A 72,089-nucleotide genomic window follows, 5' to 3' on the forward strand; every position below is an offset into this window, starting at 1 on the left:
CCTGGATGCTATTATTCATCTGGATGGAAGACAACCAGGTTGACCTAGCCTTGAAAAACAATTTTTTTCCTGCATGCTTAGTGGAACTGAATGAAACAATGAATCAGCAAGGGTCTATGGCAGTGCTGAGACATTTTAGGCCCTCAGTAATCTTAGCCTTTTTTCTCAGAGCTTCCTGCATGAGTTTCTAGACCAGGGGCCAGCACCTGATTTCAGTGAAGGATGGGAGGATAAAGAGTTTTTCTGTGCAGACTCTGTCACAACTACTCACTCATGCCACTAAAGCGCACTGGCTGCGTAAATTTGGACCAGGGTTGTACACGGACACTGCATTCCAAATAATTTTGCAACCCCATAGTAGAGTTCCTATAATTCAGCCACTAAGAAGGTCTTAAATCTTTCTGTCTCTCCTATAAGTCCTATGTACAAATGTAATTTAAGCAGTTCCCTTCTACCTTATTCTGCTTTTAATTTAGAGGAAAATCTACAATGGCTCTGGGATAGCATCTGCTTTCCTCAAATCTACCCAGCTTTACACACTTATGACTGAATTGCTGATATGTACTATCACTACTACTCACAGAATAACTCTGTTTTGTTGCATCATGGGGAAAAAAACTTATTGTAGGTGTATTTTAGCTATGAATTCAAACTGACCAGAAAAATAATCAGAGAAAGGAAAGGCTGTCTACATGCCTTATGAAATTTATATACAGGTTTTTACAAAAACAATAGAGATGACAAAGGTGTGTCACTTGACTTTCACCCTTCCAGACCCTGCACACAGCCAAGCCCGGTTACACCGAGCCTTCGCAGTGCTGGGCTGCAGGGCAGCCCCAGCTGACCCGAGGTCAGCAGCAGCCACTGACACATCCCTTCTTTTTCCTTGGTGACACAGTTCGCCATGGCTACTGGCTAGTCCTGGAGATATCGCTGCAGAAAGAAAAAACAATGTATTAAGTTTAATATAATGATAAATAAGAAGCAATGCAATCAGTCTCATGAAAACTCTACCACCTACTTGGTCAATTAAGCTCTAAAAGAATCCTTTAAGGTACTTTGCCCCCATTTCATGTTTAAAGATACCGAGGTTCAGGGAGTTTAGACATCTGCCCACATTCATTTAAATGGCAGTTAATCAAGCTGGACTTAAAACCCTGGACTTCCTAGCTCTGAATGATCGTTCTGCTTACACCTCACCAAGATGACTCCTCCAAAGACCAGGAAAATGATTATATTGTAAAGTACCTTGGAAAACCCAACTCTCTTTACCTCTTAGATTTTTCATTAAAACTGTTTTTACTCTATCATCAGCCTCAAGAAAACAAACCGTGTCTTTAATTCAATTGTGCCTAATAAGTTCTGTCTAAATAAACCTTCCAACTCCATTGTGATTACACAGGCTTTCCCAGACTTGCCTAAAAATCTACCCTCCTTTTAAATTTCTTTTCCCTCTGATAAGTTGGCCAAATTCCTGAGGATATGGACATAAATATACATTTAGAGTAATATTCAATTTACATATTAGAAATTGCCAATGTCAGCGAGTAAATATTGCCAGACTGTTACATAAAGTATTCAAAGTCTACATTACATTTACATCTATTCACTTTTATTATACTTTTAGCAGCTCTGAACAGCTGCAGTTTATGGTTAGGAGAGATGGGACAGAGAGTTAAGATCCATTTAAATCTCAGTCTTGGATTGTATGTGTGTTCCCTGGTGTGGCATCATTTCTTCCTCCAGAATGTGATGCGCTTTACCAGTGGCTCTCTTACCTTTCTGGCCATGGAAGAAGCGCAAAAACACCTACATATGTTCAGGGGGGTTACATTGCTAGTGACCACAGGGAACCCAAGAGGGATCTCAAAAATAAGAAAAGAGAGGACTTCCGCCAAGATGGAGAAGTAGGTGGAGGGTCCACCTCACCTCTGTGCACAACCAAATCTAAGAACAACTATTTTTAACAGCAGTCACAACCAAGCTACACGGAAAATCAACAATACGGAGTCCAAAGGACAACTAGATACTCGGCTGGAACGGTACAAGGAGCGAGACCAGAAGCGGAGCAGGTTAGCAAGAAAAAATTCCCGGGGCGGTGCGCGGCGCGCGCAGGCGGCAACCGAGGGCTGATCGCCAGCGAGCTGGCTGCGGAGCGCATAGGGAAGAGGCGCGGTGGGTCGGTCGGTCGCGCGCAGTTACGTGCGGAGAAACCAGTGAGAAGGGAAACCCGAGCGCGGTGCAGCAGGCTCGCAAAATTAGGATCGGATAAGCAAGCCCGAGGCGTTTGTGTGAGTGACTGGATGCTCTGGGCTAGCGGAGAGGAACGCCATCGCTCCCTCTCTGACCCCGCCCCCCACACACAGCGTCACAAACCAGCGACCTGGGTCGCCCCGTCCTGGTAAACAACTAAGGCTTCGCTCCGCTCACTTAACAGCGCGAACAGACCAAAAATGGCTCTAGAACAACTCAGAGCCCCAGAACCGATAGACCTAAGTGATGAAGAAATAGCCAGTCTTTCAGATGCACAGTTCAAAACACTGGTTATAAAGATCCTTACAGAACTGGTGGATTTTAGTCACAAATTAGAGAAACATATGGAAGCTAAATTAATTGAAATGAATGCTGATACAAAAGATACCAATAGTAATGGAAAGAAAATTGGGACTCAAATCAAGGGAGAGGACCAGACAGAAGAAAAAAATGATAAAACAGAAAGGAATGAAGAAATAAGAATTCAGAAAAATGAGGAGAAGATTAGGAACCTCCAGGACATCTTTAAACGTTCCAACATCCGAATTATAGGGGTACCAGAAGGGGGAAAGGCACAACCACCAGTTGAAAAATTATTTGAACAAATAATAAAGGAGAATTTCCCCAAGCTGGCAAAGGAAATAGACTTCCGGGAAATCCAGGAGGCTCAGAGAGTCCCAAAGAAGTTGGACCCAAGAAGGAACACACCAAGGCACATTATAATTACATTAGCCAAGATTAAAATGAAGGAGAGAATCCTAGAAGCAGCAAGAGCTAAGGGGACAGTCACCTACAAAGGAGTTCCCATCAGACTGTCAGCTGATTTCTCAAAAGAGACCTTACAGGCAAGAAGGGGCTGGACAGAGGTATTCCAAGTCATGAAAACCAAAAATCTACAACCAAGATTGCTCTACCCAGCAAAACTTTCATTTAGAATGGAAGGACAGATAAAGTGCTTCTCAGATAAGACCAAATTCAAGGAGTTCATCATCACCAAGCCCTTACTATATGAAATGTTAAAGGGACTTACCTAAGAAAAAGAAGATAAAAAAGATGAACAGTGAAAGGACAGCAAACTCACAGTTATTAAGAACCACACCTAAAACAAAAGCAAACTAAGAGGATAGCTAGATCAGGAGCAGAACCATAGAAATGAAGATCACATGGAGGATTAGCAATAGGGGAGTGGGAGGAGGGGAAGGGGGGAGAAGGTACAGAAAATAAGTAGTACAGACAGTAGATAGAAAATAGATAGGGGGGAGGGGTAAGAATAGTAGGGGAAATACAGAATCTAAAGAATTTGAGACACATGTTCATGAACTAAAGGGGGAAATGGTGGGGGAGGGGTATGCAGGGTGGAGGGGAGGGGAGGGGGGAATAGAGCAAATGTAATGGCATAATCAATAAAAAATAATTTAAAAAAAAAAAAAAATAAATAAATCTCAGTCTTGGCTGTACATTGGAATCACCTGGGAGCTTTTAAAATACTGTCTGGGTCACACACCTGGGGATTCGGACATGCTTGGTATGGGTCGGAGTCACGGCACCATCAGGCTTCCCAGGTGATTCTAAAGAGCAGCCAGGCAAAATAAAAAAGAAACAAAAACTCCATAGAGTGTACACCACCAAGAGTGAACCCTGGTGCAAACTATGGATTCTGGTGATTACATGTCAATGTCGGTTCCTCAGTCGCAACAGTGTACCAGTCTGTTGGGGAATATTGACAATGGGGGAGGATAGGGATGTGGGGGGAGGGGAGATGCGGGCAATCTCTATACCTCACTCTTAATTTTGCTTTGAATGTAAAGCTGCTCTAGGAAATGAAAGTCTTTAGTGATAAAAATAAAGCATATAAAATAAATAAATAAATATTAGGGAAAAACATGTCTTCTTTAATTTGGTAATAAGAAAAGTAAATAAATGGAATGTCATTAGGAAAATGCTCAGTCAAGATAATGTTAATTTAAACAGTTCTTATAATTTTAAAAAAGACATGGATTCACACTTTATAAAGGGGGCACCTACTATGTGCCAGATCTTTACACCTTCTGTCTTATGTAACCAAAATCATACTTAAAAGAAACTATAGAGCTTTAACTGTATATACTGGAAAATAAGAAAAACTGAAAATAAGTTAATCCAGCCCCAAAATTCAAGAAACTAACAAAAAAACAAACAAACAATAAAATCAAAGAAAGAAGATAATGAAGGAAGGAAAAAACAATAAAGGCAGAAACAAACCAAATGGGAAATTGAAAGAAAAAGTTAAGATCACTTAACAATCAAATGTTGAAAAAAGAAACAAAATAGACAAACCTAACCTGGCAAAGAATCTAAACAACAACAAAAAAGGAGACATAATGTAGAAACAGCATTGGGAATAGAAAAGAGGCTAGCTTCGGGAGTAAAACAATTACAAGAGCATGCTGCGGTTGTTGACTTAAAAAACGATATAATTTTGAAGATAGGTTTCTAGCAAAACATAATAAAGATTGGTTCAAAACATTCTCAGAACACCTGGCTAGAGAACGCTAGTCTTCAGCAGAGAAAACAAGGTAGTTCACCATTTACCTCCAGCAAAATGAAACGTGTTCTCTCCCTCTTTCCCTTTTAGGAAGGAGACTCCTCAAAGTCCCACATCAAACACCCACTGCTGTTTCATTGGTCAGAACTTAGTCACGTGGCCAAGGAATCTTGGAAAAAGTAATCTTTCAGCTGGAAAGGAGAAAGAAAGGGTGGAAAGGAAGAATGATGAGATATTAGGAGATGCCTAGAAATATCTATTACAACTGGCAATAATCACCTAGATAAAGTAATGGAAAACAAATCATTAAGTTTTTTTAAAAGCCACATCAATAACACCCCCAGGAGATCAGTGTCTAAAAAATACAAAAATAATAATTGAAAGATAGAATGGAGACCTAAATGAAGGCATTGAATGACTCACAGGTGTGTGCATGAAGCCCTGCTGGGCCTTTTAAATACTTGGACATAGGAGTGGGCTCCATACACACTTTCACCCCAGCCCTGCATATGTTAGGGGCACATGTGGCCGGGGCCATAGGGTGGGGATTCCTATTTTATATAAGTAGACCAAGGAAGTCCTCTTTGGTAAGGTGACTGAGCAGACAGCTGAAGGAATGAAAGAGTGGTCCTTACAGGTAACAAAATAAACAAGTAAGTTACTCGGCTTTAAAGTAATGCAAAGTAAAATGCAAATCAGCCTGTCTAAACTCAAACCATATGCACATTTCTTTAACTGAGAGCCAGCCACATGAGAAATGTGTTTTTTAAAATGTTTTTGAAAATTATGTTGATTGTACTCTAGTCAGCCTTTTAAATGGAACAATAAGCCAGCCACCTCTGCATCACCTGTGCTGGAAGAGTGACTCCAGCCGAGGCCTGAAATGGAACGGCTGAGTGTGCAGTGAGGTCAGCGGCTATGTGTGGTGTGAAGGCCAGCGGGCTTCGTGATGCTGAACTATAATTGGGTGGTATAAATGCCAGCAAGTGAGACTGGCAGCCAAAGAAGGGACCAAACTGAACTCAATAATCTCAGCAACAGAAGTTATGTTAGCATTTCTGTTCATTGGTGAGAAGCACAGGGTTCCTTATCAAACACATAAACCTCAAGCAAAATGGTTTTGGCATATTGCATGCGTTTATTATTTTAAAAAATACACTCAGTTAATCATACTGTGTGATTAACATTATGTAGAAGAAGCTATGTAAATATAAAAAGAATGAAAACATATAAATAAAATGATTACAGTGGTTCTTGGTTGTTGGTGTCAGTTTTTCTGCATTTCTACTGAGTACTTACTAGTTTCATAGCTGAAAAAAGAAACTTTAAAATGCATTTTGTCAGATCAAAACTTGATAGCTTTATAAAAAATCAATTAAATTATTAGACCTTATAAGCTGGATAACTAGGAGATAAATATACTTAAGTCAGTAGCTGTTTTATGTTGTTGGTAATCTATTAGAATGATGATTTGAAAAGATATGTACATATTACTCAGGAATAAACTTAACAAGAGATGTACAAGATTCATGTCTGTGATAAAGATATAAAATATATATCAATAAATGAAGAGATAATACCTTGTTTCTACTCGGAACACTCAATACTATAAAAATGTCAACTCTTCCAACATTAGTGAACCATTAAAATGAAATTTCAGTGAAAATTCCAGTGAGAATTTGCTCTAGAACATGACATGAGAATTCCAAATCCATCTGGAAAAAAAGTAGAGAAGAAATTTGTTTCAAAAAAGAAGAAAAACTAAACAATGAGGAAATACTTGTCTTTCTAGAATTTCAGTAAAACTGCAGCTATCGTAACAGCTTTAGACAGTTACAGAAGAAAAGAAAGAGTAAAGGAGACCAGGCTGTGTAACTGACTATATAATAAAGGAGGCATTCCAAATCCCGGAATAACAATGCCTGTCCAATAAATAGTGCTGAGAATGGTATTTGGAAATAAAAGAAAAAAACATAAGAACTTCAACTAATACATAAAATACATACTTTGCATATGGACTAATGGTCATATGGATTAATGAATGACAAATCTATATAAGCATTAGGTAGAAAAACCAGGGATATATTTTATAACCTTGCAATAAGGAAGTCTTTCTAATATATGAAGTAAAATTCAAAAATTGTGAACAAGTATTGCCAGAGCGAACTCTATAAAAATTATAGACTTCTGTGAAATAAATTGAAAAATATAAAACAAATAGAAAAAATGAACAATAGACTGGAAAGAAAAGATTTGTAGCATAGATAATTGATGAAAGATTAATACATAAAGATAAGCAACCAAAAGTGGCAAAGGATATAGACAGGCAGTCCATAAAGGAAGGAATACAGCCCTGGCTGGTGTAGCTCAGTGGACTGAGTGCAGGCTGCGAACCAAAGGGTCAGGTCACAGGTTCGATTCCCAGTCAGGGCACATGCCTGGGTTGCAGGCCAGGTCTCCAGTGGGGGCCATACAAGAGGCAACCACACATTGACGTTTCTCTCTCTCTCTTTCTCCCTCCCTTCCCTTCTCTAAAAATCAATAAATAAAAATCTTTTTAAAATGATTTTTTAAAAAAGAAGGAATACTTATGTCTCACTAACAGGTGGATCAGTAATTTTCGTGCATTCGTCATGACATGCAAACTATAATATCGGTGAGAGCCAGTTTGTATACATTGGATGGGTGAATACCAAAAAGATTGATAATGTGCAATAGTTGCAAGGTGTGTGAGAAAGAAATATTTTTTATGGACAACCCCCAGGGAATTCCTTTATTGAAACTTTCACTAAGTTTTACCATGAAATTTTACATACATGATGGAAAATGGAACACATACCAATTAAATGTCAGGAAAAATATACTTTAATGGTATTGTTATACAGTGTGTTGGCTAATTCCAGTGGATCCTCATCTCTCCAGTATTTGAACTATACAGCAGGGTTCATTTCTGTCTTTCAAACAGGGTCCATTTTCCCATTTCTTTTTGGTAGAAAATAAAGTTTTTACATATTTTGAACCAGCATGTGTACTTTTGACTCCACACCAAGGTGCGTCAGCCCCAACCATTAATTTGTCTGTAGGTATTGACTTCAAAACTTCCAAATTAGCCTCAGTTTTCAGTGAGCAGCCATTAAATCCTACAAGGAGATCCAAGTCAATCAAAGCAGCTGCTGCTTCCTTGGTACCACCAAATGAATGCACAACTCCACCCACACTCCCATCTCTACTTCTCTTCATTATATCCCAAAATTCAGCCTGTGCCTTTCGACAGCAAGGAAACATTGGTTATTTTGTCTATTCTGACAGTTCAAATTGTTTTTCAAAATATTTGAGCTGGGTATCTTTGGGACAAAACTATAGTTGGTCACAATCAAGGCCGCATTCCCCTATTGCTGCAACTTTCCTCTTGTTGTTTCCAGCAAGATTTAGCAATTCCGTGAAGTAAAGATGGGGGTTATTCTTTCAAAGTCATCACACCTTGTAGGATGACATCCAACTGTACTGAAACCATATCATTTGTCTGTGCCAAATGCAGTGCATCTTCACCGTCTTGTAGATTTCCACCTGTAATCGTAAACTTTTTAACACCAATTTAGACAGCTTTCTGTATGACACCTTGAAAGTCATCCTGATGTTTTGAGCCCCCCTATAAATTCCTCTGAACATAGGATCTGTCAAGTTGATACCAGTATCTGTCTCTAAAATATAAGATGCAATAAGAAGTGCTTATGGCTTTTAAGTGGAGGAGTAAGATTTGCATTCTGGACATCTCATTCTGGAGTCTTTGTGGAGGTGAGAATTTGAAGGGAGAAACTGGAGTCAGGATATCTCCTTTGGAAATAGGCAAGAGCTCACATCCATGAACTGGAAGCAACTCATGACTGCGGTGCCAGTCCCTCCTCGAGAAAGAAACATTTTTAAATGTGATGCTAGAAGTGTCATAATTTAGTGAGCCTTTTGGAGGGGAATTTGAGAATGGCCATTTAAATAACCTAGCAATCCCACATCTAGACATCTGTTCTACAGAGTGACTTGTGCTCACACCCATGGGACATGTACAAAATATTATTTGTAAAACTAAAAATTAGAGTTAGCTGAATGTCCACCTACGAGGGACTGGCGAAGTAAATTATGGTTTAGCCAGGCCATGGAATACAGTGCAGTGTCAACAGGACACAGTAGCCCTGTATGTGCTGACAGTGAAAGTTCATGCTACGTCATTAAGTTAGAATATTGTTGCATAGGGTGTACATGGACAGCCTGATCTGATTTTTCAAAATTCTTCATAAAATGACAAGAATGAAAGATTTTTAGCTTTTACTTTATAAACTTCTGTATTGTTTTAAATTGTATTAGTTCTATGTCTTTAAAACATTTGTTTTAGCTTAAGTATTCAAAACCAAGTATCTAGCTCTGTCCAGTGTGACTCAATTGGTTGGAGTGTTGCCCAGTAACTGAAAGGTTGCAGGTTCCTTTCTCAGTCAGGTCACATACCTAGGTTGTGGGCCAGGTCCCCAGTAGGGGATGTGCAAGACACAACCACACACTGATGTTTCTCTCCCTCTCTCCTTCCCTTCCCCCCTCTGTAAAAATAAATAAAATTTAAAAAACTCAACTTATCTTTAAAAAAAATAGAAATCCCCATTAGCACGCATACTCAGTATACATACAATATACATATTTTAACATTAAACTTTCAGCAGAAAAGGAGGCTTATTAACTATCCAGTTTCTCTTTAATAATGCATTAATGATGATACTAGAGAATTTTGTTTTGTTCTATTCAATTTTTTATTAATTTGGACTCAACTTTTACAGGAGAGAGAAATCAGACTACAGTCATTGTATGGCTTGTTTATATAAACAGTGTACTTATTACATACATTATACATTACATATACTCTGATATAAAAATGGGAATATTAAAGAAAGCAGTGCTTTCACTTTTTATGAAAATAAATCTAATCCTCATCAAATACCCCCTGAATCTCCTGTCTCCTCCTGTTTTAATGACTGTTATGTATTTTATTGTCATTGACTCTATGCCAAGGTTGCTGTTCCTTTCTTAAGGTGATGATACTTTCTTCCTCCACTGCTGTGATTTAACTAAAACTATTTATCTTTGAATATTTCCAAAAATTTAGAGATCAGTGCATGACATACACTCTGAAATTGTCTACACACACTCTGCTACCACTGGAAGACAGAAATCTGGGATTTCAACCCTATTTCATCACAGCCGCAATTTCTGTGTCTTGGGCAGGTTGCTTTACTTTGTTTATGAGTGACTTTTCAGAAATATTACAAAAAAATGATAAAGTTAGAAATCCCTAAGAATTCCTAACCTCATTTTCCAAGGTTATTCTGTAGAACACTTGTATCGTGGGTGGGATAGTCCAGTAAAAATAGATTTGCAATCAAATATATAGAAAAAAAGACTGCACATTAATCCTCCTCTGAGAGATTAGAAGTGCACAACAGTGTTTTAAAGGCTCTTCACTAAAAACAAAAAACGGTAATTAGTTTTTACTGATGAATGCATATATAAGTGACTACTGAATTTTTTATTTTTTATTTTTCTGAGTACTGAATTTTTAAAATAACGATGTTAACATTTCTTATAACAAAGGTACCACAGAACATACTTTTGGAGACACCGAGTTTTACATTTCAAAAAGTTGCTAGCTCTGGGGTCAGGGTGGGGGGAAGCAAGAAGGTCCTGGTGCTGCAGAGAATCCCTTATTGCTGCCAAACCAGAACTGCTAGGCAACTGCTTCCTGAGGAGGTTCTAGTCCAATCTTCTAATGAAAGCAGTTGCTTTTATAAATCTGCTTCTGATTTCAAAATGGTATGGCAACTAGGAAATGGACCCTGATGTGAAGTTCTTCATGGCAAACTCAGTTGCCTCCAGTGACTAGATAGAAATGAGCAAAACTATTTGGGGGTAGATGTGGGGCAAACCACGTGTGGGCAGTGGAAACTGAACAGGGAAACTGTACCCTTATATTTAAAGGGTACAGTAACATGCAGCTTCAGCTGTAGTTCCCATGTAGATACACAGCCCAGTATGGCTAGGTCGTATGTTTGTTCGTGAAAAGCTAAACACATATACTTCTACAGGAACTCCCTTATTTTAAAATATTAGGTTAATAAAATAAAAAAAACTGTAAAGTCCTAACAAAATACTTAGGTAGGCCAAATTCAGCCTGCTGGACAATAGTTTTGAGTTGTCTGGTATCGAGAAATGTGGACTAAGAGAGTTATGGATTCTTGTGCCTCATTTACATCAGTTGGCCTCCATCTAATCAATGGGTCACCTCTTACTGTGTCTGTTTTCTTGACCACTTGGGGCTCTGCTTGATTGGAATTTGTGAAAAAAGAAGAAAAAATGCATTCCACGAGGATGTGACAGGACCACCTCTGTAGAAAGAGCATGGAGTTTAGAATAAGGAACCTACAATATCTGCTTTTTTGCTCATTATATTCCTTCCAGCTGTTTTTTACTGAGTCACTGTGTTGCCTGGGAGAACTCACAGACAGCCATCAGGCTTTCAGAGCATAATTTAAGAAAATTTTCCTGTTTACAAATAATTTGTGCAACTTAAAGCTATTTTAAGACAACACAAAATTAATCTCAATTTACATAAACACAAGCTACTGTGGTTTCAAGGTTTTGTGATTTGCAGGCCTCCTTTAAAAAGAAAGTAAAAGGAGCAGGAATAAAAGTGATTGCTAAAACTTTACCAAAGAGGATCACACCTTTCCTTTCAGCTTCTGCAAATCTTCCATAATGATAGTAGCTCTTGACTATGGTGAGGCGAATGAGAACTATTTTAATGCAGTTGGAGCTCAGACCAATAACTGGGAGTGGGAAAAGGGCAAGTGTGGCAGACGACACGGAATGGGACCATCGCTTATCTAGGACAACGAGAGAAAGTGAATTTTTAGTCTTTTAATTAACTTTTTAAGGTAATTTGACAATGCAACTAATGAGAAAGATGAGAAACTAATCTTTGGAGTCTTGTTTAATCTTCTTTCAATCTTGTTTAATTCCAAAGTTAGTGTCATTAATGCAAGCAAATGGGTCATTCGGAGAGTGACACAACTCTCTTGAGCACCGCCCACTCAGCAGGCACCATGTGTGAATAGAATATTGTTAAAGGACACTGCAAGGACCTTGTCTTCCAGGATCCCACAGGCTAGAGAGGAGAAGACCACATTATTATGTGGTAAGTGCCACGAGAGACAGCTATACATACCCACAGTGTTACAGGAACATGAGTACCTAACACAGTCTGAGAGGGGGTGGGACAAGGGGAGTCCAGGAGGTCAGGAAAGGAGCCTATGAGAAGCATGCAATCGATGGATAATATGCACCATTCAAAACCTGTCTATAAAGAGAGTTATATTATTTTAATTCAGTATGATCACATGAGTCAGTCTAATTTTATTAAGTCAACCACTTTGCCAAGAAAGCAAGTCCTCCAAATAATAGGCTTCCATATTTTAGAAAGGTTGAGTTTGCCATGGTGCCACAGCAAATGAGAGTTTGTTGTCAGCTTTCCTATTTGGATTGTTCTTATTTGATACCTGACTGCAACATTTAGTGAGTATACTCTCACAATCCATTGGAGAACCGTGCTCTGGTGTTGAAAACTACATCATACTTTTTGAAGTGCTTGCAATGAACATGCTTTCTCCTTTACAAGTGTGTGTCTTATCCAAAACAGTATTGCCACCTTTAGAAGTCACAGCAGAGCATATGGCCTGCAAGTGTTCTCATACATCAAGAACCTTTTAACTATGTTGAGCACAGCTCAAGCACAATTGACAGTTCCAGATGCCATTGGCATAGGCTGTATGAATTCACTGAATTCACTGCAGTCTCCATGAAGGTTTTTACTTCATTGGTGGACTTCATTGTTTATTTTCCAAAAGTAAGAGTTTGGTGGGATCTTTGAACACATCTGTGCCATTGGGTTGGTCTTATCATAGTCAATCCTTCCTGTTTTAAATCTGTGTGTTTGAATAATAAAATATGTGCCTTTGCTTGAAAAGCCAATGCTTCTGGCCTATCATCTGAAAATTCTTGGCATGGGGACTCTCCTAGCTCTGCACATCCCATTTGTTTTGTGGAGTCACTAACAGTTCCCCCCACAGGCAAAGATTACTACTCCCACAGTAAAGATGGGAACAACATTTGTCCCCTGTGACCGATCCCTGAGCCTGTCCTTCTGAGTGAAGACAAAGAGATAATACTGGCATGACCCAGATGTCAGCTGAGGTCTCCAAGCCTTTTTGGATATTTAAAGAAACAGGCTTGACCTTTCTAAGTCACAGCCGTTGGAAAGTTCAATGCCCTAACGAAGATTTCAGGGAATTGCCCAGGGCCTTAGGTCATACCTGTCACCTCTGACTCCAAGTTACTGTTTTGTTGAACTTTCTCTCACAGCCCATCTCTGTAGCTCTCCTGTCATCTCTGCTCTGTGCCAACCTGGGTGGCTTCATCGATTTCCACTCATAACACCTGTGTAGGGCATTTACATGCAGCAGACTTGACTGAAAATTTGTGCTGTTAGAGGATTTACAGTGCAGAAATGTACACAGGTGAAAATGAATCATTAGGAACCGATGTTGTTAGGAACCGGTGGTTGTCCAACCACCCAGCCATCAGAAATTCCTCACTAGCTCCTCTTTTCCCACAGGCTACAGTTTTGTATCATGTAGGGAAGCCCTCTGTCTCCCTCAGGAACTCCACCATGTCCATGCTTCCCTCCAGGCTGCCTCCTCTTAACTTAGCTTCTCTCCCTCAGTTCCTCTCATTTTGCTATGGAGAAGAGCTGAGCTCCTGAGCTAGTCAGCTGAGTAACTAAATAGGGAAGGAACCTATTGAAAGAATACTGGTGGCTCACAGAATCATTGGTAAGTGACCAAAGAAACACTCCAGGGGAACTTCGGTCAAGATGGTGGCATAGATAAGCATGGCTCACCTCCTTGCACAACCACATCAAAATTTCAATTAAAATATAGAAACCATCAGAAACAGAGTTAAATGGAAGTCTGAAAAATACAAAATTAAAGAAGCCACATCCATCCAGATTAGTAGAAGGGGAGGAGCTGCAGAATAGGCTGACCCATATCCATGTGTGCTGGATAAAAAAATTGGGAGGGATATCTCAGGAGTGAGGAGTCCCAGCGCCACACCAGGCTCCACAGCCCAGGGTTCCAGTGCCAGGAAGATAAGTCCCTACAACTTCTGGCTGCAAGAACCAGTGGGAATTAAATCAATGGAAGAAATTCCTGGAGTCCCAAGCAGTTCCTCTTAAAGAACCCACATATGGACTTACACAGACTCATTCCCTCTGAGCTCCAGCACCAGGGAAGTAGCTTGAAAGGCACCAGTGGAGGAACTGAACTGTCTGGCATCAAGGTGAGAGGAGGGGAACAGCTTTCTCCCAAACAGAAAGGCAGGCAGAGTCCATTGTCCTTTTTCTGAACCCTCCCCCCATACAGCCACAGAGCTGGCAGGTAGGTGCCATATCTGTAACTCCATCAGCCTGACTTACACTGTTTGCCCTACTCTGGAGATCCCTTGAGGATCTGTCCCACCCAACGTACATCTGTTAACAGTGGAATTTCCATATAAATGTCTGGTCTTGGCTCATACTTTACAACTTCCTAAATCTTTTCAAACAAGCAACAGCCAGCCTCAATGATCCCCCAGCCCCTGTACTTCTTGCTAAATGGTCCCAAGCATGGCACTAGCAGCAGTCAGCCTAGATTCACAGCTTGGCTTCACCTGAAAATCTCTGTGCCCAGCACAAGTAGTAGCCACTTCATATGGCTTTGTAGCTCAGGCAGGTGGGTTGGGGGAAAACACAAATAGGGGCTGACCTTGACCTGCACCACCTGGGAAACCCCAGGGCCTGTGTACCTAGTGGACAGCTACAGACCACATCAGTGCACCACCACCCTGCCCACGCATAGCTGATCCTCCATGAAGATCAGACATTGGTGGTTAGTGGTCACAGCCAGTCCTTGCAAGTGACTGGCTTGGGTAAATCCCTCCCATTACCTGCCAAGAGCAACCAAAGCTCAACTAAAAGAGGAGGGTGTACTCAGTCCACACAAAGGCACACCTTAAGTATCCAGCTTGGGTGATCAGAAAAGTTGTGCCACTGGACCCTACAGGATACCTACTATGTTAGACCACACTACCAAGACAGAGAGTCATAGCAGCTCTTTTGTTTGAAGAAACAAACACAATGAGAAAACAAAGAAACATAGCCCAAGTGAGAGAACATGTCAAAACTCCAGAAAAAGAACTAAACTAAAAGGAAATAAGCAATCTATCAGATGCAAAATTCAAAACACTGGTTATAAGGATGCTCAAGGAACTTAGCGAGAATCTCATCAGAATAAAAAAGATCCAGTGAGAAACAAAAGATTCACTGATTGAAATAAAATACAACTTACAGGGAAATAATAGTAGAGTTGATGAAGCCAAGAATCAAGTCAATAATTTGGAACATAAGGAAGCAAAAGCAACCAATCAGAACAACAAGAAGAAAAAAGAATCCAAAAAAGATGAGGATAGTGTGAGAAGACTCTGTAAGGAACAACTTCAAGCATTTCAACATTCATATCATAGTGGTGCCAGAAGGAGAAGAGAAAGAACAAGTAATTGGAAATCTATTTGAAAAAATAATGAAAGAAAACTTTCCTAATTTGGTGAAGGAAATAGACATGCAAGAGTCCCAAACAAGTTGGACCCAAAGAGGACCACACCAAGACACATCATAATTAAAACGCCAAAGTGTAAAGATAAAGAGAGAATCTTAAAAGCAGCAAGAGAAAAACAGTTAGTTACCTGCAGGAAGGTTCCCATAAGACTGTCTTCTGATTTTGCAAAAGAAACTTTGCAGGCTAGGAGTGATTGGTAAGAAATATTCAAAGTCATGAAGAGCAGAGACCTATGGCCAGGATTTCTCTACCCAACAAAGCTCTCATTTAAAATCAAAGGGCAGACAGCCTCCCAGATTTTAAAAAATAACACTAAAGGAACCCATCATCACCAAACCATTATTGCTTGAAATGTTAAAGGGACTTAATGTAAGAAAAAAAGAAGACCAAACTATGAACAATAAAATGTCAATAAATAAATTGAATCTATAAAACAAACCAAGCAAACAAGAAGAACTGAGACAGAATCATGTATATGGAGAACATTTTGATGGTTGCTAGATGGGAGAGGGTCTTTGGGGGGAAAGAGTGAAGAGGTGAGGGGATTAAGAAGTGCAAATAGGTAGTCACAGAATAGCCATGGGATGTAAAATACAGTATATGAAATGGAGCAGCCAAAGAACTTATATGCATGACCCATGGACATGAACAACGGTGTGGGGTTGTGTGAGGGAGTGGGGTGCTGGGTGGAGGGGGGCCAAGGGGGAAAAATCAGGACAACTGTAATAGCATAACCAATAAAATATAATTTAAAAAATTTTAAAAACACTCTAGAAAAAGGACAGGAGTGAGAGAAATGCACCTATAATTTAGTTGATTAGCATGCCTGAAGAATCCATACCTCAAAATTAAAAGAAGTCTTTGAGAACAAAGAGGTATAGTCATACTAAGAATACTTTTATAAAATTCCCCTTGCACAAACAACAAAAACTCTATTCATCATTTAGCAACTTTTTATATTAACTAATCAATTAATTAACCAATCATGGAGCCAAACATTGTGGGACTATAGCTATGAACAAATCAGACAAAGTCACTGCCTTCATGCAACTTAAATAGTTAAGAGCACAGATTCTGGGTCCTAACAATTTGTGTACAATTTTTGGATCTATCCCTTAGGACCAGCATGTGCTCTAGAATAAGTTAAAACTGCTTCAGTTTTCTTATCTGTAAAACAGAAATCCTATCTGATAAATATGTTATAAGGATTATATTAGTGTATACAGAGCAGCCAGGGCAGAGAGGACTCCTGGCAAGGTGGTGGTTAGAAGACCTGGGTGAGAGAGGTAGCAACTGGCAGACCTGGTGGTCCTACATTTGGATGCAGATAAACAGGGAGGAATAACTGAGGAGCAACCCAAGTTTCCAGCATGAGGAAATAAAGCCTCAAAACCTCTGACTAAAAAATCCTGTGGGGGTTGTGGAAGCAGGAGATACTCCCAGCCTCATAGGAGAGTCATCCATTGGAGAGACCTACAGGGTCCTAGCATGTACACAAACCCACCCACCAAGGAATCAGCACCAGAAAGACACAATTTTTTGTGGATAGTGGAGAACGTGACTAAAAGCCAGCTGAGAGCACAGCAAGTAGCACTGTTCCCTTTTGGACCCTTCCCCCACATACAGCGTCACAACCCAGTGACATGGGTTGCCCCACCCTGGGGAATACTTAAGCCTCCACCCCTTCATGTGTAACAGGTGTGCTGAGACAAAAATATGGCCCAAACAAAAGAACAGATCAAAGCTCCAGGAAAAGTACAAGTAAGCAATGAAGAGATAGCCAACTTATCAGATGCAGAGTTCAAAACACTGGTAATTGGGATGCTCACAGAAATGGTTGAGTATAGCCACAAAATAGAGGAAGAAGTGAAGGTTATGCAAAGTGAAATAAAAGAAAATTCACAGGGAACCAACAGTGTTGGGAAGGAAACTGGGACTCAAATCAATGATTTGGATAAGAAGAAAGAAATAAACATTCAACTGGAACAGAGTGAAGAAACAAGAATTCAGGAAAATGAGGAGAATCTTAGTAACCTCCAGGACAACTTTAAATGTTCTAACATTGGAATCATAGCAGTGCCAAAAGCAGGAGAGGAGGACCAAGAAATTAAAAACTTATTTGAAAACATAATGAAGGAGAACTTCCCCATGTGGCAAAGGAAATAGACTTTCAGGAAGTCCAGAAAGCTCAGAATCCCAAAGAAGTTGGGCCCAGGGAGGAACACACCAAGGCACATCATAACTATATTAGCCAAGATCAAAGATAAGGAAGGAATTTAAGAAGCAGCAAGAGAAAAAGAGGCAGTTACCTACCTACCAAGGATTTTCCACAAGACTATCAGTGTATTTCTCAAAAGAAACCTTACAGGCAAGAAGGGGCTGGAAAGAAGTATTCCAAGTCATGAAAGGCAAGGACCTACATCCAAGATGACTCTATCCAGGAAAGCTATCATTCAGAAAGGAAGGCCAGATAAGGTGTTTCTCAGGTAAGATAAAGTTAAAGGAGTTCATCACCATCAAGCCCTTATTTTTTTAAGATTATATTTTTATCTATTAATTTTTTTAGAGAGAAGGAAAGAGAAAGAAAGGGAGAGAAACATCAGTGTACGGTTGCCCCTCACGTGCCCCCAACTGGGGACCTGGCCCAAAACCCAGGCACGTGCCCTGACTGGGAATTGAACTGGCAACTCTATGGTTCACAGGTGTGAGCTCAATCCACTGACCTACTCTAGCAAGGGGAAGGCCTTATTATATGAAATGTTAAAGGGACTTACCTAAGAGAAAGAAGAAGATAAAAAACCATGAACAGTAAAATGACAACAAACTCACAAATATCAACAACTGAACCTAAAAAAACAAAAACTAAAATAAATTAAGCAAACAACTACAACGGGAACAGAACCGCAGAAATGGAGATCACATGGAGGGTTATCAGTGGGGAGGGGGAGGAGGAGGAGGGAGAATGGGGAAAAAGGTACAGGGAATAAGAAGCATAATTGGTAGGAACAAAACAGACAGGAGGAGGTTAAGAATAGTATAGGAAATGTAGAAGCCAAAGAACTTATATGTATGACCCATGGACATGAACTAAGGGAAGAGAATGCAGGTGGGAGGGGGTTGGAGGGTGGAGGGGAATAAAGAGGGGAAATGGGATAACTGTAATAACATAATCAATAAAATATTTTTTTAAAAAGGAAGAAAAAAGCTCATAGAAGGGTATTATATAAGTTACCTATTGTTGCATAACTTAGCAGCTCAAAACAACATACACTTATTATCTCACAGTTTCTATGGGTCAGGCATCCAGGCAGAGCTTCACCAGGTCCTGTGCTTTAGGTTCTTTCACAAGGCTGCAATCAAGATGCTGGCTAGGGCTGACATCTTATCTGAAGGCTCATATGAGGGAGGATCCATTTGCAAGTTCATGCAGTGGTAGTTAGAAGGCTTCATATCTTTGGGGCATTTTGGATTAAGGGCTTCATTTTTCTAGCTGACTGTCCCTTGCCTGGGCATCTCCAGCATGGCACTGGGCTTCAGCAAAGTCAACAAAGAAGAAAGTCTGCTATGAAGATGGAAGTCAGAATCTTCTGTAATTTAACTCAGAAATCACTTCTCCTCAACTTTGAAATATTCCATTGTTGAGAAACAAGTTACTGCCTATGAGGAGATTATATAAGGCTATTAATCTCAGAAAGCAAAGATCATTTGGGGTCATCTTAGAAGCTACCTACCACAGGGACCTGGCACAGAGTAAGTACCAATACATGGTAGCTTGTGTTATTTATGTCACTTATCGTCCAATGAGGAGTTGTTGAATGTACCATGGAAAGGGACACAGAAGGCACTCTGGAAGCACAGAACCTGGGATGAAAATTCAAGCAAGGACTTCTTGAGTAAGTGATATGTAACCTAAGATTCAAAAGATGAGTGAGGAATCGTTAAGCAAAATGAGGGAAAACACTACTCAGGTAAATGGAAGAGCAAGCATGAAGACCTTAAGGCAGAACAGTGAGGCCAGTATATTTGAAGCACTTGGAGAGAACTGGTTATGCTAGAACATGAAGAGATCATGCATAGACAAGGATAAGGTTGCTGAAAGTCACTGTAAGCCAGGCAAGGTTTGGGGATCTTATCCCAAGGAAATGGAAAGCTTTTGAATTTTCTGCAGGGGAGTTACATGATCCCATTTAAAAATATCAGTCTGGTTATACTGTGTGGAAAATGGATGGCAGACAGGTAAAAGTGGACACAGGAAGACCATTTAGGATGATTTCACACTGGTCCTGGTGAGAGACGGTGATGCCTGGGGCCAGAATGAGAGCAGTGGGACAGAAACCACAAATACATAATGACAGGATATGGTGATTAAGCAGATGTGGACACGGGAGTACAGGGTAGTGAGGAAGAGGTAAATGATGGCCCCAGACTTACCCTTTAAAAAACTGGGTAACTGATGGTTTATTTATTATCAAGGGATTGTTGTGGGAAGAACATGTTGTGAGGGAAAGGATGACTTTAATCTTGGAAATAATGAGTTTAAGGAGCCTGTGAGACATTTAAGAGTGTATGAGTTCATCTGCCAGATGCAGTGCTGAGGACAGAAGAGAGTTTAGGACAGCTCTGAAGCATTTACTATTCAAGAGTTGGCTAGAAGGCTTTCCTCTAGGAAAAGAGAATGAGAGGACACAACCAGGACATTTGGAGAAAAGTCAAAACCAATGGGAAAAGAGCATTTTTAGTAGGAGTGATTGGTCAGCTGTGTGGAACACTTCTGAAAGGTCAAGCACTGGCACATGTTCAGAAAAAAAAAAAACCTAGTGACTCTAGGTTATTTATGACTTTGGTCAACCCACTTTGCTAAAAGGGCAAAAAGGGAAGCCTGGTTGGGTTAAGCTGAAGGGGAAATGGGAAGCAACAGGACAGAGGCAGCAAGAGTAGATACATATAACCCATCTGAGAAGTTTGGCTACGAAGAAGTGGCAAGAATATGACATGCACTAAATCAAAACTTTTGTTTGTTGTATTTGTAGAGATTTTGAGTACCATCAGTGGTGGAATTTGACTGGCAGATATGGAGGGGTAGACACAGGCGAGTGGGGAGAACTGATAAAGAAAGGTTGTTTCTGTAATTAAAAGCACCGGTAGAAGGGCTGGGTTTAGAAGGAGGGCTGTTCCATTTTAACAGCTCAAAGAAGAAAGGTTGAAGGCTTCTTCCAGGTAAATTTGAAGATTCATTGTTGGAATATTGAGTACATTCTGATAGAATGGCTCCTAATGCCTTTTTAACAAACCAATTTCCTTCAAATGTTTAGTAGCCAAGCACTCTAAATTCAAGCACTCTAAGTGTGGATTTTAGACCAGCAATGCCAACATTACCTGCAAGTTTAGAAAATCAGATCTTAGACCCCCTCCAGACATACCTCATCGGAATCAATTTTAAACAAGATCCAGAGGTAATTCCTGTGTACACCGAAGTTTGAGAAGCAGTATTCTAATTGACTTCCTCCTCATGGTTGTATAAACTGAGAAACTGCTAGGTTATCAGAGCTATCATCTATAGCAGATGGGTGTACTTTGAGGACCATGGGTTATTGTCCAACTGTTCTTTCAGCTATAGAAATTTTTGGAAAAGACACTTGTTTTTGCTAGAGAATCCAGGTGAATTCCTATAAGAAACAACTAGAATAAGCAAAAAGCAAAATATCACAATATTTTCCATCTTCGTATTTTACAGTGTTGTCAGTATTATTTTTTATTCAACAAATATTTATTGAGTACCTACTATATGCTAGGCATTCTCCTGGTTCTGGGGTTTCAGTCATTAACAAGAAGTTCCTGCCCTCAGGACCTCATTTCTCTTATTTAGCTCACTTTTCTGTCTTCCGCATAATACTTCTTGGTATAATCCTCAACTCTCTTGTTCTCTAACTTTATGTTATTCAGTAGTCATCATTTATTCATTCATTTACTTGTCCAGTTAATAAACAATTATTTACCATCTACTATGTGCCAGGCAGTATTTTAGGCATTTGGGATTCATCGGTGATCAAAATAGATAAAGATCCCTGTCCTCATGGAGCTGATATTTGAGCTGATCTGTGGCAGAGGGTAGGAGGATGTTGCTGAAGGAGAGATGGGCACTAACAATAAAAACAAATAAATTGACCACCTTGCAAACCCCTTCTCCAGTTAAATCCCGCTCTCTGGTTTCTCTGCAGCTGAGTTTGGCTTAAGAGAAACATACAAGCATGCTGACAGCTCTCAGATCAGCAGTCACGGCCGTTATCCTCAAGTGGACCTCCTATCCTGCCTGGTAATTCAGGCCATGTTCTCCCTCATTCTTACAGCCAATTTGATACTTTCTCCTCCTCAAACCATTGATAGTGCCTACTGGACCCTAGATTTTTCTAATAACTCATCTAATATTTTACATCTTTTTATGAAACTTTAAATTTTGCTGAGGTTATACTCCCCGAATTCCAGAACATGCTTTCTAAAATGTCAGTCTCATGGAACACTTTTAAAAACATAAACTTTAACGAGTAGGCCCCCATTGCTTTAAGGATAAGAATCAAATTTCTTACTATACATCGCAGCCTATTGTCCAGGCTCCTTTTCCACCCATGTTTCATGCCCCCTGTATTTCCAGCATATCGACTAGAGCAGTAGTTGAATGCTTCCATAGGGGAGCTACTCTGTTACTGTGTTTTTGATTGAAGTATTTCTTAGATTTCCCATTTTGCCATTTATTCTTCCAATTGTGTTCATAACATTGCCTCAAATAATATTTTATTGAAAGGAGTTCTCAGTGTTGTTCCAGTAAAACTGAAATTAATAATCTTGAACCCTTGAAGGCATTAGCTTTATATAAATCATGTCATTAAAAACTCCTGATTTACTTCTGACACATTCTGGGTTGGAGATCTATGGGTAGAAGCAAAGAATTAAAAAAATTTTTTCCCTTCTAAAAAGCTGGTTGTAATTCAAATAGAAGTGGTAACTAAGATGCTAGCTGATGAATTGAGAGGTATCAGGAGAACTAGAAGCCAATACATAGATTCTTAGAGTTGGAGAAATATCAGAGATGATCCAGTGTAACTGTCCAGGCCAGAGCGAAAGTCCCTTTTATGTCACCTGAGCCCCATAGCTTCTTTTACTTCCATCACTGGCTCCTTTTCATCATTAGAACCCACTTGTCATCAGGGTTTTCCTTCCTTATTTTTAAATTAGTTCCCTGGAATTTCTACCCATTGGGCTAAATTTTTGACACGTTAAGATACAAAAATGTAAAATGAATCACCTTGCTGCACTATAGCTTCCAAAATACTAGAACCCAGGAGTCCCATGTGCCCTAATTCCTCTCTTAGTCCTGCCTTTCTGCAGGCGGTCCCAATACGTACGGCTCCGAAGTTCTCTTCATTCCAGCCACCCCCTTCAGGGTGCAGGGTAAGTTCTCAGTGCGCCAAGCCATCAAAGCAATGCTTAGCATGTGATCTGGCTAATGAAGAATAACCAGAACATTTATTTTCCATGATCTATGTTTCTATTATTGCAGCCTAATATCAGGTTGACTTGTTTAGCAGCCATTTTGCACTCTTGGTGCCTATCAAAAGCTTGTGGTAAATTATAATCCTCTGAATTTTTTTTCACATGAGTGTTGCCGAAATAGGTAGTATCCCAGCCTGCGTGTGTACTAGAGTATGTATTAATCCTAGACCTCCCTATGAATCACTGGATAATCAAGGACTGGTCGTGAACTTCACTCTGCTGAACTAGACGTTGACTCTAATAATGCTAGTGTCATATGTGAGGTTCCATAGAAAGCACCTTGTCCTCCTAAACATGTGCTCTTCTATTTATAAACTCAGCCTCCCCAAAGGGCCTGGGGACCAGGCTCTTTACCTTTCTAGAGGCTAATTTTTAGCCACAACCTTTCCTTCCCCTTACCAAGTACGTACACTCTAATCCCCACTCCCAACAAACACCTACCTATTCATTTTATTTCCTCACACCCAGGTTGATTGAGCTCTTGATGAAATAACCACCACAACAACAAAAAACAAGGCAGGTCAAGAAACCCAACCCCTCTTCTCCAACCAGAGCTCCTCCTTCTGCCCTGGGGTGTCCTGGAATTGAAGGCCAAAGAGGGAGAGGAGGGCTCACACTGCTGCTGGGCGACAGCGCAGGCTCAGCTGCTCTAGCCAGTGGGACCGCAAAGGGTCACTCTAAAAATTGCTGCTGGGACTTGTCAGGTGGCTGCTGGTGGCTCCCCACCGGATTTTCCTTCTCCCTCTCCTTTCCACAGATTGCTTCCCCAGAGGAGTCTGCTGCTGACACTTCGTCATCACAAGTCGGGGACACCGCTCAACACAGGAGGGTAAGGAGCTGGGGCCACACTCTCCAATTCGTCTTCCAGATCCTGGGGTGTGTATGGCTCTGTGGGTGGGAGAGGGCGGCGAGTCTGAGTGTTTGCAGAGCCATTTCACTGAAGGCATGTGCAGCTGGGTCAGATTGCTCCTGTCCCTGATCTCAGTTTGGGAGCCAGAAACCATCTTCTTGAAATCCAAGGAAGGTGATATGCTTAGGCAAATATTATACATAGTCAGAAATTCATGAGTGGATGCTTTAAAAAAAGTAAAATTACTTGTAATTGCTAAGAGTAATTTTTAGTCTCCAAAGTGTAACATATATTTTTCTCCCTCTATTTTGTAGCAAAGAAAGGGGAATTTCTTCTCTATTGTGATCAGGAACCATATAAACATTTGATACCCAATAACTTTGGATAAGATGTAATTAATTTTAATGAAATTGGCAGCAAAAAAAAATCAGAGAACTCTTTAAATTCCCAGAAATACAACCTATTGACAAAACAGAAAAGTCCCCTTTCTAAATTACAAACTATAAAACAGGTTTTTATTCTAAATGTGCACATACATTTATAGGGACATCATGTTTTATATTAGAAATCATGTTGAAAAAGAAACAGTAAAGTGGACCCCCCTTACACTGGACTTAACTTAAAATGGCAAGCTGCAGAGCGGAGCGTTTCTATTCTGGGAGTCAGAGCTGATGTGCCCTGACAGATGCAGTGCTTGGAATGTGGTTGGGACAGGGAGCGCGCACAGCTGATTTGCCCCTTTGGCAGAAAGACATTCTGGGATCCCAGCTCATCCTGGTTGAGTGACAGTGACACTTTAGCACACATGGCTTTTCAGCTTGCCCTGTGTAGTCTCTCCCAGGAGGCAAGGGTGGACAGCAGCAGGAGAAAGAATGTTCTTAAATATAAAGTGACAATTCTTTTCTATAATCAGTCCTAGGAGCTCTTCACCACACCTGCTTCAGGCCCGGAGGAACTTGATTTAAGGGTGATGCTTTCGCACAGACTTGCCCACTCATAGAAGAGGGTAGAATTATGTTACCATTGCAGTCCAATGCTTCTGGATCTGTTTAGGGTTATGGACCTTTGAGAACCTCATGAAAGCACAAAAATGCACATAAACACACATGCACAACATGCTTCATAGTATTCATGAAAATATCATGGAATTCATGGACTTTCCAACCCAGAAGAAGTTTGCTAGATTAAATACAGGACACCCAGCTGCGTTTGAATTTCAGATGACTCACAAACCAGTGTTTAGTATAAGTATATCCCAAATATTGCATGGGATATACTATACTAAAATATGATTTATGGTTTATCTGACATTCAAATTTAATGGACATCTTGTACTTTTATTTGCTAAATCTGGCAACCTGGACCCAGGAGCATGACTTTCTTCTCAGCTGGATTATGCATAGCTGGTCATGAGTTGATTCCTGGATCCTAAAAGGCCCCATTGTGGGGGAAAGTGATACAGGACCAGACTTTGACAATTCTGACAGGAAAAGCCAGCTGTTTGTTCTGAACTCTCTATAAAATTTTAGTACTGAAAGGTATACATCTCCTCATTTGACAGGTGATAATCCTAAACAATTGGGTATTTTGCCACAGGTCCATCAGCTGGCTAGAGTGAAAGGAAAACTAAAGCCCAATCGTCAGTTCTGTGACAACCAAAGAGACAGTCGTCTTCAAATCTAGGTTTCTAACATCTCCTTCCCACCCACCCCTAACCCAGTAACCCTGCCCACTAACCTTAACACACACAGCAGACTACAAAAGTGAGCTATTTTAGTAAAATTTTCAACTAAACAAAACCAAAAATTTTTAGCAGTGGATCCTTGCCGCCTGTATCCAGGGTTGGAAAATAGACATTAACTCGATGTATAGTCTATATACTTTATTGATAAAAGTCAGGCACGGGCTTCTAGCTGAGCTGAATCATAAGAAACTGGTAATATTTGTCTTTAAACAAAAATTGATAATTACATACCCAGCCTAGCACTTACAAGGAAGTATTTGATTCTTTGATCAACAAACTCATGCGAGAGCTCCTTGAACATGTTTCTAGTTTTGGCTTACCAACCTATTAGAGTTTCATATCTTTACTACCCTAATTGGATTGAGAAATCCATGGACTCTGTTTACCCCCAAATAAATTATCTTACATTTAAAAGATCAACTCTTTCCTCTCAAATTTTATAAATTTTTAAACTGATACAAATTTTAACCTACCCTGGATTTAAAGGAGGCTATACAGGAGGTTGGGATTCCACCTGGGTTTGATTATGACCTTGTATGACCTTGGTTAAGTTTTTAAAACTCCCTCTGAATTTTAATTTCTTCAATTGCAAAATGAACTTAATATAACTTGCATTTTAGGATTTCAGTGATGCTTAATTTTTTTAACAAATCATGTAAAATACCCAGGGCTCAGCACACAGTAAGACCCCAATTAATAAATGCTAGTTATATAATTATTATTTTAGATAGAAATTTATATTTGATGCATAATATAGATGCATGCTTCATGGATTACATTTAAGAATTATTTATTAAATTTATTATATGCTTAAATTTGGAAAATACAAAACATGATGAAAAATGTGATGGATCACATAACTGCTCAGCTGTTTATTAGATGTTGAATACATGACACTGTTGCCATAGAAACAACACAAAAGCCAAGCTCTGCAGTGGGCAATGGGAGGAGAGAATGAAATTGCATCTCTGTAACTTTCTGCCCGGTTTCTAATGGAGGAGACCCAAGAAACTGCTTTGGGTGGTAGTGGATGGAGCAGTGACGGGAGGAGGCTGTGGTGTCCATGACCAGAGAAGGAGAATTCTCTGGGTGACCTCCACAGAATAGAGGAATAGCTCTCATAGCATAGGGAGCCTTCTACCACCCACTGCACCCTGTGTAAAGTCTCTGCTTTCACCCAAAAAAGGGAAGGGACAGGAAGGGACTGGAAATGTCTCCAAATGGCTGCTTATCCCATTACACAACCTCAGCGGCTATGGCTAGACCTGCTCTTTCCACTGTGCCCTACTATGGTAGGGTCCGTGGGAAAAGTGCAAGCTGCTAATAGTCTGGGGTGGGGCAGAGGGAGAGGGGGGCTCTGCACAGATCTTCTCTTTGACCCCAAGGGACAACTCATTAAAGCCCCCATGGGTTAGGAAGGAAAATTAAGCCCTTTGTGCTTTAGAAAAAAACAGAGAAACAATCTTAAAACTCTCCCAGTCACGCCCTGGCTGGTGTAGCTCAGCCGATTGAGAAGGAGCCTGTGAAGCAAAGAGTCGTCGACGGTTCAATTCCCAGTCAGGGCACACACCCAGATTGCAGGCCAGGTCCCTAGTAGGGGACACATGAGAGGCAACCACACATTGATGTTTCTCTCCCACTCTTTCTCCTTCCCTTCCCTTCTTTCTAAAAATAAATAAATAAAATATTTCAAAAAAACCCTTGCAACTTAGCAAGCCTGTAAGGCTGTGCTCCACATTATCTGGACCAACTCCAGTCACAGCCAGTCCTTGCTGTATGGTAACCATGGTGATCCCCCCCCCAGCCTGGTCATGAGTCCCTCACTTGTAAATAAATAAATAAATAAATAAATAAATAAATAAGCAAGCAAGCTTTAAAAAAACAACAGTGTTAATTAAACCTTCCAACATCGTTGAATCAATAAGAATGGAATGCTTTCAATATTTAGTACTCAAGGTCTAAGCTATACTCTAGATTATATATAAACATATATATGCAGCTCATTTTTGTAACCTTTTTCTTGCAGCCACATTTTGACTGTCATTGTGGCCACATCATTAGTGATCACTAATAATATGACCCACGGGTACATAGAGAGCATTAGTATAATTGTAGGAAAAACAGCGAGAGTTCCTATACAAATTGCTTTTGACTACATGCTCACATATAACCTAATGACTAATACATTTTTGTGAATACTCAGTTTTTTTCTAATTGCCCTCTATTAGCCCATACAATCAGCCTCAAAGCGCATTACAGTTACCAGATGAGTAAATGAAAGTTAATTAAATTGTTCTCCTTAACTTTTACACATCTACTCCTAAGCTGTCCTTTTCCAAGTTCTTCCTTTTAAAGTTACCCTTGTTCTGCATTTAAATGCGATTGTGGGAAAATGCTGGTTGATCAAGTGACATGGTGAATGTAAGTATTCGTGCATGCATGCATGTGTGTGTGTGTGCGTACTGAGTGTGACATGCCTGTGTCTGTACTCTCTGGAAAGATCCCAGTGTGAGAGGTCTGGAGAACTGTCGAAGGCTTCCCTGTGTGCTAGTAAAAACAGAGCCTTGGGTTTATGATCCCACATAATAAAGATGCTAGTCTTCTCTGTAATAGGGCCCAGAGCACACAAAGTAGCTGCCCTTATTATTCTTACTGGCTGGTTTGCAGTCCTCCTTCAACTGAGAAAAGCAGTGGCTGAGTCGCCAAGCAGGGCCTGTGGCAATGAAGAGCGGGGCCAGTGGTAGAGCACTGATCGGGCTATCAGAGCCAGTGAACGTCTCTGCAGCCTAGAGGACATCAGAGCTTTGTGTGGCTTTGAAGAAGGGGCCCAGATCCTCAGACTCCTCTGAGGGGGCTGCAGTGACCTTTTTGGAGAAACACGGCACAGACTGAGAACACCTGCGCAGGTGGATGAACAAACAGCCTCACCTTCAAGGTGCAAGCCTAGGACTGGAATATCATGGCAACTCTAACAAAGAAAGACAGTTTCTGAGCCTATCTGGGAATATAGCCACTGGGAAAGGAAGTTGTCCACAGGCTGTGATTTCAATAGTCTCTCTCTTTTTTATTTTTGTACTTCAAATAAATTTATTTTACAAAATGTTTGAGATTATACCTCACATTCTACTTACGGTGATTAATTTAAAATTTAGCTAGAATCTCAAGATAGTTAGATTAGAATCTCATATCCTACTTACTCCTTTTATGTTTCATTTTTGTAATGATAGAGTAAGGTCTTTTCATTGTTTAACTGAATTTATTGGGGTGATATTGGTCAATAAAGTCATATAGTTTCAGGTGTACCATTCTATAACACATCATCTATATATTACATTGTGTGTCCACCATCCCAAGTCTAGTCTCTTTCTGTTACAATAGTCTTCTGCCAGTTTTCCTCTCTCTACCTCCCCTAGGGAGAGCTAATGAGACCAGTTACTCCTATAAAATGATTTTGAGGGTTCTAAAAGCCCTGTCTTATTTTTAATAAATAGATATTAAAATACTATTAATATTAAAAATATTAGTAAAATTAAATAAATATTATTTAAGAATAAACATATATATTGTATGGACAAAAGTAGGTTTACAGTTGTATGTAAAATTATTATTCTTGTATTAGCTATTCATTATTATATTATTTACTATACGAACAACTGCAAACCTACTTTTGCCAAGCTGTATGTGTATGTGTTCCACAGTGGCTACTTTTAGAAATTTGTATGTGAGTCATAGAAAGACAATGATAAAAAATTGTTTAAAAAAATTACCAAAAAACATGCATATCTGGGAGGAAGAATAGATATGCCCATTAACTAATTAGCTTGGATCAGTTGTCAGACCAGCTAATGTATTACCCAGCAGGGCCCTGGAGAAATTGGACAGGCAAGAGAATTCAGAGGGTCATGAGGGTTTCCATGGGAATGCCAAGGTCAGCTTGAAGGCCAGACAATACAGGAAGGAGAAGGTGGCAGCAGGAAATAAGAGAAGAAAGGCCATGAAAGAACACGCACTGATTTCACTCAGGTTGACCTCTTCCTTCCTGGAGATTTCTGAATCCTTCTCCATTACATACTGACATATCAAGTTCAGTGCTTCCTGGCATACAACAAATAGCCCTTATGCATTGGGCTAATAATATCTGCCCAATTGTCTTCTTCATGACTTCAGCCACCTTAGTCAGCACGTGTTATGCTGAGTCATGCCTTCCTGCTTCCATGTGAGGTATTTCTTCTTCTACTTCCTTTACTTATTCCTCTTAAAAACCCTTTGGTACTGTGACCAACAAGATTCTTGTTATCTGCAAACCTTCCCGTCCTAACACCACCCCATCAAAATAATTTCTTTAATTCGAATGAAGTGCAGGCTCATATATTCAGTCTTCCATGTAATCTGTTGTTTTGATTTTACATATAACCTATAACTAAATGTCCTAGATTTTCCCAAATTTCCAGGATTACTCTTATCATTTACACCAAAATAAATACTATCTGTTCCTCATCTTATGTAATTGCACAAATTCCATTTCTCTCCCTGGTATTTTAAAAAATCCCTGAGAAATGTTTACATATTCCAGAAATCTCCCCTGGTTGCTGTTTGCCAGTTCTCAACCAGGGTCATTCTCCATGCTTGTACCATAACACCTCCTGCTGTCCATGATTGCTTCTCCATGATATGGTAACTTTCTTTGATATACTTCACTCCAAAGTTTCAACAGGTTACTTACTTCACTCCCAAAGTAACAACTAATAAGGGTTGTTGATTTTAGTGAAAATGATTCAAGTTTGTTTAATATTCACCTGAGGATATGTTTATTAATCCTAGAGAGAGAGAAAGGTGTGGGGGCGGGTGAGGTGGGGGAGAGATGGACAGATAGACAGAAACCTCGATGTGAGAAACATTGATCAGTTATTTCCCATACACACCTAAACTGGGGATTGAACCCTCAACCTAGGTATGGACCCTGACTACAGTTGGAATCCTTACAACCATTTTGGTTGGGATGACACTCCAATCAAATGAGCCACCAGCAAGGGCTCAAGTTTTTTTTGAACATTCATTTTTTGCCACATACTCTGCCAAATGTTGTACATGGATTTCCTCACTGAGCTTTCAATGAAAACCCTGTAGGCAGGCACTGTTATTATCTTTCTTTCTTTCATTCTTTTTTCATTATATCTTATTGATCATGCTATTACAGTTGTCCCAGTTTTTCTCCTTTTACCCCCCTCCACCCAGCACCTCCCACTCCCTCAGGCAATCCCCTCACCGTTGTTCATACCCATGGGTCATGCACAGGTTCCCCGGCTACTCCATTTCCTACACTGTAATTATTTTTACTTCTTAATCCCCTCACCTCTTCACCCATTCCTGCACACCACCCCCCCACCTGGCAGCCATCAAAACCCTCTCAGTATCCATGATACTGTTTCTGTTCTTGTTTGCTTAGTTTGTTTATTAGATTCAATTGTTGATAGATATGTATTTATAGCCATATTATTGTTCATAGTTTTAATCTTTTGCCTTTTTAAAATTTTATTTAGTTATTTTTCAAGTACAATTTTTGTCTATTTCTCCCATCCCAGCCTCCCCCGCCCCGTGCTCCCCACCTCCCTCCCATTTCCACCCCCCTTAGTTCTCGTTCCTGTGTCCTTCCTATTTGTTCCTCCAAATCCCTCCCCTTTTTTCCCCTTAAATTCCCTTCCCTCTCCCCTCTTCTTTTTCTTAAATAAGTTCCTTTAACATATCATATAACAATGATTTGGTGATGACAAACTCCTTTAGGTTTTCCTTGTCTAGGAAGGTCACTTTCTGCCCTTTGATTCTAAATGATAGCTTTGCTGGGTAGAGCAATCTTGGCCATAGGTCACTGCTTTTCATGACTTTGAATATTTCCCAATCCCAATCCCTTCTAGCCTGCAAAGTTTTTTTTTGAGAAATCAGCAAACAGTCTAATGGGAACTCCCCTGTAGGTAACTAACTTTTTCTCTTGCTGCTCTTAAGATTCTCTCTTTATCTTTAACCTTTGGCATTTTAATTATGATGTGTCTGGGAGTGGGCCTCTTTGCATCCATCTTGTTTGGGATTCTCTGTGTTTCCTGGGCTCGAATGTCTATTTCCTTCACCAAATTAGGGGAGTTTACTTTCATTATTTTTTTTCAAGTAGGTTTTCAATTTCTTGCTCTTTCTCTTCTCTTTCTGGTATCTCTAAATGCAAATGTTGGAATGCTTGAAGTTGTCCCAGAGGCTGCTTACACTATGCTTGTCTTTTTTGGATTTTTTTTCTTGTTTTTCTGGTTGATTGTGTTTTGCTTCCTTATGTTCCAAATCACTGATTTGATTCTTGGCTTCATCCAGTCTACTGTTGTTTCCCTGTAAATTGTTCTTTATTTCAATTAGTGTATTCTTTATTTCTGACTGGATCTTTTTTATGCCGTTGAGGTCCTCACTAAGTTCCTTGATCATCCTTGTAACCAGTGCTATGAACTCTGAATCTAATAGATTGCTTATCTCCATTTTGTTTAGTTCTTTTTCTGGAGTTTTAATCTATCTTTTCATTTGGGCCATGTTTCTTTGTCTCCTTGTTTTGGCAGTGTCCTTGTGTTTGTTTCTATGTATTAGGTAGAGCTGCTATCTTCAGTTTAGAAACAAGTCAATGGAAACTCTAAGTGGTTAGATTATTTATCTATGGCAAGTCACACTCCAGATAAGTAGGGAATCTGGTATTTCTGTTGAAATTTCCTTATCATTTAATCTCAAATATTATCTAATTTACCTTGTGATTTATTCTTTGACTCATGGATTATTTAGAAGTATATTGTTTAATTTGCCTATATTGGTGGGTTTCCTAGATAGCTTATTGTTATTAGTTTCTAACTTAATTACCTATGATCAGAGAACATACTCTGTATGACTTTGATCTTTTAAATTTACCAAGACATGTTTTGAGGTGCAGCACAGAATGTGTCTTGGTGAGTGTGCTACATAGACTTGAGAAGAATATGTATTCTATGGTTGTTATGTGCGATGTTCTAGACATATCGGTTAAGTTAGGGTGATCAGTAATGTTGTTCAGCACTGGATGGTGTGGCTCAGAGGACTGAGTGCTGACCTGTGAACCAAAAGGTCATTGGTTTGGTTCCCTGTTGGGGCATGTGCCTGGGTTGTCAGCTGGATTTCTGGTGGAGGTACATGGGAGGCAGCCACACATTGGTGTTTCTCTCCCTTTCTTTCTCCCTCTCTTCCCCTCTGTCTAAAGGTAAATAAATAAAATCTAAAAAAAAAAAAATCCACACTTAGAATTAGAGGAATATACGTCAGTAAATGAATGGATCAAAAAATTGTGGTACATATACACAATGGAATTCTATGCAGCAGAGAGAAAGAAGGAGCTACTACCCTTTGCAACAACATGGATGGAACTGGAAAGCATTATGCTGAGTGAAATAGGCCAGGCATCGAAGGACAAATACCATATGATCTCACCTTTAACAGGAGGCTAAATAACAAAATAAACAAGCAAATAGAATAAAAACAAAGACACTAAAATAGAGAACAAGTGGGCAGCGACCAGAGGGGAGAGGGAAGGGAATTTAAGGGGAAAAACGGGGAGGGATGTTGAAGAACAAGTATGAAAGACACAGGGATGAGGACTGGGGTGGGGGGAATGGGAGGGAGGTGGGGAGACGGGGTGGGGGGGGCTGGGATGGGAGAAATTGACAAAAGAAAACTGTACTTGAAAAATAACTAAATAAATTTTAAAAAAGAATTAGAGGAATACATCAATAATGGCTTAAAAATAATATTGTTCGGATAATCTACCTTTTTATTGATTTTTTAGTTATTCTATCAGTTGCTGAGGAGTTAATAACATTTTCAAATATAACTGAGGAATTAGCTATTTCTCCCTTCACATATGTTGAAGCTGTTATTTGACTATGTATATTTGGATTGTTATAAATTCTCTTTCTATCACAGGTAATTGTTTTTTTTCTTGAAGTGTATTTTATCTGACATTAATATAGCCACTCCAGTTTTACTATCTCTACTATTTCTGTGGTAAATCTCTTTCTACCCATGTATTTTTTTACCTAGCTGTGTCTTTATATTTAAAGTGAGTCTCTTGTAGATAGTACGTATTTTGGGTATTGCTTTTTTCTATCTATTCTGACAATCTATGTCTTTTAATATAATGTTTTTTTCAATTAACATTTAATATAATTATTAATATAATTGGATTTAGGCTTACCACTATTCTTCTGTTTGTTTCCTCTAATTTTTATTCCTCTGTTTCAACTTTCCTACACTGTTCAATTCCATCTAAATTTATCTATTGGTTTTTCAGATATACTTTGTGTTCTCTAAGTGGTTGTTCTAGGGCCCTTTTGTCCAATACCATGGTTGTCAGTCACGTGTGGTTATTAAACAATTGAAGTGTGGCTAGTCCCTTTGTCTCTTTGCCCTGCATATCACTGTCTTGTTGAGGCTGTATTCTCTCTTTCCTCCAGAAACCTCTATTTTCACTAGAAGAAAGAAAACCCTTAAAACAAAAATAATCTGAGAGAAATTTCACCCTATCCCTAGAACAACTATGTTTCAGTATAGTATCGGTTGTTTAAATACTGAGATCCCTCTGTAATGAGTTGGTAAATAGCCATATGGTGGTTTACCTGACCCCCCACCCCCAAACACCTCACACCACTCCAGCCCTCTCCTAGGACCCCCTCACTGTAATCCAGAAACTAAGGACTTACACAAGGTACAAAGGGGACCCTCTGGAACTCAGCTCTAGAGCTGTGAATTCATACTAGTTAGTTAGTAAGTGCCCTCTTTTACCAGTTGTTGAAATATCCACTCCATAGGTTACCACTGAAATAATCGATTAATGATAGATAAACAGAATATTGAACATTTCAGTCTGAACCACTAAGGTTACTCTCTGGGTTCTAGATTTTTCCAAAACAGTGAGTAGTTATCAGCTCTATGTCTACATGAGTAAAAAACTGGCTAAAGGGATTCTTCCAGGAAAATAGACAAGACTTCCCCAAAGATACACTTCTGCTTCTACTCTAGCTGGTAGAAAGTGCTGTTTGAAAAAAAATTACTCTGCTGTGCTTACTTAGTTTTTTGCTGTCTTTTTCTCCTTGTCATTTTTGTGTCTCTAACATAAATTACTCCACCAGCCCTGGCACAGTGCCACCAACACAGCAGTAGGTGTTTGATAAGTGCTTGCTGAACAAAATTTTTAAAATTTTCCCCAGAGGACTCCAATATGGGAACACTCACTGCATAAGTCAAATACTTTTGAAGACTAAAATGATAGTGAGCTAAAAATCTATTTTACAAGGTAAAGATGAATTTGGCACTGCTTGCAACAAAGAATGAGGAGGGACAGATGTGCTCCAGTCTTACAAATAAATGTAAAGGTCAATTTGACAATTCCAGCTAAAGGATGAAGACTGGAGCCCTGGCAAAGGCAGGGACCTCCTCTGCTCCCCACCCACTCGCTGCTCCTTGTCATGTGGAAAAGGAGGACCAGACAGAACAGAAAGGTCAGGGAGTGTTTTAAATTGAAGTTTTAACCCTCAGAATGAACTCAACAGTGAGACTTAAAACACACACACCCCAAGAAACTATAAAACACCTAAATACCTAAATGTCTAGGAACAGAATAATTGAGTAAGTTTTATATATTCTTACTATGGGTCACTGTAGCTACTAGGGAGAATGGGGTAAATTTGTGGTGTGTACTGATACAGAGATGTGCATGAGTTACTGCTAGGTGAAAAGAGCCAACTGCTGAATGATATCGTGTCAACTTGTTCCAATATACATTCTCTTATAGTGCTGTGTTGGAGCTTTCATTGGCTCTCAAGAACCAACTGTTACATTTTCAAGAACTGGGCAATCTGGCTGTTAAACAGTGTGATAGCTTAAAACCAGCCACATTGAGTGTATGTACAGTCCAGGGCTGTCAAACTCATTCTCACGGAGGGCCACATGAGCCTCACAGTTGCCTTCAAATGGCCAAATGCAGAGCTCCTTTTCCCTAGTTGAGTACTTACATTTATACAGTCCTGAAATTACATTCGGCCCTTTGAAGGGAACCACGAGGCTGATGTGGCCCCTGGTGAAAATGAGTTTGACATCAAAGAAACCAGCACCTTACAAATAAAGTCTTACCCCACCTGGAGAGTTGGTTTACTAGCACACAGCTGCTCAAAAATATGCAGATATAAGTTTGTATAAGCAGATACAATTATCTTGAATGGTATATAACACAACCATGAATTACTAATTATACATACTGATTTTGCCATTTAAAAAAAGACAGACCACATCAGTAGTCTCACAAAAATGTGAATGCCACTGTGATGTAAATGAAGTACATTAAAAGTCCACGTACAGCATCTTCTGATGATTATGCTCATTTTTTTCCAAAGAGGCTCAAGTAATTTAATCTATTTGGTAAACATGATATTTCAAGTCTATGTTTAATACTAGAACTGTCAGAGCTACATTATGGTGCTAAACCCACACTTCATATAGGTTTAAAAACTGGTTCAAATATTTGCAACATTGATAATGAAAAAATAGTTACTATTCTTAATATGTGAGCATCCACACAAATATATCTCTATGTGGATATATCTCATGCCTGAATTTAGAATTTTAGTGTCAAAACATAACATAGTTTTTATTTCAGATACACTCCCAATTTGTCATTCAAAAGACTGTATTAATTCTACTTCCATAAACAATGTCTACAGACCACCACACCAAATTTGATACTGTGAATATTTTAAAATATTTTAGCCATTGAACAAAATTTGACCCCCCAAAATAAAAAGGATCTCTGGATTTCAGTTTATAGTTTTCTGAACATTATTAGTGTACTTCAAAAGATATTTATTAACTATTTGTGTTTTATCTTCTTTGAATGACCTAGTTACCCAAGTCATAATCTTTGTCCATTTTTTAATTGGATTTTACCTTTTTCTCATTGACTTGTAGTAGTTCTTTGAGTATCATGTCAGCTGAACTTTTATCCATCAAAAATGTCACTGATGTTTGTTTTCACATCTGTTCCTTGTCTTTTAAATGGCTGGTGGTGTTTTGTAGAAGTTTTTATCATTTTTATATTCATATATTTTAGTCTTTTCCTTTATGGATTCTGAATTTTGTGTTATACTTAACAGGGTTTTTCTTACTCTATGATGAAGGGGAAAAAGCTACTTTGCCCTAATTCTTGTGTAAATTTTGTATGCGTGAAGAAGAGATTTAGATATATAATTCATCTGGATATTATCTTAGGGAATTTGCAGAATAGAAATCAATTGAACTAATGCTACCATTACAAGCCCTTACCCATTGATTTTTAAACGCCATACTTATTTATTTATACACACACATAAACACACATATATATTTCACATTTTACATGGATTCCTAAATTTATATTATTGAGGAAAACTTCGGAATAGTTACAACTCATTTTTTTCAAGCAAGCCCTTCAAATGATGTTTAACTGCTATTCCATAAACTTTTCAACTAAATCAGAGAATATTTGGTCATTTCTACAGTAAAAAATTCCTTGGCCATACAGCTATGGAGTGGTCTCATTTGATAATATAAATCTTCTTAGAATTGTCTTCAATGCTTGGTGCTGAAGTAAACTGGCAATAAAATGTGCATCTAAAAATGCATCTACTGTGATGTAAATTTTAAAACCTACTTTTGAGGATTAATCTACATTATGCTATTAAAAAATTATAAAATAGAAGTGTTTCTCAGTGGAGCAGCTCAAAGAGCAAGGAACAACGAAGATAATACCATGCCTTTCTTTCTTTTTCTAGCAAGCTCTTGCCTGTGACGGTGTTGCCAACATGGCCCCCAAAAAGAAGACTGTCAGAAAGAACAAAGGAGATATTAATGAGATGACCATAATTGTAGAAGATAGCCCCCTAACTAAACTAAATGCTTTGAATGGGATCCTAGAGGGAGGCAATGGCCTTAGCTGCATTTCTTCTGAATTAACAGATGCCTCCTATGGCCCCAACCTCTTGGAAGGTTTAAGTAAAATGCGGCAAGAAAGCTTCCTTTGTGACTTAGTCATTGGCACCAAAACCAAATCCTTTGATGTTCACAAATCAGTGATGGCTTCCTGCAGTGAGTACTTTTACAACATCTTAAAAAAAGACCCATCTACTCAAAGGGTGGATCTCAATGATATCTCACCACTGGGCCTGGCCACTGTCATTGCATATGCCTACACCGGAAAGCTGACTCTCTCCTTGTATACAATAGGAAGTATTATTTCTGCTGCTGTTTATCTTCAGATCCATACCCTTGTAAAGATGTGCAGTGATTTTTTGATACGAGAGATGAACGTTGAGAACTGCATGTACATTGTTAACATTGCTGAAACGTATTCTCTGAAAAATGCAAAAGCAGCAGCCCAGAAATTTATCCGGGATAACTTCCTTGAATTTGCAGAGTCAGATCAGTTTATGAAACTTACATTTGAGCAAATTAATGAACTTCTTATAGATGATGACTTACAGTTGCCTTCTGAAATAGTAGCATTCCAGATTGCTATGAAATGGTTAGAATTTGACCAAAAGAGAATGAAGCATGCTGCAGATCTCTTGAGCAATATTCGCTTTGGTACTATCTCTGCACAAGACCTGGTCAATTATGTTCAGTCTGTACCAAGAATGATGCAAGATGCCGATTGTCACAAACTTCTTGTGGATGCTATGAACTACCATTTACTTCCATATCATCAGAACACACTGCAATCTAGGCGCACAAGAATCCGCGGGGGCTGTCGAGTCCTCATCACTGTTGGGGGGCGACCAGGCCTTACTGAGAAGTCCCTTAGTAGAGACATCTTGTATAGAGATCCTGAAAATGGATGGAGCAAGCTTACAGAAATGCCAGCCAAGAGTTTTAATCAGTGTGTTGCTGTGATGGATGGATTTCTTTACGTGGCTGGTGGTGAAGACCAGAATGATGCAAGAAATCAGGCCAAGCATGCAGTCAGCAATTTCTGCAGGTACTTGATTCTCTATTGGAAATGGTTCAATATTATGAGGAAATTTCCCTGACAGAGAAGCAAATTAGTCATGCCTATTAGCTTAGTTCATTAGCTCAGTAAATTAATAATATTAATAATAATATATGCAGGGTCTGGCAGAAGTAACACCTGCTTGAGTGTGGTTGGTAGGGTAATAATATGAGGGTAATCATTTATAGTTTTAATTTAAACATTTCACCTAAACGTCACATGGTGTGCTTGAGTGTGATATTATTATGTTACAGAATTACATGCTTATGATTTTGTAATAAAAGATTTTGTAATAAAAAGGGCTGTTATTTGTCCCAGACCCTATATAATAATGCCCATAAAATGTATACATAACACTTCACTTTACATAAAGTGCATTCACGTAGTCTAGATTTCTGATAAGTCTGTGAAGTGAGCAAGGAAAACAGGATTATTCTCATTTTACAAGTGAGAAATCTGATCCCCAGAGAAGCTACACCACTAGTAAGTGGCAATTCACATTTTCTCATTTCTAGTCAGGTGCTCTTCACAACATACTGCTTTTCTGAAAGACACTGGAAACAAATTTAGTTTCTAACACTAAGTATAGAAAGATGAAAACAATATAAAATTTCTTTTAAGTGACTTATTGATGACTATCAGTTTTATAGTTGGCAAATAAAATGAGATAATTAAAAATGTGGAAGCTAATTTTTAAGTACTTCTTTGAAGACTAAATACCAGAGAAAAATGTCAATATTTTGAAGCATAAAGAAAAGAGTAAAAGACATAATAAATTCTTCAGAAAATGGAATTCAAGTGCCACATTATTTTTGCATATTTATGATAAAAAATTAAGTTTTCATGTATATGGAACGTTCAGAAGTCCATGCTTACAGAGTCAAACATACCGTAACTAGTGAGCAAGATCTGAAAATGTGTGCAGTATGTGATAAAGAATAGTCTTAATTTCATTGAGTGTGTTATTTACATGAGTTCAAACAGTTCATTGATTTTTAATAACTTATGACCTTAGTTAAGTTTTGACTTAGAGGTTAAATGGGACAAAGATGAATGAATATTATCAAACTGATGGAGTAAGTTCTGTGTTTATGAACTTAAGAACTATGTAAACAGAAAAGCATATTTTACTGTTACTGCTTATTTTCTTCCCCTGTTAAGTCAACTATTAATACTCAAATCACTGTTCTTGCAGTACTGATTTCAATGCTTATGATATAATTACTTATGGTAATATCGAACACTGAAAAATATATCCCTAAACTTAAAAAAATTAACTGCTAAAAAGTGCTAGAAAATGGGTAAGTATCAAAAGCTAAGGCTTTGTTGATGCTTTTGGACGTGAGTCTCATCGACCTCATTCTAAACGATAACCGAAGACTTGGTCGAGTAACTTAGCTTCGCTGTTGCAATGGCCAGGATAGGCGTATGACTAAGACCGAGGTTATGAGAAAGTGGGAAATTCAATTAGCCAACTGCTATCTTAATTAGGGAGTGAGAATGAGCTAGTGTCTGAGGATATGTGGGATTGACTTTAATGTGGCAGTGTTCCCTTTTCTGAGTGCCATAAATACCCCGCTTCTGCCCCCACCCCCAACACAGTCTCATAGATCCTAATGGTTGATGGATATTTGAGTATGGCGCAAAGGGGCCTGGCAGATCTGTCTCTGTAGGGTCTTCTCTAAGTGGCCCCAATAAAGGAAGGAAATTTATAAATAGGAAGTGGGGAGTCACCAATCAATAAGAAGACTAAATGCCTTGCTTTTCTCCAAGTGTCACACTTTTTTACTGGTTGAAAGAAAAACACCAGCCTCCTCAGTAGGCTACTGAGGAGCTGCGCTACGTCAGTAGCCTACTTGCATAGACAGTGTCAAAATTCTCAAGTTAAGGTTTGTGGAGTAACATAGGTTCCCTGGCTGCCACCAACAAAGCTATCACACTTCCTCTGCCATTCCCAGATATGATCCCCGTTTCAACACCTGGATACACCTGGCTAGCATGAACCAGAAGCGCACTCACTTCAGCCTGAGCGTGTTCAACGGGCTCCTTTACGCCGTGGGAGGCCGCAATACAGAAGGAAGCCTTGCCTCGTTGGAGTGCTACGTGCCTTCCACCAATCAGTGGCAGCCGAAGACGCCCCTGGAGGTGGCGCGCTGCTGCCATGCTAGCGCGGTCACCGATGGCCAAGTGCTGGTGACGGGCGGCTACATCAGCAATGGGTACTCACGCTCGGTGTGCGCGTACAACCCGGCCAGCGACTCGTGGCAGGAGCTGCCGGGGCTGAGCACGCCGCGAGGCTGGCACTGCGCGGTCACGCTGAGCGACAGGGTGTATGTGATGGGGGGTAGCCAGGTGGGGCCGCGCGGGGAGCGCGTGGACGTGCTGACCGTGGAGTGCTACAGCCCGGGGACCCGCCAGTGGAGCTACGCGGCGCCCCTGCTGGTGGGCGTGAGCACTGCGGGCGCCTCGACGCTGCACGGCCGCGCCTACCTGGTGGGTGGCTGGAACGAGGGCGAGAAGAAGTACAAGAAGTGCATCCAGTGCTTCAACCCCGAGCTCAATGAGTGGACAGAGGAGGACGAGCTGCCCGAGGCCACCGTGGGCGTGTCTTGTTGTACCCTCGCCATGCCCAACAACGTGACCCGGGAGTCCCGAGCCAGCTCCGTGTCCTCTGTGCCAGTCAGTATCTGAACCCAGGTAGATGCAGAGACAAAGGAAGAAAAAGTATTTATTGTGATTAACCTTTGAGTTAGCGCAGAGGAAAATATATAACATTTACTACAATAATTGTATTTTAAAATATATCGAGACAAACGTCTTGATGGTTTTAAATTCCTGGCATTATCTACCTCTGTCTTCCAATTTTTTTTTTTTTTAAGTAAAATTCAGGGCCATAGCTGACAAAGAAAACTAGAATTTATTTCAGCGGCCACTGGGTGGCAGAGAGAAATCGTTGTAGGCACTCTTCCATCAAGGCACGTTTCCCAAATGCACAGCAGTTACACCCACGTTTGAGACTTTCCCTCTACATGCCACATGACACTTATGTAAGTGATTTCACATACACAAGGTTTTCTCTCCCTCTTTTTTCTTTAGGAAGTTGAAAGTGTTCATTGATAGGTTTTATTTTAAAGTGGAAGTCGATATCTATAAAGACTTAAGATGTAATTCTATTTTTCAATGCAGTTTCTTTTCCCGTCTAAAGGATTTTGAAAGGCAGCCCATGACACCATCCTGCAGCTTAAAACAAAGCCCGACGGGAAAGCAATGGGGATTCCACCAGGGGCTGTCGTTGGTTTATCCCGGAGCTCTTCTTCCTCCCGGCCTCAAGACCCAGTGTATTTCCATCATAAAAATCTGCTCTCAAGGAAGAAGTGATGTTAGTCATTTAGTTTATAGAGTAAGTTTAAATCATTTCTTTATTTCTCATAGAAGGATTTGCACTTTAATCCATGTTCCCTATTAAAGGAATTGCAAGTATCTTGAGAGCCTTGCTCTCACCCTAAAATCTACACCAGGATTAAAAGCAACCTTGACCCTAATGTAAACCCCAGGAAGAACACCAAATAAAACTACGTCCTTAAGGATCATTAACTTAAAGCTTATATAGCCTGAAGGTTATACAGCCAATAACCATAATTTGATTCCTCCCATTCTTATATGGATAAAATTGAAGGAAACATTTGGAATTCTTGGTTTGGCCATAACAGGATGAATTGGTTCTCCTGTTGGCAAATGCCATTGCTTCCCATTCCACAGCAGTCCTCCTGAGTTCACAATTAAATTCTTATATACCCATTTCACTTGGAAACATTAAAATAGTATATGTCCATTCTGGTATATACTTTTAACCTCATCTTCTCCAGATTAACTCTGCAAATTAATGTGTACCCACTTGATTTCATTTCTCTTACATGTTCGTCAAGTTTTGGAGCAAGGGAACAGTTGTAGTAAATGATACATATTTTCCTTTCTTATAATTTATCACTTATTTGACAGTTTGTTTTGGAGAGGAAGTCGCCCGTCAATCATGGGTTATGTGTAATTGGATTTTAAAAATTAAAACAAACTAATTAAATGGTTAAACATGAACTACATGGAAATATAACTGAGTTTTCATTCATCTCATCCTCTCCCACCTTTTGTAGATAGTTTGTCACTAGAGTTACAATATTTATATTTAAATTATTTTACTCGAACTGTGAAAAGTGGTTCATATAGTACACTGTGTGGAACAATTTTATATCATTGCCCCTTATGCTAAGTTCAATCTCTGTGTATTTAATGGTAACACTCAGGTAGAGGCTAAAACACTAAGTACAAGACATTTTTAATAAAGAAGAAAAATGCCAGTCTTTTCCCTGCCCTACACAGAGCACACGAGGAGCTTCCCCAAGTTCAGGGCAGGTCTACAGGCACCTGCTTCCTTGGCTTCTTATCCACCCAGGCCAGAAAATAAGCTGTGCAAGAAACTAGTTTATGGAGCAAGTTAAATCTCTGAGCTCTTAAATTACCGATATACAAATATAGATCATCTTTTATCTGTACAGCATCATTGGTAACATAAATTTTGTATTTCATAAGTTATTTTGGCCACAACTTACAAAACTTATGTCAAAGTGACCGTAATATCTTTTAGTTTAGTATAAATATATATTCTTGTAAAATTGAGAAGCCTATAGTATATTGTTAATTTTAAAAGGGGAAAAAGGTGACTTATTATGGATTACAGATTATAAGTGGCAAATAGATGTAATTCCTTGATGCACAATAGTAGCCATGTCTCCCAATGAGGTCCTGGAAGTATTGTAAAGTAGAGGACCTAAGGCTTAGAATTAAATAAGAATCAATCACCTATGGCATTTTACCACAGAAGAATGAAAAGAGATGCTGAACATAGAGGATTTTTAATCTGTTGGATCTTGATAAGATAGCTTGTGCAAAAACTCGGCAGTGACTTTCTGGAAATGAAACTGGAGACATGTTAGAGCTGGAAAAATCATTTCAAATGACCGTTTAAGGTATTCTTTACATTGCTCATCTGAAGACTCAGAAAATACACATATCTGGGTTTACCAGGGGCCTGGGTACATGGCACTTCTGTCTTTTGCTTCAACAACTCAAACATGTATGTCAAACAAAGACCAATATGAATTTGGCATGCTAGAATTTCTGACATAACAAATTGGAATATAAGGAGCATGGGATGTAAGTGATGAAAGTTTCCATCACTGGCTACTGCAAAATGTGAAAGCACATAGAATAAAAATCTTTCATGTCTCCTTTCATGTGCAAGTGAAATATACTCTGACCCAACTTCAAAAGGCAGTTGCTCCTAAAGTCTTGACAGTTTCTCCATGTTGCCCAACTGGAGATTACTTCATTTTTATTATGTTTTAAGCTTACATTCAATTATACTCCCCAGTCTTAGGCTCTAACCCTGTACCTCCTTTTATTTTTCTCAAGGAAAAAGACTTACTATTTTGTAATGCCAGAGCCCTGTGATTAAATAAAAGCATCAGTTCAGTGTATCAGAGAAACAGCCTGTTACCCAGCTGCTGACATAATGAAACTCAAGCTCTCATTTTCTGAATGGGCCAGAGACCTGATGTGAACGTCTCCAGGAAGCCAGACCTTAATGCAGCCTGTCCAGTCTTAGTTAGGCCCTTGGTGCCGAGTTGTCATCCCTGCTGCCCTAGTTGCTTTCAGTGGCACTGAGTGAGTTTTAGTTTCACTTCCTATGTTGTAAGAATGGTTATGAATAGAAAGTCAGTGGTGGGACAGATTAATGTAATTTTAAACAGTGACTTGTGGTAGTGGAGTGTTAAGTGAGGGGGTGTGTTTGAGGTAATAAGGAGGTGACATAGTATTGAATGGCTCTATGATTTCAGGCAGAGAAGTAACTATAGTAAGTGTATTTCATAAGCATGTGCATAAGTAGAGGTTTTCCTGGAAATTCATGTTACAAGGTCAATTTTTTGCTGGTTATCCTGACCAAATATCTTCAGAATTCATTCAAGTTGCTAGACAAAAGAAACTAAAATCACTTCATTCAATTAATTTTCCCCTGAGTTTCACAGAAATGAATTTCTCTAGTTTCTCTGAATTCTTCTCTAAAGGAGTTAGCTCCCCAGCCTGGCCATGGATGGCTGTACTCTATCTAGCGCAGCGCAGCATTGAGAGGGATTATTTTTCAGTATCTCTTTTCACACCACTAAAAACTATAGCATAGTGTCTGAAATACTCCTCCATGATAATCATGGGAACTAAAGATTTTAAATATTAAAAATGTACCCTCCAGTACATTTAGAGGGTAAAGATCATTTAAATTTCCCTCTCAGGATATTTGAAATAAAATATTTGTCTTAGACACTGCTAAAAATGTTTTTATTCAGCAAATTTTGGAAAAACTTTCTTTGTTTGCTTAAAACATTCTGGTACTATACAAGGAACAACAAATTAAAATGTATGTAGTATTTATAAGCTCATCACCGTCAATAAAGCTGCATTCAAAAAGAGCTTGTCAGTGATCAAATATGAGCAGTTCTGAAGTGTCCTTTTGTGATGATGGGGTGGGTTTTTTCTCCTCTATTTAGTCTTTATGGTGAGTTACCCCAACAAAACACAACAACAATAACAAAGACAAAATTGAAAAGCTGTTTTAATATCTTGAAGAAAATGAAAGAAAAAGGTGTAAAACATCAATAGTGACTTGTGCTTTCTAGTCTCATTTCCACCCTGACCACAGCCAGCCTGGCACAGACCCAGGTTCAGCATCATTTGCAAGGAGACTACTTTTTAGGAGATGAAATTGTACAGACAAACCTTCACGATCTTTCTTTTCTATCTCACCTACCAAATGAGCAATGACATGTAACCAAGGTAAAATTCTTAACCTTTGATCTTATTTAGTAGTTTAATAATAACATTTAGTTGAGGCCATCTTAGTCATTTCTAGAAAATCCTCAATGGCAGCCATACTATTTCTTAAACTACTTCAAGTCTGGTAACCATTTAAAGAGACAAGATTGTCCCGCAAGCAGAAACCGGGGGGCACATCCCCAGGTTCAAGCCTGTCTGCTACTCCAGAGACTCTGAGTCTCCTTTGAACTCCCACTAACTCCAAGCTTTGCTACAGGTTTGAATTCCCTCCCATACTGACACATAATCCATCCATTCAATTCACGACATGTGAAATTACTTAATAATACTAATTATACCCACGGCACTCTAGTCTGTATCAAAGGAATAACCATTTTGAACATCCTGTATTTGGCAAAAGCTGGTGGACAGGCTAGAGACTGAAGATATTCAATCCCACCTCTAGCTTTCCTCTCCTCAGAGTGGCAAGAAGTGCACACGAAGGTCCCTTTTGGGAGGAACAGGCCTTGACAGAAAGAGGAAGTTCAACACATGCCCCCTAGAACCACCCTAGTCAGCCCCTTTGTTTTCCTTTGTAGCCTCATTCACAGGTTGGTTTATGAACCTAGGTATAAGCTGCATTACTTCTGTCTTCCACTGGTTTCCCCTTAGCCTCTGATTAGCCTAAAGAGCCTATGTGGCTTCTTTTCTCATATTTTTCAGGGAAGTGCCTTAAGAAGTCAGGCTGACTCATCCTGGAGAAACTACCATTCAGACTTTGCCTTGACATTCAACCATAGCTGTAAAAGTGATTGCAATTTTCAAAAAAGAAAGCCTTTGAAGATTACTATTATTTAGTCTAGAAGGCGTAGTATATTAAAATGGAAGAGGCAAGACCTTGATTATAGGAGCAAACGATTCTCTTCACTCCACCCTCGTCCCCACCGTAGCAACATGTACCCAGAGGAAGGGTGTGCCTGGTGATATGAATGGAGAACTTAGGCCTTTTTATCTGGCTGTTTTTTCTTGGTGCTCACATTTGGGTTATCACCATAGGCTCTACATTCAGGAATTCTCTTTTGATGGAAATTGAAATGGGGATATCTCTACCCTTAGAGGGGAAACTGAGTGGGATCTATTTTTGGTGAGCCGGGGCTAGAAGCAGTCTACATCAGCTTCCCCCACAATATTTTGACAAGCATGGGGCATAAGGTCTTATCTAGATGCAGAGGAGCTGGGGGGGGAAAGGAAAGTTTTCTGTTAGCATTTTCTCTGCACTTGGGAAACCATGGCTCTCATCTTCCTCTCTGGCTATCCAGGGAGCAAGGAGCTTTCCAGGCAAATCACCTCCTCTCGGCCACACCCATCTGAATCACCCCACACCACAGCAAGTGCTTTCTTTTCCCTCCGTTGCTGAGTCATAAGACTTGTACTCAGGTCCCCATTGTATCTTGCCTTCTCCTTTCTGAAGAACAAATCCAGACCACTCTTGCAGCCTTTTCTCAATTCAGAGCCTGTACGGTCTACAGCATACATTCAATGTGTTCTACAAGCCTTGAGTGTTTGTGTATATCTGATTCCAACAAACCATCAAGGAAATCCATCTAATATCAGAATCACCTTCTCATTCTACCCTTCCTGAGTTTCTTGTCCCTATACTTCTAAAATGCTCTAAACTCTTCTTGATTTTACCTCACCTAAACAATACTGACTATAAATTGCACATCTGTGACCAAATTCCTCTCTAGCTTTACAAGGAGGTTCCCAGTACATGATGGTTTTGGAAGAAGGGAACACATTATATAGAGTTTATATATTAAAAGAGGGAGTACATGCATCTGTTCTTAATCACTGTAGGAAAGGAAGCTTCCCCCAGCGGAAAGGGAGAAGGAAATTGAAATGGTTATAACCTGTCTCCTGTCTTCTTCCTCAACCTTTATGAAGTCTTTCCATTTATAGCAGAGTTCCAAGTTGAGAATGTTTTAATTTATCACAATTCTGCATGTGGGTAACAAAGAAAATTCTGCATTCAGAAAGAATCCTTCCTTTATTTAGCAAATGATCATTGGATATAGCCATGCACCAAGCACCCTGCTGGAATACCCTGGGGACAGGGAAGAACCAGAACCCCCACCCGCCACTCTGGGGAGACTGTGATGCCTGATGCACATTCATTTATTATTAGACCTGGCAGAGCCAACTCTACAAAGGGCAATTAAATTAACAAGCATTTACTTCTTGCCTAATTTTGGCCCCCTGGGTCCTGTTGGGCAGGGAAAGGTAAACCCAACTTAGAGCTGGCCCTCCAAGACCTCAGAAGTGGTCAACGTTTTCTACTTACTGTAACTGGAGATTATTCTCTTATTTTTCAGTCCCATGCTCCTGATCATGCGCTGTCTTTCTCTGCTCTGCTCTGTACTCCGGGAGGCTGAACCCCAAGGATTGCATCATCCAAACTCAGACTCTTTGGCCCATAGGTTGTACTTATCTAATGGGAGGCATCCGAGAAGATCAGAGGGCAGAAGAGAGTGGTTGGGGTGTTTCTTTCCTGTCTTTTCAGGGCTCAACACTGTGCTTCTGGCCATGGCTGCAACTCTCTGCAACTACAGCACCTGCCAGGCGACCCCTGCTCCCTGGCTCCCACTCACTCACATCATCACGGCATAGCTTCCACCTCTGGATATTTTCTTGTCAGTTTGTTTCTGTTCTGCCAGCCCTTCAGAACATGGTCCTTAAGAGTGAAGACTTTATCTGTCTTGTTCAATGCTATACCACCCCTGTTTAAACACCTGGTCTACGGTATCTTGTTACAGTAGCCCCAGCCTGAGCGGACTGAGAGAGATATAAAGAGACACAGACACACAAGTAGATTGATTTCTTTTTCCTTCCTTCCTTCCTTCCTTCCTTCCTTCCTTCCTTCCTTCCTTCCTTCCTTCCTTCCTTCCTTCCTTTCTCTCTCTCTCTTTCTTTTTTTTCTTTTCCCTCCACTTTTCCAAAAAGTATTCATTATTAATTAAGCCATGATTCAAATTCCCAGGGTGGGATGTACCCAGGTCCTCCTTCACCTCCCTGGGAGAAGGGTGAAAGAAGAGACAGGGTGGAGCCAATTTAGATCTTTGCAGGAAACGTGCCTTCTGTCCTGCGGTCATCCCAGGCTGACCGACACCCAGGATATAGGCCAGAGGGACTTGTGCACATGCTGGTACCATGTGCACATGGAGACATTGCTGCCTTCAGAGGTCACTGCCTTCTCACAGGGGTGGAAGTTATGGTAGTCTGCCAACACTTCCGGTCTGGTTCTGGTTGGGGAAGCTGCTGTCAAAGGGTTCTTGATTGGGGTCTTGACATCTTCTACCATATTGTTGACTTCTAAAAACACCCCCTGAAGCAGCTCACGGTTTGTGTGACCCTCAGCAAAGACTATACATAGACATTTCTGTATCTCTACCTTATGCTGCCAAATAATCACATTCTGATATTAATAACTATTCTTATTCCATTGTCTTACCTGACATGGTTGCTAAACAAGTTAATAACTAGGATTCATTTCTCTAAAAACTTCTTGAGGGTAGCTATGGTCCTAGCCACATGAAGAAAGCTGAGAAAGTTGGAGTATACCTATTGACACCCAGAGCCTTTTACTGATTCAGGAATAAGAGACAGAGGGACTTCTGGGAGCAGAGCACCTGCAGCTAATACCCGGTTATGCTTCAGAACCCCCAGACCAGCCTCCATTGATGGTTCTTTCATTTCCCTTATGGGTAAAGATACTGAGGACAAGTCACTCATGACAGAGTCCTGGGTGATTGACAGCAAAGATCCAGGCCTGATTCTGCAGGAGATACTAAAAGAGTGAAGTATAAGAAAAGAAGGAGAGGGGAAGGAAGAGAGAAAAGAAAGGAAGAGAGAAAGAAAGAACAAATTCAGCTGAAAGAAGGACCTGCCCACATGTCAGAAGTGCCCCATGGAGGCACATTTCTGAAGGTGATACTGTGGGTGGACTGGAGACCAGCCCCAGGGAACCCGGGGAGCCGGGTGCTGAATAGGCTTGAGAGCCATGAGCCAGGTGGCCGGGCCATTGGAGGAGCACCTGCCCTCCACAGAATGCTTGGATTGCATGGGAACAAACTGGCTTCATGAAAACCCATGAAATATTAAGATACTGTCAGTTCTCCTTGATTTCTCCTGAGTTCTTCCAGTTGAAATCCAGCTCAGTAAGTCAGTGCCTTTGATGAAGCCCTTCAGTCCTCTGTCCTTGCCTGGAGGTGAGGTTCGAGAGCATCAACTGAAACTTCAAATATTACCTGAACCATACCAAGAATACATGGTGGAACTTTAAAGAAAAACCAGTTGAGGAGGTAATTTACTTCTTAGAAATAGAGGGAAAACTCCCTAAAATGCAGGAAAATTGGAAACACCACTCCACCAAGAAGATGTCTAAAGACCTAGAAAAAGAATCACTATGAACAACTTCCCCTGCAGAAGCTGGATTGATGATCTCCCATGGAAGAAAAGGCTCAGGAAACTCAGCTGACACCTTTGTCAATGGAGAAAAAGCTCAACGGGCTAAAAAAAAAAAAGTGGCCACAACAGGCCAAAATTGGCTGTAGCAGAGTTTAAATTTCAGTTTTCCCAAGCAGCCCCACAATGGGCTGATCAGCGTTTACACCTCAGGTGGCAAACGCAAGGCCTGCAGGTCGAATCCAGCCATTCAGCTGGTTTTATCTGGCCCTGCACCTTGTTTCTACCCAGCGGCAACACCAAGCTCTCACTTAACTCTTAAGGAGTAGTTACATTTATACAGTCCTAAAACTACATTCTGCCCTTTGAAGGCAACTGCGAGGCTGATGTGGCCCCTGATGAAATGAGTCTGACAGCCCTGGTTTACACCTTAATGTCTGGATCCTATGCATGTGTTATCTTACATGGCAAAGGGGATCTCACACATGTAATTAAGGTTATGAATCTTGAGGTGAGGAGAGTGTCCTGGATTAACCAATCTAATCACTTGATCCTTTAAAAGCAAAGAAACTTCTCCAGCTGAAGACAGAGATACAGCAGAAGACAAATGAACTTCCAAGGGTGAGAAGGATTCACTGCACTATTGCTGGCTCTGAGGTGTAGGTGTCCATGAGCAAAGACCAAAGAATGGTCTCTAGAAGCTACAGCTGGCCCCAGTTGGCAGTTAGCAAGGAAACATGGACCTCAGTCCTATAACCGCAAGGAGCTGGCTTTTGCTAACAACAACCTAAAAGAGAATAGAGTGAGCCTCCTGTCCCCTGCCCCCCACGCCCTGCCGAGCTCTTCCAGTCAACACTTGGATGACAGCCTTGTGAAATCTGGAGCATTGAAACCAGCTGAGCTCACGCAGACTTCTAACCTACAGAACTACAGGATTATAAATGTGTGTTGTTTTAAGGCACTGAGTTGGGGAAATTTGTCCAACAGCACAAGGAAGCTAATACCCCTGCCATTCAATGAACAGCCCTGGGCTCAGGCCAGAGAGAATGGGAGCATGCCCATATCATCAGGACCCCAGGGGCACAGGAGGGTTGAGCTGTGAAGACTTGGCAGTCCAAGGGTCACATATGCAGCTTTGATTCTGCTTTCAAAGCACCCGACTTCTACATATTCATGGCTGTGGATGACTTATTGTTTTTCACTCTAACTACTATTATTTAATTGCTGCTACATTTGCTCTGAGAGAATGTAATTCCTACGGCAGTGTTTCTCAAATACAGGGGTAGGCAAAAGTAGATTTACAGTTGTATCATATTAATAATAAATAATTAATTAAAAATATAAGGATAAATTGTTTCACATGCTCATGACTGTAAACCTACTTTTGCCTACCCCCATAAAGATGGTTGTTATCATTCTTATGCATGCATTATTTCCACTTCAGTGGACCATGCAGAATATAGATCATGTAAATATTGTATTTGACTTGAAGTTAAAGGTCCATTATCACTAAACTATTATTGAATTTTAACATGACCAGGTGGAGACTTTCTCAAGGATAAAGACCATTTCTGTACCCTAAGAGCTGTTACTAAAAATCGTAGTAGTAGGGTAATACTTATCTCAAAATTTTTTCATTGGTTTTTAAAACAACACACACGTTTATGTGTGTACATGCACACACACTACTACCAGCTAAACTTAGTAATAGCTTTATTATTACTAACTCATAGATTACACTAGAAGATTTGATATTTTGCAACCATTTATTTATTTTTTCAATTTATTTTTAACCTTTATTTCATTGAGGATATGTTTTCTCCTTTAAATACTTCTAAATTTTAAAGGTTTCCAAATAAGTTCTCCTTTTATGAAAAAGAAATTAAGAGACTTGTTGAGCTTTCGTTATGTCTAGCAACCTGCTAGGTGCTGCAGACCCAAGATGACCATGGCTGGGGGCTGGGGGCAGGGAGGAGAGTCTGAGGACAGACATGTAAACAAATGATTGCTGGATGATGCAATACTTATAATCACAGGGGCATGCGCAGGGCCTCATGGGATTGCTGCCAGAGTGTCAAACCCTATCTGAGGACTCAAAGCAAAAGAGGCAAACGTTCAGCTCATTAAAAAGATTGAGAAAGTCAGTGTTACTACAGCTTATGTACTGCGCTCAAAGAACATTATAAAGTCTATATACATTTGCCTGTCCTGATTTTTGCCCAGAAATTCAGTTAGGATTGTCACATAATTGCTTCTTTATGGTCCTTGGAAAATGATGTCTAAACTGAGAGTCGGAAGACTGGGATTTTACACCTTAGCCCAGCATTTTCTAAACAAATGGTTTGGGCCTTGGTTTCTGTACAAATGGCAATTAATCACAACCTTCATAGGATGATTGTAATGATTAAATCAGCTCACGATCTGAAAACACCAGGGGCTCTGTAAACTAATCTGGCCGAAACATATCTATACTGAATTGCCTGAGGCCAATAATGTTCAGTAACTAATATGTATTAAAAGAGCAGATGAATCAGAGTAATAAAAATATTTGATTCCTTGAAGCTCCAGAGCACCTTTCTTCTGAAGTTTTGCACATCTGTTTCTTCTTTGGCCTCATAATGTCTTTCCAGGATAAGCTGGGACATGCACTATTACCCCGCACTGGCAGGAGAATGAAGAAGATAAAATAATAAAGCCGAAGATCCACAGGGCGGAATCAGGATGAGCTCCAGCTCCTAATTCAGACCACTTCTTTTACACACACAGTGCACACACAGCCAAGTAGGAATAACATTGGGGCTTTTAAACAAATTTTAACAAACTTTAACAGCCACCCACAATAGATAAACATATTTATTCTAATTACAAATGCTCAATGGTAATTTTCTTTAATATCCAAATGGGAAAATAATCTAGGCCTCTGAAATTTAAAAGCAGAAAGTTCTACCAGACTGACCACCTCTCCTCCTTGTGCCCTGCGCTCCCATGTCCTTCCCAAAGGTCTGCACATCAGTGGGGGCTTTCATGCTGCTCTTCTGCTTCTGCCATTCCAGCCACAGAACATCCTTCCCCATCTCCATCACTGGCAATTTCTCCCATTTGTAAGCTCAGCTCAAATGCCAGTGCTCCATGATCTAATCTTCCAGAAATGTCTCCCTCTTCTGAAGTCTCTCAGCTTATACTAGTAAGTAAGGATCCAGGCCCCAAGACAGTCTGCCTGCATCTGAATCCCAGCCCTGCTACTTCCTGGCAACTTCTTTGCTTCTTGTCCATTACTTATAAGTGGGAGGCTATGGTGGCAATGCTAATAATAACATTGTCATTATAGAGTCATTAAAAAGACTAATAAGATAATGCATGTAAAGCATACTTGATAACACACAGCAATACCCAATACATATTAGTTGTCAAATTTTCTACATTCTGAGACTTCCAGTCAAGATGGCTGGCTAGGTGAGCATAGTTTACCTCCTCACACATCCACATCAAAATTACAACTAATATAACAGCAAATGAAATTGAAGCAGTGATCAAAAATCTCCCGACACACAAAAGCCCTGGACCAGATGGTTTCACAGAATTCTACAAAGCATTTAAGGAAGACCTAACACCTATTCTTCACAGACTATTCCAAAAAATCCAAAATGATGGAAGACTCCCAGAGTCATTTTATGAAGCCAGCATCATCCTAATCCCAAAACCAGATAAAGATACAATAAAGAAAAAAACCTGCAGGCCAGTATCTCTCATGAACATAGACGCTAAAATCCTCAACAAAATATTGGCAAACCACATCTGACAATACATTAAAAAGATCACACACCATGACCAAGTGGGATTCATCCCAGAGATGCAAGAATGGTTCAATATTCACAAATCAGTAAATGTAATATATCACATAAATAAAAGCAAAGACAAAAATCACATATCATATCAATAGATGTGGAAAAAGCTTTTGATAAGGTGCAACACCCATTTATTATAAAAACACTCAGCAAAGTGGGAATAGAGGGAACATTCATCAATATAATAAAGGCCATATATGAAAGACCTACAGCCAACATCATACTCAATGGGCAAAAACTAAAATCCTTCCACCAAGATCAGGAACAAGACAAGGTTGTCCACTTTCACCACTTCTATTCAATGTAGTATTGGAAGTTTTAGCCACAGCGATCAGACAAGAAAAGGAAATAAAAGGCATTCAAATCAGAAAGGAGGAAACAAAACTGTCACTGTTTGCAGAAGACATGATAGTGTACATGGAAAATCCTATAAACTCTACCCCAAAACTGCTTGAACTAATAAATGAATTTGGCAAAATAGTAGGATACAAAGTCAATATCCAGAAATCAAAGGCATTTTTGTATACCAACAATGAAACAGCAGAAGCAGAAATCTAGAAAAAATCCCATTCAATATAGCAAAAAGAAAAATAAAATACCAAGGAAGTAAAAGACCTGTATGTAGAAAACTACACAACACTGAAGAAAGAAATCAAGGAAGACACAAACAAATGGAAACATACACCATGTTCACAGACTGGAAGAATTAACATCATCAAAATGTCCATACTACCCAATCCAATTTACAGATTTTATGCAATACCTATTAAAGCACCAATGGCATATTTCACAGACATAGAACAAACACTTCAAAAATTTATATGGAACCATAAACGACCCCAAATAGCAACTGTAATTTTGAGAAAGAAGAACAAAGTAGGAGGGATCACAATACCTGATCTCAAACTGTATTACAAGGCCATTGTAATAAAAACAGCCTGGTACTGGCATAAAAACAGGCACATAGACCAATGGAACATAACAGAGAGCCCAGAAATCAACCCAACTCTATATAGTCAATTAATATTTGACAAAGGGGGCAGTAACATAAAATGGAGTAAAGATAGTCTCTTCAACAAATGGTGCTGGAAGAACTGGACAGCTACCTGCAAAAAAATGAAACTTGAGCACCAACTTACACCATACACCAAAATAAATTCAAGGTGGATAAAAGACTTAAATATAAGCCGTGACACCATTAAAGTCCTAGAGGAGAACATCGGCAAGAAAATCTCAGATATTTCACACAGCAATATTTTTACTGATATGTCCCCTAGAGCAAGGGACAGAAAGTAAAGAATAAACAGATGGGATCTCATCAAAATTAAAAGCTTTTGCATAGCTAAAGAAAACAGTATTAAAATAGAAAGAGAACCAGCTATATGAGAAAACATATTTGCCAATGATACCTCAGACAAGGGTTTAATCTACAAAATATACAAAGAATTTACACAACTCCACACTAAGAAGACAAGAACCCAGTAAAAAGTGGGCACAGGACTTGAACAGACATTTCTCCCAGAAGATACACATGAAAAGATGCTCAATATTGCTAGCTATCAGAGGGATGCAAATTAAAATTACAATGAGATACCACTTTACACCGGTCAGAATGGCCACCATAAACAAAGCAACAAACAACAAGTGTTGGAGAGGTTGTGGAGAAAAGGGGACCCTAATCCATTGTTGGTGGGATTGCAGACTGGTACAACCACTATGGAAAACAGTATGGAATTTTCTCAGAAAACTAAAAATGGATCTGCCTTTTGACCCAGCAATTCCACTGCTGGGATTATATCCTAAGAACCCTGAAACATCAATCCAAAAGAACCTATGCACACCAATGTTTATAGCAGCACACTTTACAATAGCCAAGAGTTGGAAGCAACCTAGGTGCCCATCAGTAAATGAATGGATCCAAAAACAATGGTACATATACACAATGTAATTCTATGCAGCAGAAAGAAAGAAGGAGCTCCTACCCTTTGCAACAGCTTGGATGGAACTGGAAAGCATTATGCTGAGTGAAATAAGCCAGGTGGTGAAAGACAAATATCATATGATCTCACCTTTAACAGTAAGCTAAAGGACAAAACAAACAAGCAAGCAAAATATAACCAAAGACACTGAAATAGAGAACAGGGGGACAGTGACCAGAGGAGAGAGAGGAGGGAATTTCAGGGAAAAAGAGGAAGGATTTACAGGAACTAGTATAAAGGACACATGGACAACAAATAAAGAAGGTGGAAATGGGAGGGAGGTGGGGAGCACTGGGGGGTGGACTCGGATGGGAGTAAAAGACTGAAAACTGTACTTGAACAACAATTAAATACATTTTTAAAAAAGAAATAAGAGCCACAAAAAATTACAACTAAAATATAGACAACCATCACTCAGAAATGTCAGAAATCAAGCTGAATGGAAGTCTGACAACTATGGAATTAAAGGAAACACAACCATCCAGATTAGCAGGAGGAGAGGAGACATGGAACAAGCTGGCCCCACATCCATGAGTGATGAATAAAAACTTTGGAGGAATATCCTGGGAGCAAGGAGTCCCAACCCCACACCACATCCCCAAGCCCAAGGTCCCAGTGCCAGAAAGATAAGTCCTCATAACTTCTGGCTGCAAAAAACAGCAAGAACTGAGTCGGTGGAAGAAATTTTTGGAGTCCCACACAGTTCCTCTTAAAGAACCCGCACAAGGACTTACTCAGACTTACTCCCTTTGACCCCCAGCAATGGGGTAGCAGCTTGAAAGACACCAGTGGCATAGAGGGATGAACTGAAGTATCTGGCATCAAGGCAAGAGCTGGGGGACAGCTTTCTCTCAGACTGAAAGAGATAGGCAGAGGCCACTGTTTCTCATCTGAACCTTCCCCTAAACAAGCCACAGAGCCCGTGGCTGGTGCCATATGTGAGATTCCATCAGCTGGGCTAACAAAGTTTGCCCTTCGCTGGAGATCCCCAGAGGCTCTGACCCACACAACTTACAGTTGTTAACAGTGGCTTTTCCATGTGAATGGCTGGTCTTGGCTCATGCTTCACAACTTCCTAAATCCTTTTAAACAAGCAACAACCAACCTCAGTGAGCCCCCAGCCCCTGTACTTCTTCCCAAGTGGCCCCAGGCATGGCACTAGCAGCAGTAAGCCTAGATTTACAGCTTGGCTTTGCCTGGGAATCTTTAAACCCAGCACAAGTAGCAGCCATCTCAGATTACTTTATAGTCAGGCAGGGTAGTCCCAGGCAAAATACAGGTGGGGGCTGTATTTTCTTGGTATTCATCACCTGGAAACCCCCGGGGCCTGCAAACCTAGTGGACAGCCACAGAACGTGTCAGAGCACCACCACCCTGCCCCTGCACAGCTGATCTTCCATGGGAAGGCAGAGGTTGGTGATCAGTGATGACAGCCAGTCCTTGTAGCTGACCAGCCTGGGTAAATCTCTCCCTTTGACCTACCAACAGCAATCAAGGCTCAACTACAAGACAAGTGTGTACTCAGCCCACACGAGGAGCACACCTTGAGTACCCACCTTGGGTGGTAGGGGAGGGCCATTACCTCCTCCCTGATGAGAAAAGAGGAGGATATTGGAAAAAGCAGAGCAAGTAGGGCAGAAGGTAAGGGAACAAGTAAGGGGAGTAAGAATGGTGGCTGAAGGAAAGACAGGGGAGGAGAAGAGGAGGAAGAGGAGAGAGGCAGAAAGGACAGGGTTCAAGAGAGATTCGTGAATCAGGAGGCCCAAGCCTCCTGATTGGGTGTCAGTTGTGTGTACTGTGACATAGAGGATGTTGTGAAAACCATGAAGGCCAGACCCGGTAGACACTGTGGAATGCACGGGGTAGTCCCACAAGACAAATACTTTCACATCCTGCTTACTATTAATTCAGGCAGGTGAAAATTCCAGGATCCAATTCTATTTTTTATATTAACACCTAGTATTTTTTTGCTTGGTGTCCATATAAGCTGAATATCCCAGTAATAACACTAAAGTAGAGGCAAATTGTACATTGCTTTATTGAAAAGTTTTTTTTTAGTCCGGGGAAGACTCTATATTGTTTTGTTAACGACTTTACTTACATTATTCACCACTGGGAAAAACCCCTCTCCTGTGGGAAGCCTCTCTCGTGCTGTGCTCTCCAAGGGGCACTTGCAGAATTTGCACATGGGCGCAAACATTTGACTCATCATTGCTAACTATAGTCAGCCAGCCCTGAAAAATAAATATCAAACTACTTATTTGCATTTACTCTCCTTTTATTTTTTCTTTATGGTTCAGTTGGGGCATTGTATTGATTTTTCATTGTGTGTATAAGTAGGTTATGTTATCTATGAAAATTGTTTGAGGATAGTTAAGGGAGTTAAAGTAGTTTTCGTTAGATGGGAGAGATTGGGGGTGATGGGATTGAACCCCTGCCCTGGGATCAATTCTAACCCATCCTGAACCCTTTTCCCTCCTGACCCCCTCAGCTGTGTGAGCTGCTGGCCTGCAGGAGCTCCAGAACAGGTGCTGGACTCTAGCTCTCTCTTCCTTGGGGGTCTGATACCCTTCCTCCTAAATGTGTGTTCTGTAAGTACATAAGCAGACATACAAATTGTGACTATCACTCATTTTATTGTATAATAACACGATAGAAATAAAACATTCAATTTTGAGAAAGTTATGGTATGTTCAGTGAGTGGACCTACTTGAAGAAAATGAAACTACTTAAAAATGGTGCCCACGTACCTTTGATCATTCAAAAATCAAAAGATCCATAACATATTCCAATCAAAATTCCCCTCAATCTGGACTTCAGAGGACACCCTAATTTAGTCTCCTTCTGGCAAAGGTGGTGCTGCAACCTTGGCTAAGCACATAGATCCAACTTTTGCATTTGCTAAAAAGGGCATAAAAACACTAATTTTCAGTGAGGAAAATATTACAACATTTAGATCGAAGACAGGAGTGTTTCCCAGGTAGAAAGCCAACAGAGTATTGACTAAAGCCTTTGCAGCCAGACAACCTGAGTTCATAATCTTAGCCCTGGCCCTCATCAGCCTATGGCCTTGGGCATGTTTTACTAATCGCCGTTGTTCTTATTCCTTAGCTGTAAAGTGAGGCTGGCAATGGCACTTGCCTCATAGGAAGGGTCCTTGTGGGAATGAAAAGAGTTCAAGCACCTAGAGTAGTATTTGGCACGTAAGAGTCACTCAATAAATGTTAGCTATTAGTCTTCTTCCTGGGAAATTTCCTTCCTTTGACCCTGCAGGGGCCCCTTGTAACAGTGGAGCTGCAGAATGACTAAAGCAGTGCTTCTGTGAGAGTCTGCTATATCAGGTGCTCAGTGTTCTTTATAGCCATGTCATCGAGAACAGATCAAATTAGAAGGGAAAGCACTAAAGGAAAACAAAGACAGCAGAGAATTACCCTCTGACAGGCACAGGCTAACACAAAAGCAGTTATGTGAACAGTGGCCATATATTCAGAAGAGTCCTGACAACACAGTGCTTTGTTATATTTTGTGAGTTCATAGCACCCAAAGAAGCTAATACAGTAGAACAATAGCTGACATATCAGGTTTTTCAGTCATATTATCAGTTGCTGACAGTTTGCCAAACTGCCCTTGGCATAGGCTCTGAATGCACAAAACAAAACAAGGGAGAGTATTAAAATGATTGCTTCCATTTGAGTTTAAGAGCCCCAGATTATCTGAAAGATAAATAAAAACAAAACCAGAAGGTACTCTGTGCATATGACAGGGTTATTAAGTTTATTCCATTATTGAGGCATCTGAATACAAGAGGAAGATGCTTAACAAACATGAGCAGAGGGGAACACTCTACAGAATCTGAGTTTGTACTTTATGTCAACCCAAGCTTGGCATATTAGTTTTCTAGGGCTACCGTAACAAATTACCAAAAGTTGAGTGGCTTAAAACAATAGAAGTTCATTCTTTCATATTTCTGCAGCCTAGAAGTCCAAGCCAGTCTGTTCCATGCTGGTCTCCTGGCTTCTGGACGTTACCAGCCATCCTTGACGTTTCTCTGCTGTAACTACGCCCCTCCAGGCTCTGCCCCAGTTTTTCTGAGTGCCTGTGTTTTCACAGCACCTTCTCCTCTGTGGGTGACTCTGTCCAAATTGGATTAGAATTTAGCCAAGGACTTCAGTCTACCTGACCATGTGTGCCAAGATCCTGTTTGCAAACAAGGTGACATTCACAAGTACCGGGAGTTAGGGTTTCAACATGACTTTTGGGAAGTCACAATTCAAACAGTAACAGACGGTGGACCGGCTAATTGCTGAAAAGAATTTAGAATTCATCAAATTCTGCCCTTTGGTCTGAGTAAATATTCAGTCCTTAAAAAAGGAGGGCAAATGTGTTTAACCTTTGGACTTGATTCTTTAAGGAGTTTTTCACTCGAGTTCTGTTTTGGTGTTTTTCAGGGTTGTAAAAGAAACAGTATTTGCCTTGTCTTCATACCTCTTAATTCTTTATGTAGACAGGTCACCCTGAAGAAGTAAAACTACAAAGTTGGTCATTGTTGCCAATGAGAAAAGGAAGAATACGGGCCATCTGAGAGAAGTTGCTCAACTTTCACCCAGAGGCCATCTATGCGCAAAGAACTTCAGCGGGTGGGAGAGAAAAATAGCAAATGGGGTCCCTCTCTTAAAGAAAACCTGAAACAACACATTCCATCCCCTCTGTGTCTTAAAAGCAGGCAGGTAGTTGGTTTCCAGCTATTAGCTTCCAAAGTTACAAATGTAAGACAGAAGGAAGTGACAATATTTATATTTCCATACAGGCAAAACGGTCCTTCCTTTCCCCTATTCTTTAAGAAAAGACCATTAAAAGTAAAAAATCGCTCATGGAAACCATGAAATTTATATTTGTTTGTCTGTTCACTTATGTTTATCACGGTTAGCAACCGTGGCCCACATGCCAAATCTGATTGCTGCTTGATTTGGGAATAAAGTTTTACTGGAACATAACCACGCATTTTTGTCTCATTGTCTATCACTGCTCCCCACTACAATGGCCACAAAGCCTTAAATATTTACCATCTGGCTCTTAACAGAAAAAGTTTGCTGACTCTTTATTTCAATTTAGGGAGTTAGGAACGAAAGAATGCCTACACATGAATTATAAGTAGCAGCTTACTGTGACTCTCTTGGTGCTGCCATTTCTTTGACAAGCCTATGAGCTTAGGGACAAAAGCTGGACATTACCCTGGTTTGTAATGGTACAAACCAGGTAGGGTTTAAACAACTGAAAACCCCTAGTGATCATAAGAATAAGGATGCCAAATAGTACTATGAAGAATCAGAATCCCAGAACTAATATCAAAGACTGAATCGCAGTCTAGTATATCCTGAGGCTTGAAGCTGGAGATAAAATCCTGAAGTCTGACATGACCGCCATTGTCATTCTTACACTTTGTTGCCTGCTTTGCCGGAGTCACCAATCCATGGGACAAGATACCCAAAGAACTGCTGAAGTCCTCTTCATAGAGCCCTCCCAGAGGACTCCAAACACCAGTACTATATAAAAAGCACCTGCCACTTTGTCCCAGGGGCTGAGGCCCTTCTGCACCCATTTCCGTGCCTCTTGATTTGGCCTTGTATGCCCCTATTCTCGACTTAAATGGGCTTTCTGGCCAGGCCCTATGGATGAATGCCTCAGTTGAATTGTCTGCCTAGATCCCCTCAATCAGATCATCTTTGAGTAATCCAGGCTCTGTGTCAAAAATACCAGACCTGATCGGTCCCAGTATGTTCTGACCTCATCACTTTTCCCTTAGAGGCACAATGTCCAGTATCCACCATTAAGCCCCATGGACTTCTATGCAATATGTTGGCCGTGCCCTTTTCACTGAATCTGTCCATGACAGCTTCATCTTAGAACATAAGAGAAACTGAAGGGTCTGCTAATCCTTTGTGTCCTAAGAAAATAAATAAATTAGCAAAATAAACAACCTCTTAGAAGTGTACTGACTATAATAAGCACCTGATACATGTTAGCTATTATTTTACCAAGTTATTATAGTTTCTTCAGCGTTCTATGGTGTTCAGAGAGCTTCTGGAAGCAAGTATATCTTTCTATTTCTAAAAACAGGTTTTGTACTGAGGTTGGTCAAACTCCAGTCTTATCTAGTATCTCTTTGGATTATTTCTCAAGTCCTGCTTTCAGGTAAAGAAAGGCTTGAGAATTGCACCTTTAAGTAGAATGAGAAGGCAGGACATTTACTTTTCTTATTTTCTTTTTAAGCCATGGAAACTCAGTTTGGCCAATAGATAAATGATCTTTGAAACGTCACAAGATTTCTCTAAAACAGAAGTATTTTTTCATCTTCTTAACAGTATGCCTTTTATGATTTTGCATGCAAGGAGAATTATTTTTTCCCATGTACCAGCATAGAAAGAACTGCTAACAGTGAGAGACAGCATATTTATCTGGTATACCTGCAGTTACTCATAGCAAGGATCATCTATTTTCATATGCTGCTGAATTATCCATGGTTCTGATGGATTGATTGTTTACTGCTGATTTCTTGAGCTTCAGGTCTCAGCTTTCCTGGTATCTTTCTCTTTGACCTCTTCAGCCAACTGGCCCTGAATGACAGGGCTGCAGGGAGTGAGATACAAATCAGGAAGCAGCGTTGCCAGTTCCCCACAACAGCCAGACTGGGGACAGTCCTGTTGCAAAGATCACTTGGGACAAACACATGCTGTACTGTTCCTGGCACCACCTGTCAGGTGTCTGCTCCGGAAGGAGCAACGTGGAATGCATAATAATGAATGGGCCTACAGGGACCAAACTTGGTGGCCACTGGGAAATGTCAGATAGTGGGCATGGCTGCAGATAGGACGTAATCTGCGATCCTTGGATTCAGGTCTCATTTAGAATAACTGGAGTTGAGCCCATAGTGGCCTATAGGTGAAGGGCACCCAGAGACATGTTATGTAACACAGGGCCCAGATGATTTCTTACATCTGCACTTGCTGTATTATTGACCTTATCACACAATATCATAAATATTTAACCATATTCCCCAGTAAACTATGAACTCCTTAAGAGTAATGATTACATATTTTTTATGTTTAAATCCTTAATGCTTATTCATCAATGCACTAATCCACTAATATTACATTAAAAGCACACTGTACTTTACGGGGTTAGACCAAACAGTTGAGACACTAAAGGGGCTTTGGGGAGTTTTTCAGGGTGGATCGAAAGGGCTATCTTCCTCTCCCTTACCTCATTCCCTGAGGTCATTTGCAAGCGGACTGGGGAGGTTGGTCCCACTCTTGCCTGGATTCAGGGCTCTGGAAAGCCACTTAGGACTAAGGAAACCTTCCACCCACCTGCCAGATGGCACGAACTTCCTCCGAGCCTATATGGAGGGATTTACCCAAACGATCATTGTCATCTATTGCATCATTCTTTCCTAGTAAAGGAGAAAATTGCTTCCATATCTGTGTGTCCCAGAATGTCCTTTATGTAATATGACCAAAGCATTCGCCATCCTAGTACTCCAAATGCCCCCCTCCCACTGGGCACTCTGGAAGTCTGTCTGGCTCATCGAGTCCCATCCTCTGTAAGTTCACAGTGGTATGGACAGTACAGTAGGGCTGTAGTCTTTGCAACAGAAGTGACCAACCTGTCATTTATTAGAGAACCGAGATCACTGCAAGTTCTTTCTATCACCCATCTATCCCCTTGAATACTCTCTTTATGTTTTTATTTCTTTTAATGAAAACAAATTTGCCTTTCATTTCCTTAATCTTGGTTTCTCATTCTAGATCTGTTCAGATTCAATGAATGCCCTTTGTGTAGCTGTTTTCAACTCATTATTTGACCATCTCAGCCTGATGTTCTGACCTCTGATCAAATACTTAGTACAGGATGAAGAGCCGACTTGACAAGAACTACAATGGCACACCCAGCCCTTACAAGTCACTGTGGGTCTCAGAAGGAGCTATCTGGATATCAAAAAAGCAAACAGAAATACCTTACACAGCACATTCCCCTGGATAAAACTGAGACAGTATTAAAAGGAGGCAGAAAATAGAGGGGAACAAATGATGAGGTATGCTGGCTCAAAGCCACAGGCCTAGGGAAGGAGTGAATTCCCTGACCACACCTGACAATGACTCCCAGCCTCTGGAATTCCAGCACCCTATCATTATCTACTTATCAAGTCCTGATACGACTGCCTCCACTCCTGCACCTACTTGAAAAACATTATAAACCACAGATGCTTTCTTTTTTTTAATGAATGGGAAATAACGTGACTTTTATTGCAAGCATTTTATAGCTTCCCTTGAAACAACTTGCAGCACCTTGGCTAAAAGGAACCCCATTTTAAAAATAAACTTGAGCAGTTGTGTAGCTCTTACAGCGTGGCGGTCACTGGGTGAGCGTTACTGCGGCAGTCCCAGGCAACAGCAGGGAGCAGCTGCAGCCTCCGTCTGGGAGATGATGGGAGAGGGAGAGTTCCCAGGAGGTCCAGACATACTTTCTTCAAAAGTATTCCAGGATGTCTACTCATATCCTTGAAGTAAACCCCCTTTTATTAGAGCTAGTTTCAACCCTTGCTTATAATTGTTCCTTGTCTAGATCACGCTGAATTGGCGCTCAAAAAAAAAAGAGTGTACGTGGAGACTGGTAAAAACCTTTGGCAAACTCATCTCCTGTCTTCGCTCCTCTGACCGTCAGAGCACAGCCCCTTGTGGGTAGCAGGAGAGAGAGAGAGAGAGAGAGAGAGAGAGAGAGGTGACCTTGGTGTCAGGAATCATTGATGAACTGCCTCGTTTTATTATAATTGGATGTTACACTCTACTACCTAACAGAGCCACCTACCCATATGTGAACATTCTAACTCTGGATCAAAGGGGATATTTTGGTTGTCTCCTTTGATTGGTATCTTTGGACAGAGCAAAGGAAAAGGAGATATTAAATAATGAGAGGAAAAATAAAACCAAGCATGAAGAATTACAGCAAATATATTCTCAAACATGAAAGTTGCACCCGACAAAGCTCACAAAAGAGAGATCCTGGATTTAGAAAAAGACTGCTCCACTTCCTGGGCTTTTCAGCAAAAACATTATTGCTTCGATGACCAGCGGGTGGTGGGGGTGGGGGTGGGGGGGCACTCTGACTTCAGTGATAAACAAGCTCCAACGTGGTCTGGCAGTAAGGGGGAATGGTCAAGTCTGTGCCCCCACGCCCCTTTTATTGTGGTACTTCCTTGACTGTTACCACCAGGAGCCCATAACCACTTTGTGTGCCTGGTGCCTTAGGCCCCGTCAAAGCGCAGTGCTAGGAGGGGTAGGTAGCCGGTTGCCTGAAGGCTCTGTTCTCTGCAGTGCTACTGTGGGTGGTGCAGACAAAAGGTTTCAGGTTAGACGGGCTGACAGCACACAGCCAGGTAGCCCAGTGCCTTCTTGGGGCCTCAGTTTCCTAATGTATAAAATGAGTATTTCTTCTCTACTAGGATTGCTGACAAAATACAATGAGACAACAAATGCCAAGCTCCAGGCTGGGGACAGGGCACAGAAGACTCTGTCTACAAGATACACCACGAGGATCTGTGCCTCCTCCCACCCCCTCCCCAAATCAACAAGTACTTGTCTCCTTAGAGTTACTGTAAGTAGGTGCAAAAGTGCATGGAAGTTAAGAACAAGTTTACATGGCAACAAGAAGTAGCAGAAGAGAGAGGACTTTTGCTCAGAGGGGTCTTCTATGCCCTCCCATCCCACTGCATTGGCAGAATGGACTTTCACACACTTACTGTGGACTCGGACCCTCAGAGAAGGTTCGGGAAGCCATTCAGCAGAAAGGCTGAAAGGAGGCGAGCGGTAGAACTCAGCACAATTGTGCATAAAGATCAAAATGGAAATTCTGCAGACAAAATTTTATGTGAACGAAAGATGTGCGAGTTAATAGGAATTACAATTTCTGAAGTTAGAATTAACTACTGTCTTAGCTGATTTTTAATATACTGAGTTGAAAGGCAGTTTAAAATCCTTCTTGTTATTAAATGCTTAAGCAATTCAGATTTATTTGGGTGAACTACAATATCTTTTAACATGTTAGGGAAATTAAACTACTTTTTTTTAGAGTTGATGATAAATCTATTTGACTTCGTTGGCATAAACTTTAAATCCATCATTCGTTGAAATTAATTTTGTTCATTTGATAGATTGTGAACTTGATTAGCTTTAACCGTACAGGCCAAACAGCTAAATCCAGAGAGTGAATTTGAGTAAATTCAGCTGACGACGTGGCTGGGAAGAGTTCATTCTCTGCAACCAGCGCCTTAGAAAATAGAGTCTGCGATTGTTTGTGTGAGGACAGCGGTCCACGCGCGTCTTTGTGTCAGTCTCCAGCTTGTTGTCACTTGTAAATTTACCACATGAATTCGTGCCTCCCACACCATTTTCCATAAAGAATAAAAGACCACATAGAAGGTTTTATAAAATATGGCTTGATCATGTAAGTTACACTTCAGTGAAAAAAGAGTGGAAAACAAAAATAAGTACATGAAGTAGAATCTAACAAAAAATTAATCGTGTTGTATATGAAGCTATGCAGTGACGTTGGTACCAATTTTTTAACTAGGTGGGGAAAAAATAGTTTCACTTTTTATAAATATAAAATGTTTAACCTTTTATTCCTTCCAGTTTAAACTTTGCCTATTTGAAGGACATTCCAAAAGTATTCTGGTGTACATATGAGAATTTTCTAATGAATCTTTTTATAATCAAAATGAAATCTTATTGTAAACTAAAATTACTCTTTGTCTACCTGATCGCTTGAAAAGAAGGACCAGCATACCTTTAGACACTCCTGCCAAAAGCAGACCTTCCCAGGACTGTGAATCCCAGGTAGTGATAGAATTTTTTTAGGAACTGATCTAGAGATACATCTATATTTTTAAGATGGAAAATTTCCGTATTTTTTATGATGAAATATTGCTTGCAAGTGTTTCTTTGTGGGCTTCTAAGACTCCACACATATCCTAACCCTCCACTTAATAAACTATTTTTGTATTTAAAAGGTTTTCCCCAGATAAAGCTTTCATTTTGTCAGCTGTGTGGTTTGGTCCCAACAAAAGCAGTCACCTCCCAAATTTTAGAAACACATAACTCAGGTGGATTGAGCACTCGTGATCTTAGATTTTGTCAGTCTTCCTTGTAAGTATTCTGTCTCGTATTCTGTACCACTGAATCATCAAAATATCCCCCATATTCCAATGTTTTGGCTAAAATGTATGTCATACATAATGCATATTAAACTATTAAACCATTTACCAGTAGATAACTGAAGTCTAACACACACACACACACACACACACACACACACACACACACACACACACACCCCTCTGAGAATTAACCCTCTGAGAGTCGAAGAAGCTGGGTATTTATTCATCCACTGCATTTAGCCAGTGGTTAAAGTCTGCTTCTGCAGCATTAAATGTCTGGCACTTCTGTCCTTCTAACCTTCCAAAGTGAGCCCAGCAGCCTTTCATGATTCAGGGAAGAAGAGCCCCTTGGCACAGAGATGCAGCTACTAACAGCCAGAAGTCAGGTCATACACAGCGAAGGCACAAAAGATAAGAGTAGGGCATCTGCTACACACACTCTCTCTCCTCTTTGCCATTTACATGGTGAAGAAACTGGGTCACTTTGTCCTATAGAACTTCCAACATTCTGGATTTTGCCGACTGCTTCCACATAGTGCCTTTTAATATATTGCGGTCCCCTGCATTTCCCGTGTTCTTGCTCTTTAATGAATACTTTGTTAAAGACTTGATCACTTAACGGTGGATATTTTGGCAAGAAGACATCACTGATGATAGTGACAGGACTTTTCATTAGCGTGTGTATAATGCCCAGCTGTCTCTCTTTGTGTGGTGTTATAAATTTAGCCAATTTAGCAATTTTAGCCAAAGTGCATTGTGTTGTTAGTGTCCAAGCGCTCTGATTCTCATTCCTTATTCATGTTTTAGCAGGAAAACTTCTACAACAGAGGAACTTCGCTTCCTCAACTACGATGAATGCTTGATCCTGTCCTCGCATTGACCAATTCTCTCATAGTTGACCATGAGTTCTTTATTTCCTATGAACTCATAGACTGAAGCACATCTGCTCAAATCTCTCCATTTTTGGCCATTCAAACTGGCTTCTGAGTCCTTTTCTCATTACTTTGATGGTCATTGAAAAGTTCTGGCTTTATTATATAGCAATATGTTTCAGGACCTTCTTGCATTTTTCCCATCTCAGTCTTGAATTTAGCTGCTTCTTTGGGGATCTGGGTTCCTTTTAGCAGGAAATAAATAGTATTAGAGATCAGGTCTGGGTGCTGTAGAAGCTGGGCACTGTTTCTAGGCCTGGCTGGTGGGCAGAGCTAGGGAATACCTTTCTTGTTTTTTAAGAGAAATACATCCTAAGTTATTACTGATGTTTTCCAATTCAAATTTTAGGACTACAGGGTTTGCACTTCTTTGATTTTATATCTTTCTCCCCACATATTAACACCTTGATTTTTAACAATGTAACCATAATTATTTATTTGCCACATCCTACATTATGCACCATAGTTTCAGAACAACAGCGCTGTGGTTATTAAAAAGGCATGGTGACTGAAAGTGGCTTAAAGTGTGTTTCCGATCCCTTTTCTTCTTAGGTTGTATATCACTAGGTTTATACATTAAACAACCGTTTTTTAAGTCAGTTGAAAAATTCTTCTCTGTGAAGTTAAGCTGCTAATTCAATACAGTAATTTTGGTTTTGCTTTCTGTTTGGGGGATTTTTAAAAATTTAATTTGTTTTTATAATTATGTAAAATCTTTACTTAGTTCTAAAGTCCAGTGAACAAACCAGGGTATCGTCAGAAGGTATAGCTTTCATCCATGTTTCCTCCAACCATCTGCCCAATATAAGTAACCAATTTTTATGTTTTCAGTTTTTAAGATAATGCTCTTCTTTTGTTGTTGTGATTTTATATATTCATGCCTCTGCCACCTTTCTGAATAAACGGTAGCGCATTATGTATTTTCCTCTATCTAGTTTTTTTCAGGCAACAATGCGTCCTGCACAGTATGTGGAGATAGTGACACAGAGACGGACGTTCCTCAGTTACGGCTGCAGAACTGCCCACTGACGGTGTCGGAGGACCCAGTGGGGTCACTCCCAGCATCTCGTTATGAACCGAGCTGCAGTGATGCCCTCCTCTAGCTCATAGATGGGGTTCGAAGTTTCAAAAACATAAGTATTCTAAGACTTTATTTTGGAAATTGTTAGATAATTCAGAGATTGAAGAGTTTCGTTTGGTTAAACTTTCCTTAGTACATGCTAGCTGTGCTCATATCAGTGTGACTTCTACATTTTCTCACTTTGATTTTATAGTAAAATGCCCCTCATGTCCCAGTGTATGGCCAGCTGCTGCAGACGGCCCACAGATGCAGGAGAAGGGTCTGGTCTCTGCTTCTAAGACTCCAGTTTAATATCTGCCTACTGATTCAACCTCGTTTTACCTTCCAGTGCCCACCAAATCTTGAGAAAGATATGTTAGTACCCTTTACAACAATTACACTTCTGTCCATTTCTGCTTGATTTTTCATAAACTATTTTCCTTATGTAAGTCAATGTTACTATAAAGCCACAAATTTTACATCTTCATTGTGGAGTATATCTATTATCAATATAAAACGACCCTGGTTTTTCTGACAAATAAATTTTGCTTTGAATAACACTAATATTATATCCCCTGGCATCTTTCTTTCCCTTTTTGGGGGGGTTATATTGTTTCCCCCTTTATTTTTCACTTTCACAGCAGAGCACCTGCCCTGCCTTCTGACTGACTCTGGTCTCGAGTAGCTGAACCGAGTAGGAAGAAGCCTCCCTCAACCTCCACTAGTTTTTTCTGTGTTGGAGTAAAGCTTTCACGGCTCCTGACAGGGCTTCTCAGTCCAGCTCCCCAAGATTTTCACGTAATGATATTTCCTCTCAGAATCTGGCCGCTGCTTGGGCTTCATTTCCAGCATCACATTTGTGTAGATTCATCATTTTTCAGGGTCTGGATGAGATCATGGATGTATAAAATTAGAAAAGTTTGCACTAGAACACACTCCATTTTAAACTGGAAGCCAACTTGTGTTTTGAACATTCCCTGCTATTTGATAATATAATTTTAAATTAACTTTGAACTAGAAAATCTTAAACAGGACTTAATAACTGAATATAACACGAAAAACTATATATCACATGTGATAAAATTTACTTACAGATTTTTATTCCATGAATGTGAATATTTCAGAATTAAGGAAAATACATGACTTTGTCCTTTAACTCTTGGATATTTTCATTTTAAGAATGTACATATTTTAAAGAACATTTACAATTTTACATTATAAACTTCAGATGAATTGGAAATTTCAACAATAACTCATTTCCATTACTCTAATATTTGCCCCCAAATTGGGAGGAAACCTCGTTATTGAGCAAACTGAGTTCTTTGGACAATATAGGTGGATTGATATACCACCAACTTTAATATAGATGGATGAAAATTCAACTCTTCTACTAACCAACAAATATAGTTTGTTAAATATTATTTCTTCTCATATATTTTTATTTTTTCCAAAGAAGTATGTTCACTAATGTCCCTTAACTTGTCATCTTTAGAGGATTTTTATATTCAAAACATTTAAAAAGATTCTTTAGATAAAACTTTCCAATTTGCAGCTCAAAAAAATTCTGTCATTATCCTTAAAAACCATAAATTAAAATTCCTCCATATTTCAAATTGAAAAACAAAGTCTACAAATCACAGGACTATTTTTTTCACTTTTCTTTTTGAAATAATTTTGAATTTTTAGAAAAGTTGCCAAAATACAAGAAAGTTAAAAAAAATAGATGAAACCTGTGTAATGCAAATTCATCAAATATAAACATTTTCTCACATTTACTTTTCTGATCTTTCTTCATCCCTCTCTTCTTTCTCCATGGGTACATGCACTTATATGTGTGTATTACAAGAATTAGAACATCCTCTTACACAATCACACTACAGTTATCACAGTGAGGAATTTGACATTGAAATAATAGTCATGATGGTTCAGGCTATATTCCCATTTCTCCAGTTTTTCTAATGTCTTTTATGGCAATGCACGGACCATCCCAGGACCATGAATCGCACTTAGTTGTCGTTCGTCTTTAGTCTCCTCTGCTCTGCAGTGACTCCCCAGCCTTTCTTTGTCCTGACATGAGTGGTTTTTAAAAATATATATTTTATTAATTATGCCATTACAGTTGTCCTATTCCCCCCTTCATTCTCCTCCACCCTGCACACGCCTCCCCCACCATTCCCCCCTTTCGTTTATGTCCATATGTCACAAGTTCTTTAGATTCTATATTTCCTATACTATTCTTGCCCTCCCCCTGTCTATTTTCTACCTACCATCTAGGCTACTTATTCTCTGTACCTTCTCCCCTCTTTTCCTCCTCCCACTCCCCTGTTGCTAACCCTTCATGTGATCTTCATTTCTATGGTTCCACTCCTGATCTAGCTGTCCTCTTAGTTTGCTTTTGTTTTAGGTGTGATTCTTAATAACTGTGAGTTTGTTGTCCTTCCACTGTTCATATTTTTATCTTCTTTTTCTTAGATAAGTTCATTTAACATTTCATATAATAATGGCTTGGTGATGATGAACTCCTTGAATTCGACCTTATCTGAGAACCACTTTATCTGCCCTTCCATTCTAAATGAAAGCTTTGCTGGATAGAGTAATCTTGGTTGTAGGTCCTTGTCTTTCATGACTTGGAATACTTCTTTCCAGCCCCTTCTTGCCTGTAAAGTCTCTTTTGAGAAATCAGCTGACAGTCTGCTGGGAACTGCTTTGTAGGTGACTGTCCCCTTATCTCTTGCTGCTTCTAGGATTCTCTCCTTCATTTTAATCTTGGCTAATATAATTATGATGTGCCTTGGTGTGTTCCTTCTTGGGTCCAACTTCTTTGGGACTCTCTATGCTTCCTGGACTTCCTGGAAGTCTATTTCCTTTGCCAGATTGGGGAAATTCTCCTTTATTATTTGCTCAAATAAGTGTTCCACTTGTTGCTGTTCCTCTTCCCCTTCTGGTACCCCTATAATTCGGATGTTGGAACGTTTAAAGATGTCCTGGGTGGTTTTGAAGACGGGCAGA

The 72,089-nt window shown here is 40.0% G+C and overlaps 2 protein-coding genes across 3 annotated transcripts; one reads left to right on the top strand and one right to left on the bottom strand.

The window, feature by feature from the left end:
- Positions 1-687: 687 nt before the first annotated feature.
- LOC128627927 (deoxyribonuclease TATDN1-like) lies at positions 688-23,675 on the bottom strand. 2 transcript variants are annotated; one of them, XR_008392220.1, is made up of 4 exons: positions 23,512-23,675; positions 6,358-6,492; positions 4,825-4,968; positions 688-933 (listed from the first exon to the last, which is right to left on the bottom strand). XR_008392220.1 is itself a non-coding variant. In XM_053668355.1 (4 exons), exon 1 carries the CDS (start codon positions 8,060-8,062, stop codon positions 7,688-7,690), a length of 375 nt encoding a protein of 124 aa, XP_053524330.1. In that variant the 3' UTR covers positions 688-933; positions 4,825-4,968; positions 6,358-6,492; positions 7,617-7,687. The 2 variants fall into 2 exon arrangements, 1 of the variants encoding a protein (XP_053524330.1); XM_053668355.1 differs by lacking the exon at positions 23,512-23,675 and adding an exon at positions 7,617-8,062.
- Positions 23,676-23,687: 12 nt separating this feature from the next.
- KLHL31 (kelch like family member 31) lies at positions 23,688-42,152 on the top strand. Its single transcript, XM_037159572.2, has 3 exons — positions 23,688-23,899; positions 37,517-38,718; positions 40,689-42,152. The coding sequence occupies exons 2-3, from the start codon at positions 37,547-37,549 to the stop codon at positions 41,419-41,421; spliced, it is 1,905 nt and encodes a 634-aa protein (XP_037015467.2). The 5' UTR covers positions 23,688-23,899; positions 37,517-37,546; the 3' UTR covers positions 41,422-42,152.
- The last annotated feature ends 29,937 nt before the right edge of the window (positions 42,153-72,089 follow it).

The sequence above is a fragment of the Artibeus jamaicensis genome, unplaced genomic scaffold (genome assembly GCF_021234435.1).
Source record: "Artibeus jamaicensis isolate MK-2021 breed Jamaican fruit bat unplaced genomic scaffold, CSHL_Jam_final contig_484, whole genome shotgun sequence".
NCBI classification, from domain to species: Eukaryota; Metazoa; Chordata; class Mammalia; order Chiroptera; family Phyllostomidae; genus Artibeus; species Artibeus jamaicensis.

What these genes read in the sequence shown, in the direction of transcription:
- LOC128627927 (XM_053668355.1), bottom strand. Translation starts at nt 8,062, where the DNA reads ATGTTTCCTTGCTGTCGAAAGGCACAGGCTGAATTTTGGGATATAATG.
- KLHL31 (XM_037159572.2), top strand. Translation starts at nt 37,547, where the DNA reads ATGGCCCCCAAAAAGAAGACTGTCAGAAAGAACAAAGGAGATATTAAT. An exon ending in GCAGTCAGCAATTTCTGCAG is followed by an intron (nt 38,719 to 40,688) that starts GTACTTGATTCT and finishes TGCCATTCCCAG; the next exon opens with ATATGATCCCCGTTTCAACA.